The following is a 72,089-nucleotide window of genomic DNA, read 5'->3' on the forward strand; positions in this document are numbered from 1 at the left end:
TATTAAGCTTTTCCAAAATTAGCTTTTTACCTCAAAACTCTCTTCCAAACCTCTCCTAACCAAACACTTCAAATTAGTTTTTTCTAAAGGTCAATCATCTAATTCACTCCAAAAAGCTCTTTTTCTCTCAAACCTCTCCTAACCAAACACCCCCTATAATTTAATTAAATTAAATTTTCTTTTTTGTTTTCCTTCACATAAGTGTTGGAGTAACGTCTTTTATTTTGTTTTGTTTTGATTTATTTTTCCACGGGTTGGTCGTGGCAATGTAGGCAGGGTTGTGGGATGGTGGCGGAGTAGATAGCCCATTTTAAACTACTCCTTTGTGTCACTTGAAATCCCCTTTGATAATAAAAAGATTTTCACTTCAAGTGTTGTAACAACTCCTCCATTTTGGTGGTTGCAACCTTTCATTTCATGTTTTGATTACTCCATTTTAATAATGATTTTTAAGCTTTCTTCAAAATTATGCAATCGATTTGTTTGATGATGAGTGGTTACATACTCTTCATCTTCATCTACTCGTCTCTATTTATTTAGTTTTTATGAGTTGTTGATGAACAACTCTTATTCAAAGTTTTATTTATTTATACTTTCCCTAATCATTTCTCCTACTTATTCTTCTTTTTTGACATAAGATCATATCTCTCACCTTGGATTTTTTTTTTTTTTTTTTTTGTGTGTTAGAGCGGTGTGTGAAGCTTAGGGAATGAATTGGCTAATACAATTGAGCACTCGGTTGTGTGAATATCATTTTCAAGTTACTGGTTCCTAATATTGTCACGATGCACCAAATCCTTGATTATACTTGAATAATTTCTTGTTGTTATTTTCCTAATTGTGTATTCTTGAAAACACTATATTTTTCAACAGTAGGCACTTTAGTCGGGGATTTAGGCAATGGTTTTTGTGGTATATTTTTTATTTCTTCAACTCAACTCATTTCAGGTCAAGTCAGTTTTGTTTAGTTTCGGCCAAATTTAGTCCTAAAGAACATGGTCATTAGTCTATATAGTTCATTAAAGAGAATTGCCACTCTTTTTAGGATAACAGTTTGAAACTGAAAGAATGCAATTTATCAGTTGTATAATCAGGGTGAATTGATAAAATAGAGTATTTAGTTTCATTTTTTTAAAAAAAAATCCTACAATAGTCATGGTCCACATATATAGTTAATGTTTTTTTTTGTTATTCCTTTACTCTACCATATATCTTTGTTGATCCTTTTTTGATAAAAACGATTAATATATTGACACGCTCAAATGTCGTTATGGGAGTGTTAGGTTTGGTGTAAAAAAATTCATGGAAAAACAATTTTCTCTTTTCAATCATTTTACGTTGTTTGGTTTGACAAGGGATGTAAAATAATTCATAACTCCCTCAAATGTGAGAAAACCCTTTCCATTTGGAGGAAGTTTTTTCGAATAACAGTTATGTAACAACAATTACATAACATCAGCAAAAAGACAAAATAGAAAAAATAAAAACTTTTATGGTCAACTTTTTTTGTAAAAATAATGTTTTTATGATTATTTTTGGACTTATTATGAATATGAAAAAATGAAGTAATGGTACAAAAAATTGAAACAATGGTAATATTTTTTTTAACAAAAAAAATGGTATTTTCTCTCTCTACGTTGCCACTTTCTCTCTATACGTTGTCACTTTCTCTCTCTATTGTCATCTCCTTCTCTCTCTACTTCTTGTATACCTTCTCTCTCTTCTTTGTTTCTCCTTCTCTCTCTTTTTTCTGTTTAGATTGTCCTTTTCCTCTCTTTCTTTTATTCTTTTATTCTTTTTGTCATTTTCCACTTGTTCTTTTTTCTATTTTGTTTTTTTGCTAGTGTTATGTAATTGTTATTACATAACAGTTAGACGAAAAAAAGACCTATTCCATTTGAAAGGAAGGGAAACCATTTTTCCTCCTTAACTCCCTCTCTTCTTCCCATCAGTCTTCTCCCCTTTTCCTTTTTCTATGAGTTTTTTCTACAAAGCCCCAAACAAAGGAAAACTTTTTTGAATTTGTATTTTTTTCTTGGAATTTTTTTCTATGGGAAATCATTTTTACTGAAATTTTTTATGCCAAACCACACGAAACCTAACAATTAAACTTAGTTGCTGGACAAAAGGTCATATGTCTTTGTTGTTTTCATATTGGATGCATGCTTAATTAATGGTTGATATGTAACCAATAACACGCCTGGCTAATAGTTATTTTCTTAACACATGCTCTTGTAATTATCCTCATGGTTCATGTGTGTTGTATGAGGTAGTCTAAGCGGTGATTAAAGGTTTTTTCATCTTTCCCGGAGGTAAGAGAAGAAGGAGACGATGGTCTCAAGAGAAAGTCTTTGAATAGTGAAAAACAAATTAAATAATTAAGATGAGAATAGAAAAAGATAACCACTCTTCAACCATAAGAAATGAACGATGACTTCTTCACCCTTAAAACGGAGAAGCTCCAGTATAACATCAAGCTCCAAAATTTAATGTCACCGCAAGAATTTTCTTTACAAATTATCTATTTTCATGTTTACATTATTAATTAAATAGCTATATTTCATGTAAAAATGTAAATTAAAATAACATACTACGTATATGATGTCATTTTGCCCCAAATACAATGAAAATATAACATGTAAAGTGTTGCGTTGACTATTTATTATTTCTCATATTTTATTCATTTTAGCATAAAAGTTAATAGTATCTACTCTGTATTAGCAAAATGTTCGTACGAGAAAAATGTTTGTCAAATGGATTGGCGAGTTTATCCTGCACTGCAATGCCTTGAAAACATGCCATGTATAATAGAGATAAACACTATTGCTACAATAAGTTCTAAACACACAATAAATATTATCTACAAAAATCAACTAGGTCGGGCATGTGTTTAAATGACTTTCACTTATCTTACTGTATTTAAAATTGAATTTTTTTAGCTGTAACTTTAGTTATTCGTACTTTTTGAATTTATTTTATCTAATAAGTGAAGATAATTTAAATAAAACAAAATATGACATAAACCCATTCTAAGCTTGTTCTTCCAAATGGTAAGATGAACATAATGAAGAGCATGGTTCTAAGTGGCATTTATGCAATTTTTGGTAAGTGACTTAATGGACTTATGTGGGATAATACTTTCACCTACCTCCGATTATTCAACAAATTATCACTTAATACACTCATATAATTCAATTAATAAATAAAATACAGTTTATAATGAATCTAAATCCCTATCATCGCGTTCAAAATTTTTCAAATGATAATTGATTCTTTATGTTGGAGTTTCCTCCATGATTGGCTTTTACTTAAGTTCTTTTGTCTCACATTGACAAAAAAACAAAAAGTGTTTCACCTACTTCGTATTCCCATTCAACTAGTATATTTTTTAGAAGACAAGAGAGGTGGCTTTAGGCCACCGCACACGCGCACGCGGGCCGGGCCGGGCTCGGGCCGGGCTCGGGCTCGGGCGTGTGGCGCGACACGATTGCGGGTGTGGGTGGGACCCTTTTTGCTATCGCTCAGTCTTATGTAACGGCTAGTGTGACATGTGTTAGGTTATGATACATATGACAAAACATAAATCATGCGGAAAACCTTAATGCCATGAAACATATTATTTACACATAATCATTTAGCATAATTCAGATGCATACACTTTGTAGCGTGCCCTCCCTAGCTGCACCCGAACCGAACAAGAACAAGTTTTCAGGACTCCAAGTGTCGTCCCTCCGTAGATAGTCCACAGCACGTCCGGATCCGCCTTAAGCTTGACCAACTAGAATCGCCCTTAAGGTACTATAAATTTCGGCTAATAGGGCAAGTGTTTGTGGCTGATTTTTGCTTGAAAATCTTACCTTTGAATACTTGAATCTTACGTCAAATCAGGGCCGTCTTAGACAATTTGGAGGCTCTGTGCTGTATATATACTACTTCGTACATAAATAATGCACCTTTCACAAATTTTTAAACTTCATAAAACATGCTCCGTACTACTTTATAAAGTCAAACTATACTTCCGATTATCTAAGAAATTATACATTTACCAAATACATCCACCATAAAATGCATTAATCACGAACGTTACGAAGTCGGGAAAAAAAATTACAAACAAGAGATCAGGTATGCGGGATTCGAACCCTGTACCTTCTTAAAAGAAAAAGGGAGATACATTTTTGCTACAAACAACCAACTGAGCTGTAATACATTTATGCATATGTCTCACGCTGAAAATTATTAATATGTAAATGCAGTTCTAGTTCGATTTTGGGGCCCCAAATAAATTGGAGGCCCTGTGCTGTTGGGCTGGATGCACAGCCCAATAGCCGGCCATGCGTCAAATAAATTTGTGACCCTAGGCACATATTTATAGAGTTATGGTAAAGGACTTAGAATCCTATTAGAATACCAATTTAGTTTAATTAGAATCCTATTAGGACTCTTATTAAATAAAATCTATCTACTAGGATTAGGATTTAATCATAGAACAAATTCTAATAGCTTTAGGATTTGTATTGCACACAACCGTACACGAGCACGAACACGAGCACCACCCGCGCAAGCCTTGCGGCCCACGCGAGCTGCACTCGCTCGCAGCCCAAATGTCGCAGCCCAAATGTCGCAGCCCAAATGTCGCAGCCCATATTGCTCCGCGCGTGCCAAGGCCTGGCCTTGAGCTGGGCCTGGCGGGGCTTGGCTGTGTGTAATTGATGCGTGTGGTTTGCTGGGCGATGGCCCGGCTTCGTGTTGGGCCTTCGTCTGGCAGGCCTCGTCCGATGCTAATTCGTACGATACGCTTCCGATTAAATTCCCGATTCCGGAATTTATTTCCGATGCGAACAATATTTAATATTTCCGATTCCGGAATTAATTTCCGTTTCGAACAAATATTTAATATTTCCGTTTCCGGAATCATTTTCTGATTTCGATAATATTTCCGATTCTGACAATATTTCCGTTTCCGGCAATATTTCCGATTCCGGCAATATTTCCATTTCCAATAATATTTTCCGATACGTACCATGTTTCCGTTTCCGGCAAGATCTACGACTTGGATAATATTTATATTTCCGATACGATCCATATTTCCGTTTCCGGCAATATCATCGTTTCCGGAGTATTCATTTGCTTGCCTTTGAAGATCTCAGCTCCCACTGAAACCAAGATCCGTCGATTCCGAATATCCATAGATGGAGTATTTAATGCCATTAAATACTTGATCTGTATACGTACTATTTGTGTGACCCTACGGGTTCAGTCAAGAGTAAGCTGTGGATTAATATCATTCATTCCACTTGAACTGAAGCGGCCTCTAGCTAGACATTCAGCTCACTTGATTTCACTGAATTATTAACTTGTTAATTAATACTGAACCACATTTATTAGACTTATCATTATATGCATATTTGGACCAAGGGCATTATTTCCTTCAACATGTATGGTAACAGTTACAAATTTTATTGCGTAATTAAGTATTTGATTAATATTAATTGGTTGCCAATTTAATTTGCATCCGAATTAATTGGCCAACTCTTTGGTTTTATATTATGAACCTTTCTTCCTCACAAAAACACACAGAAAATTATCGGTCACCATTTTTCTCTCTAAACACAAATTCTTTGTTTCGTTTTTTGGGCAACGTTCAATTTTCTTTTTCAATTTATCTCTTTGTACTACACCATCGAGAAAGATGTCTTGTAACTCTGGAGGTTGATTGTCAAGAGGGCGTGTGTGCATAACAGGGCACATTCAACTTTAGGGCATTGTTTATACATGCCACGATTTGGTTGAGATAAGTTTATTCGTTCGTTACAAGTCATTGTTCCTACACTTTAAAAATCTCAAGAAAAGTCATCATTCTCGAAATCTAAAATATTTGTACGTAGCTAAAAGTGCCCTTCTCAAAATTACATTTAAGCACATCTTGTGTTTGGGTGCCCAATTAACTCTCGATTGGACCTGCTGCCCAAGAGCTCACTTGGCTTAACAACAACATAACTTCGTTTCCTCTATCAAGGTTCTACACCTCTTAATCGGCCCACGCCCCACTTGTAATAAAGCCAACAACATTTATTACACAAACGCTATAAATGTGTCGCCCTATTGCACATACCAAGGTACGTTCATTTATTGTACTCACACACACTTTCACCTAGAGAGCTTTCTCTACTCCTAAGCCTAGTACTTATTTAGCATCGGAGGGGCTTTTTTCGGAACATCCCGAGACCAGTGTTAATCTCACTTGTGTGCATGTATTCTTGGACAACAACATTCAAAGACCAAACTAGATCTTTCCACCACTACAAAAAGGCCTTCGGATCGTAGCCCATTGTTTCATACACGGAACATCTTGTATCATAGTTAAAGATAGGAGTACGTAGTAAACTTTCTCTTATCAAACTTAAAAAGTAGACATGGGTAATAAGAGATGTAAATTTTATAGAATATAATTATACACTTCACTTTATTATTAGTGCACAAATTACTATCAAACTTTTTATAGAAAAGTTTATTGCCAAACGTTCCTACTTGTTTTTTTTACGCAAGTCATTGTTTAAAAGTGTATAAATACACTTATTTATACGGAGTAACATTGTTTAGCGCTTGAAGCCTAATAAAAGCATGGTGAATATTCCATATTTGCAATCAAGCTTTACATTCTATTACCACAAATTGTTGCATATTCAAACAATCTTACATGTATAAAATCATCAATTTCAAATGTTGTTATAACTCATATGCAGCATTGAGACGCTATAGTCTCTTATTGCTAGAGTTAACTATCGAGTTGTCGATTCTAGTTAACGTTGGATAATATTCAGGTGAGGAGTCTTTCATTTTGATTTAAGTCAAGTGTAGTAATTTTGGGTCGTAGCACCAATTAATTTATCTTAAAAATTAGCTACGACTCCGATCATATTTGTTTTCCGATCCGATTATCCATTTTTAGTACGATCAAATTATCCAACTTCATAGACCATTCGAGTAATTCAAGTCGGGTCAGTTTTATCAAATCTACTTATTACTGCCTTACTGGGTATGTCAATAATATAATATGGTACCATCCTCTTGATCAATATATTTAAATTAGCGTTTTGTATAAACTCATACACCATTATGTACTTCAATTCATCCAAACCTTGCAACAAAACTATAGTGGCGTGATATGCTGCCATGGTAGAACACTCAAGACTTCACTCGAGCACACTAGTGCGCAGTACCCTAAAAACCTTTGCATAGCACGACCCGAAACATCGGATACTACCACTTCCACCAACTAACCCTACACCAGACTCAAATCAACCGTCTATTTCATCAAATACCACACACGTCTCAAATCAACGACTATCAGTACAACGGACCTTGTCTCCACCGAAACAATAGTAAACCTTGCCACACCGGATATCACATTTTCGAAACTTCAACCAGCAAAACTGCAAAACCCTCCCCATTTCACTCGAAACAGAGAAACAAAACATCCTCCGAACTTCCCATTCTCTCTCCTCCGCCGTCGCTTTCTCTCTCCTCCGGTAACCATTTCCTCCCTCCTCTACTTTTCTTCGTCGTTGCGATCTAGCTTCAATGTCCTACTTTCGAATCTTACTGTATTCATTTCTAATTTTTTTTTGTTGGTGTCGATTTATGTCTCGCATTTTTCATTTTTAATTATGAAGAGAACACCGCATTCGATTTCATGATCTGATGTATTTTGTTGGTTTTATTCGTAGGTGATTATTTGCGTTTGGGGTGTCAGAGTTGAAGTTCTCACTTACTTCAGTATACTATCATGGCGGTATGTTTTGTTTTATTTGATTTGTTTTAGGGTACCTCACCCGGTTCCTCCGGGGAGTACTAGACTCTGACTCACCCGGATTCGAATTGGGCTTATTTTTCTATTGTTTTGCTAATTTGTGTGTGATTTGGGGTATTGTAATTAGATTGATAGAATCTTGAAAGATGAAGCTTCTGAGGAGAAGGGAGATCGTGCTAGAATGGTGAGTTGTTCTTGTTTCCTAGATTGAGTTTTAGCTTAATTAAAGCTTACTCTGTAATGACTGGCTCTAAGTTATGTCTCACTCGTAAATTGGCTTTTTGTTGTATATCTTTTTGATGATTTACTGATGTATAATGGAGGAACTCCTGGAATATATTTCTGCTACTTTTGTGAGTAAACTGAACTTGTATGTTCTTGCTGCCTTGCTGGGCAGGGAAAACTGACCCAGACAACTACAACCCAGTCGTAAATCGTAATGCCATCCTCGTCTCTTTTTCCCTCTGTAGATTTGGTCCAACTCATCATTCATGTCTGACTCGAACCGATTCAAGTTGATTTATTTGAGTCACTTCTTCCCTAAAGCTTTTGAATTCCCAACATTGCATCATTAGTTGATGAGTGCTCGTTGCAAGGATTAGAAGCTTGGATAGACATTATGTACTTTAGAGTAGCTTTTACAATATTAACTAGCTTGGGTATATGTGTTAGGTATCGGTAAATGTTTGCCATGGCTCATTAGTTTGGATTTATCACTAGTTAGGGTGGAACTATGACATTTTATTCAAGAAGTAATTAGTTAAATAAACCTGTTTATTCTGTTCAGAAAACAGTACCCAAAATTCAATGTTATAAACAGGTTTGCTGTCAAATGTTTTCTGTGAAGCCGTTTCGATCCACATATATGAATATCCCTTAAACCTAAGAAGTGACAGGGAGAGAGGGATCACCTCTCAATGGTTGTTTGAATAACATATTTTGCTGCATGTACGTAGATCGCATTTTTTACTAGGTTAACTGCCACCCGCCCTCTCTCCCGTCTCATTTTTATTGGCGTTTTAAAGCAGCATGAAGTGTTCAACTACAAGCAAATAGTGTCTCTTTATCGAGAACCAGATTTTACACCCATGTCTTTGTGTTGTGTCAACACTGATGTGGCAGCCGCCAGAATGTCAATGGTTTTTAAGCTTCAGCTTGCACAATATTTTGCCATTCAGCTAAATGTAATTAGCTAAATAGCCTTGTTTTGTTTCATTAAGCTTGAGAGAAAGCCAAAGATAAAGAATTTTAATGTTCTTCAAATTGAGATGCCTAATTGATAAATGGATGTTCGTACATAAAGTTAAACTTTAACCTTTTAAAGGGAAAATGGAACTGGTGCTTTATGGACGTCAATATTGCAACCTAGCCAAATTAAGTCGAACAAAGATATTAGCATTAGCCGCTTGTAAGTTGTAATAGTATTAATATATATCACATCTATTGCTTGCCTGGATGGTCATTGTTGTTTAACAGAGTTTTATGTTTCTACCTTTCTCCCCTTAAATCAGGCTACATTTATTGGTGCACTTGCAATTGTAGACTTGATCAAAACAACTTTGGGACCAAAGGGAATGGTATTGTTCTCATGAATCTTAACAACTCAACTATTATATTTCAAGCTTTATTGATTTGTTTCATGTTTGTAGTTGTACTCCAACATTGATTTGTTATGCTTTATTCATGTGTTTTGTTACAGGACAAGATTTTGCAGTCAACTGGTCGGGGTCATAATGTTACCGTGACAAATGATGGGGCGACAATCATGAAGTCCCTTCACATTGATAACCCTGCAGCCAAAGTTCTTATTGGTATCCTCTCAAGGTTTTTTTTTTTAATGGTCAATGAAAGAACCTAATGGTGCAATTGCTTATGGAAGTCTGGACGTAGGTGTTATTCATGTGATTCAATAAATAATGTTATTGATTTAAGTAACACACTATTAAGGTTTAAGATTGTTATATTAACATTTAGCACATGTGTAGGAACTAATTGAGGCATGTTTATTTGTGTTTTGTCTGTACCTTTTTATAAGTCAACGATTTGTTAATGTTTTAGTGAATTGAAGGATTAGTAGTTTTGGACTAGTGTTGTTCTGGTTGTGTGCTGTCCTTAACCCAAAGTCAGATATTTCAAAGACACAAGATGATGAAGTTGGTGATGGGACAACATCAGTTGTTGTATTGGCTGGAGAGTTATTAAGAGAGGCCGAAAAGCTTGTTGCAATGAAGATTCATCCCATGACCATAATAGCAGGTTAATAAATTGAGCTTTGGCAATGATCTTTTTGTTTGTATGTGTATATGACTTTATGCATTGTGCACATCCTTTTGCTTTTAAATTTTGTTTTATTTTTACAATTTTTTTTAAGGCTTTTACCTCAGTATAGTTTATCCTTCCCCACATGAAGTGTATGATTGCTTGTTTTTATTATTGGCCTTTCTCCCCAGAATTAGTTTACTTGATCAGGTTTTCTGAGTAGTTCAGTAAGTGTATTGAAGGATTTAGGATCCAAATAGCGTGAAGGTAGAGCTGTTCAAGTCCACCTCAGATCATTATAGTCTTAGGCCCTCTTTTTTTTTTTTTTTTTTTTTTTTTTTTTTTTTGAGCCTGAGCTGATTTTTCAGGCCTAAAATTTGTCTGCCTCAATGTATTGGGCCAAGTACTTTTTAAAATGCTACGTGCTTAGTTTAAAAAAGCGCGCCTAGGCGCAAGGCTCACCTAGGCTCAGCCTTCGGCGCCTTGAGCTTTCCAGGCTCACTGATGTCAACAAGGCGCGCGCCTTTGTGCGCCTTCAGTCTTCTGGCGTAGTAGGATGACGTGGATCTTCTATTTACATTTTTTTTTCTTTTTTAATGATACAAACACACCCCATGTGACCTATCAACGGTCATATCTCTACAACATTAGCTTTTTGGGTAGTGGAAGTAGCATAATATGAGTTAATTTTCATATTTCCAGCTTGTAATTACCATGGAAGGTTCTAATTCCGGCACTCCATCGACGGGATCACGCAATTCTTATGAACCGATAAGAAAATATGGCACTCCAATAGAAATATGTTGTTTTGAGTATAAATTGTGTTAATTTTTTTCTATACCGAATTTCAAGGTTTATTAAAAAATTATGTGCGTCTTGTATCCAAAAGGCGCGCCCCTAGGCTCCATGACCCTTGTGCGCCTTATTAAACTAAGGCTACGTGGCCTACCCCTATGCAGAAGATTACATGAACTGACTTTTTTAAGTATCCCCATGTGTTTATGCTCAGTAAATTTTTAAGAGGAAGATTGAATCTCGCTAACATATCTCAAAGAAAGGGCTTTAGTAATCTTTTAGTGAATTACAAACCCAAGTAGTTATATGTGTTGGTGCTCGAGGGTGTGTGGTGGAGAGACATCCTTCCCGGCTTATTGCACCCCTAGACGTGTCATTTTTACTTCTTATATTATCTTGTATAGAATTTGCTAGCTTTTTGCTGGAAGTCTTCTCAAAGAAAAGGCTTTAGTAATCTTAGAGTGAATTATGTACCCAAGTAGTTATATGTATTGGTGCTCGGGGGTGGGTGGTGGAGAGACATCCTTTACAGCTTAGTGCACCCCTGGATGTGTCATTTTCACTTATATTATCTTGTATATGATTTGCTAGCTTTTTGCTGGAAGTTTTCTAAGGATGGCATACTTCCAGTCATGAAAATTTTAAGTGCAATATTAACTCTGGAACTTTTAATAACATGTGAACAGTCCAGCTTCAGTAGTTACCATGAGAGCCTTAGATGCTATGGACAATTGGTGTAATGAATCGATAATCTACAAATCTAATAACTGGCCATTTATTTATCAGTTCAAGATTTTTATTTTTATTTTTAGAATTGTGTGTGGTAGAATAACCTGTACCAGGCCTCACCTGCTAGTTAGCTTCTTTTGTATATAGTCTACTATAGGTATATAGCTTTACAGCCTTCACTGTTAGAGGGTTGTGGACTTAAGGTATGTGCAGTTGAATTGATCCTCCTTCAATTAGTTTTAGAAAATTTGTTTTTTTGGTTTAGTAATCAATTCCAAAGCAAATTTCCCATATTGTAGCATGTTTTTATGTATTTTGTTATTAATATATTTTGAACTAGATTAGATCCCGTGCATGCACGGATATTTTAAAATTATTTGACTAAATTTTATAATATATTTGACTAAAATATTTATCTCCCTAAAATTACTGCATAATTAATAAATGTTAGCATACTCATTTAATCATCTGGAGTATGCAATTTTCTCCTATTAAATATACATATTTTATATACTTGATATGATAATTTGACCAAAATATTGAGTATATAAATATAAATATATATATAATATATATTCCATTACTAATAGTATTACAATTAGTTTGACTAAAATATTACCAAAATTTATTTTTAGAAAACTATTATTATGTGGCATATATTATTTCCATAATATATAATTTTTTTCCATACATAAACCGTAAATAAAAAGGATAGATTTAAGAAAAAAAACAGATTTTTTTTAGGAAAAGAGTTTTGGCGGGAAAATTTTACACCAGGAAGTGACACATGTCACTTCTGGTGTTTGTTTTAGTATAATGTAATAGATATTCGTTCTAGAAGATGGGTAAAATTTGTTGTTCTAGATTATGTTTTTAAGCACTACTACGGGTAAAGCAAATCTTCTTCTTTGTTTTCAAAAGTTTGGTTGGAAATGCAATACAGTTACTCTTGCCTACAAGAAAAAAGGGAAAAAAAAAGTAGAGGAAACTATTGAAATGAAAACAAACTGTGTTTGTGGAAGTATTTGAACTTTTGTAACATCATTTGTCACACACTCATGTTCTCACTTCACATACTATAATCCTTAGCAGAACAATGAACAACAAAAGGCTAACTTTTGCCTTTCAATAGACAAATGATGTTACAAAGGAGATGTCTCATGGTGGACTGAACTTGTGTGCTTTTTGTTAGAAAATTCAAGGCAATAAATGAAGGGTCCAGAGAATGCCGGAGAGAGAAACTAAAGCTTTTGCTAAAAATAATTGAATTGGAAATTTTTTAGTAGAAAAGTGTGTAATTTTTATGCAGTCTTAAAATTTTATGTAGCATACTAGTGTTTTCTTTAACCTTTGATCGATTGGAGGGAAGGACTTTTTATATGTACAGGGCATCAGTGAATGGGAGGAGAGGGAGGTGTTATGATGAATGTTTAATTGTGAAGAGGGTTTTGGTTCAGTGTTACTCTTGTTGGAAATGGTTTTTAGATGTTTTAAGATTTAATCATTTAATTGTGAAGGATTACCATCTTTTCTGGTTGGGTGCTGACTGCCGAGCATCTGTCTGTTTTGCTTCCTGATTAATCTTTAGGTAACTTTTTTTTGCTGAAGAAGGTTTTAATATTTTGTCATCCAGGTTATAGAATGGCTTCTGAATGCGCTCATAATGCATTGCTGAAGAAGGTGGTCGACAACAAACAAGATGCAGGTACTGATTATTAGAATCCTCTTATTAACTTTCTTTTATAATACGTTTCATTTTCTCATTGATGCATGACAACCTGTACAATGCAGATAAATTCCGGTCAAACTTGATGAACATTGCAAGGACTACGCTGAGTTCGAAAATATTGTCTCAAGACAAGGAACACTTTGCCAATATGGCAGTAGATGCAGTTATGAGGCTGAAGGTGATAAATCTAAAACCTTGTTGATTTTAAAAAGTGTGCATGATGCTGTTGCTTAACTCAATTGCACTCTTTGTGACCATGCAATATTTTTCTTGGGTATGACGTGTGACGATTCATGTTAGCCGACCCCAAATCATTTTGGGACTAAGGCTTTGTTGCTGTTGTTGTTGTTGTTGATGACGTGTGATGACAATAGAATTTTCTTTTCTTGCTCCTCTTGTTTATGATGCGGTCTTGACAATTGGCAGGGTAGCACGAACCTGGAGGCCATCCAGATTATCAAGAAGCCTGGAGGTTCCTTGAGAGATTCATTTCTAGATGAAGGGTATGCCTGTTTTTGAAAATTATTGCTTAATGCTTGTGAGTAGTAGAGTTACAGTAGATTTCTTTTCTTTTCTTGTTCTCTTGCTACATGGTAAGTCTTCGTTAGTCTGAGAGCATTACACACTGTTTCACTTTTATTTTTTTGTCTTAAAGTTTCAAGTCACCAAACTTCCTTTTGTATGGAGGAGACCTGCGTGTTTTTGTAAATTGTCTAGGAAATGTTTTCATTTGTTGAGTTTTTCCTGTCTCAGTAATAGTTTACTTTATTTTATGATGTTTTATTTCCATGACATTTGAGCTTACGTGAAACTATTGTCTACTTCAGATTTATTTTGGACAAGAAGATTGGTGTTGGACAACCAAAGCGTATAGAGAATGCAAATATTTTAGTTGCAAACACTGCAATGGACACAGATAAAGTAAAAATCTATGGGGCACGAGTACGTGTTGATTCAATGGCTAAGGTTGCCGAGATTGAAGGAGCAGAAAAGGACAAGATGAGGGAGAAAGTGAAGAAGATTATTGGTCATGGAATTAATTGTTTTGTTAATCGGCAGTTAATCTACAATTTCCCTGAGGAACTCTTTGCTGATGCTGGAATCCTTGCCATTGAGCATGCCGATTTTGATGGTATTGAGCGCCTTGCTCTGGTGACTGGTGGGGAGATTGCATCAACTTTTGATAATCCTGAATCAGTTAAACTTGGACATTGCAAGCTGATCGAGGAAATTATGATTGGGGAAGACAAGCTAATTCATTTCTCTGGTGTTGAGATGGGACAGGCGTGCACAATAGTACTGAGAGGTGCAAGGTATTAATTCCTCCATTTGGGTTCCTCTAACTTATGGTATCTTCCTCCTTTCTCAAATATTTGCGTTGCAATGAATTAGATTCAAAATTTGAGTAGGCTTGCTAGTCAATCCACTTGAGGGTACTTTCTTCCTTTCTCTTTCATAGCAGGAACAAAATTTGGCTTATTGCTCGTCAACAAAAAATGTTTGGTCTACTGACCTGCTAGGATTTTTATTGGAACATGGCCGTGGTGGTTTATACTTGTCAAAAAAAAAGTATTGTTTTTGTTTAGAAGAGATTACTGTCTAGTAATCAGATAAGGAGGGCTTTATTATTAAAGGAACTGATAGTGCACATAAGTAAAGCTTGACTACTTATGCTTGGGAATGGATGGCTGCTTTATTGCTTATCGCCTCATATATTGAAGACATTCCTTTGATGTTTGCTATTGCAAATCTCGAGTACACTGTTGTTTCTCAATTTATTTCTACAACTTCTGTTTTGATTTTTCCTTATTAGTTTCGGAAATTTGAGATTTTTTTCAGAAGAGTCTACCAATATTATTTTATTTTCCTTTACCGATGAAGATAAAATTGAGTCCATTTTTATCTTCATTTAATTGGAATAGTCAATATTGCACTTTTTGCTCTTGTCTACTTGTGTGCTCTTGGCATGAGCCCCATTGAAGGAATTGGTAATGTAGTATTCAAGTGAGAAAGTACAATGGAAGATGACAAGCTATTTATCCCCTTTTCTCTGTCAAAAGGCATCGACTTTGGAACATCTTGGTGTTGGCTCTTTTATCAGGAAAACTTTACCATGTGCTTACTTTATACATCCACTGTTTATTGGCTACATGTGTACGCAAACTTTAATTTTGGTAGATTTATTAATTTGTTGACAGGCATTATTCTGCTATTAGTAGTGTAATTGGATGTGTTTCTCTCTCTTCATGAGTTGACATTTGTTATCTGTTTGCAGCGAGCATGTACTTGATGAGGCTGAAAGGTCCTTACACGATGCCCTGTGCGTGCTTTCGCAGACGGTGAATGACAGTAGGGTTTTGCTTGGAGGTGGTTGGCCTGAAATGGTGATGGCAAAAGAGATAGATGAACTGGCTAGAAAAACTCCTGGAAAGAAGTCTCATGCCATTGAAGCTTTCTCACGGGCACTGCAGGCCATACCGACAATCATTGCTGACAATGCTGGATTAGACAGTGCTGAGTTGATATCAAAGCTTCGTGCTGAGCACCACCAAGAAAACAGTACTTCAGGAATAGATGTGATCACTGGAACTGTAAGTAGACTTTGAATCCTCATTTTAAAACATGCTAAACTGGGCAGCTGCTGTAACTATATGCATCTAGTTACTGCTGCTCACATGTCCATGTTCTTGTAGTCTGTTGCTTCTTATGAATGCAATGTCTTATGAATTGCAATTCATGAGTACAGACAGTATTTTGATTGTCGGTTTGGCACAGTGGACTGCAAATAGATTAGTCATGCCCTTGAATTCTTCTGGACTGCAAATAGATTAGTCATCTCCTGGAATTTAACTTCATAGAGTTCTGTACTGCAAATAGATTAGTCATGCCCGATGTTTTTAGGCCGTCTTTTGGATGCTGGTAGACTAGGCTATGATGCAGCATTTTGATACTTGAAGTGAAACCAAAATCAGAAACAAATCCTTATCCGTGAGTGCGAGTAACAGCTGAAACATATGTGACAAAATTCTAATGAAGTGTGTCCTATTTTCTGGATATATGGGGGGTGAATCGCGTAATTCTGTCATATTCATATGGACGGTGGCTAAATTATTGAGAAGTTGGTCATGATGTGCTTTTGAGCTGTACCTAGTTTTATTATCATAATTAATCATGTTATTAATGTCTAAGGTATTGGATTCGTGCAGGTTGGAGACATGGCTGCTCTGGGAATCTCGGAGTCTTTTAAAGTAAAGCAGGCTGTCTTATTATCTGCTATAGAGGCAGCTGAAGGGCTCCTGAGGGTTGACGAGATTATCAGATGCGCTCCAAGGAGGAGAGAAGATAGAATGTAAAACCAATTTTTGGTTTTGTATCGCCGGAACCTAGGTTTTGTACTAGTGTTTTTTTTTTATTTACTTGATTGATTTAGAAGACAGTCTGGGATTTTGGTTTTCATCCCTGTGCAATATGCTGGTCTGTAGCAGATTATGATTTCTTTCTGCAGTGGTGTTGGATGTAGGAGCTGATATTTTGTACATTGAAAGATTGCAACCCTAAAGTTTTGATGGATGAACCAGAAACGTGAATTATTTATGAGGAGGATGAGCACAGTTTTTACAACATAAAATCATGCAAATGACTTGTGTGTTTAAATTTAATGATTTGGAATGACTATGAAACGGATTTACTTGTACCCTTATTGTGTAATGGTAGTAGGCTAGTAACACTATAGGTATCTTTTGACTGTAACTATATAAACTTTGGGGTTGTTAAATGACGCTTGCATTTATTTAAAATGCCCACATTTAACTGCATGAAAAAACATATTTATACTATTATTAAAAGTCAATAACAAACATTGTTGGACATATGTAAAGTAAGTTGTAACCCATGACCTCATGTATCATAAAGTGGTATGCTAATACTCCATTCATCAAACACTACTCCTTTTTAAAATACAAAACTATAAAAGTATAGTACCCACAATTTTTTTTTTAAGGAAAAAACCTAGGAAAAAAATATAAAATAAGACAAATTTCTATATACAACAAAATATTTTTACCCCAGACTATTTCTTTTGCTCATGTGACTCCCATCTATCTATACTATATATTAAAAAGCGTTTACAAGAAAACATATGTGACACGTGACGCTCTTCTTATGGGTCGTTCTCTCCATGTAATATTCATCTACATAAAAAAATGGCAAACATGGTTTGTGTAAGGTTTGAATTCATGACCTTGAATTTAAATAATAAAGCTTTTACCACTAAGCTATTACATGTTTCATGTTATCATTACAAAAAATTATATATATAAGTAAACGTTAATGTTATTAATGTAGTAACCCGGGGCATCGCCCGAGCCTAAAAACTAGTTGTACGATTAAAATAAGTTTGTTTAATTTCTTTAGAGAAAAAACTTAGAACAAGTAACCAATTTTCATGATTTGAACAAGTAATTCTACAAAATCCGAACCTGGGTGATCTATCCATGACCAAGATGAAGCTTGGGTGAAACTAAGTGGAGGTCCGACTGATGTGGAAAAATCACCGGATGAGTAGTGTTTAGGGGTGAAATGTCACTCGAATCCAGAGCTAGTTGGTTCTCCCTGAAATACATTGAGGCACAACAGTTGACTAAGTCGGCGACTCATAGCAGTGGCTTGGATAAGGGTACCCACGAAAACCTTAGAAAGCTTGTCATGACTGATCTCCGCATACGGAAAATCTAGATTCAGGAACCAGTCCGGATCGGACCGGTTTTAAACCGATACACCGTCATAATTGTCACTGCTTGTGGACCCGAACCCACAAACTAAAACCGAAAAGAAATTATTTGACCAAAACAAGTAATTTTCGTGATCTTCATTCGTATGAAGTCCCTCTTGTAATTTCTTTTTTTTAAAAACACAAATAATTCTACAGTTTACCCAACAATCACGAGAAATCACCAAAATATCAAATTTGCATCCTTTGCTTTGACGCCATAGCTTCAATCACAATCCCCAATTAAAGAGCTACAATTTTCTCTATTAATCAATCAAATCGTACAGATTTATTGATTTTCCTAATAGATTCCTCAGAATTTCATGTGAAATCAATCCGCTAATGGTAGATTAACTATTCTCCCCACCCATTGCAATTCGAATGGAAGTTTAGCATTCTCAGGTACAATTCAGGTTTTTTTGGTTGATTTTTCCGGTCGACCTAAGATTTGTATGATCAAGTTTGTGGGTTCATTCAATTTGGGTTTTCTTCTTCTTCAAATTTATCTTCGTTACCCAGAAATGCAATAAGATTGTTATGAACAAAGTTTAGACCAAGTAGCTTTGGAATCTGGTGCTGAAGGTTAGCTTGGAGCTCGTTGATGTTTCCCTTAGATTAGGCATTTTGGGAGTGATTGGATTTCAATTTTTGTATTTGTCCTTTCTTAGCAGTTATAGGTTTGGTCATTTTGATTTGTTGGGTTTGCTTATGTGCTTTATGTGTTTGTAGATTTTAAGTGGTATACTTTGATTCCGGGGAATCGGACGAAGTGAGCCATGTCATCATCAGGTGAGCATTTGCGTAATCTCTCTCCTTTTCCTTTTTTGGTTGATTATGGATTTGTGAGTTTTGAACTTTCAATTTAGAACTTGTGATTTGTGCACTACTGTTCGTGTTGTTGAGTTCTTCTTCTTGTGTCGAAGGACGGCAAAATGTAGTTTCTGATTTGTTGTTTTTATGAATATGTGTATATATAATGCCAATTCCAATTGTTTCCTTGCTTGGACAATGATAATATCCTAATTTCTGCATTCCTTGAATCCAATTTTGTTTATGCAACAATCGTTTCTTGCTAATGAACCACCCCTTGACAAGAAAAAAGGAAAAATAACAAACAATGCTTAAGTAGTTAGTTTGGAGTTTTACAAGCTGAAGTTGAATGTATTGTAGATATAAGTTAAAGACTAGATTAGTTCCATCAAAAAAACCTTTTGCCTAATGCTATCTTCACCGTAAAAACACATTTTTATTTTAGAAAGTAAACTTTGGGGTGTGTTCCATGTTCATCATAAGTTTGATTTATTTATGATAACCTAGTCTAGGGGTACCCTTTCCAAATTGGTCACTGTTACAGACTGCATTCTTGTTCATTGCCTCAACTTGCGAGTTGCGACAATATCCAGTGTTTCATTAATTCACCAAGGTTGACGTATTTAATGGGGAATGGTATGGTGGTTTCTTCAGCAAATTATCCAATTTCGTATCATTGGATGGGGGCTATGGGGCTACCGGCTACGTTGGTGGTGGTACTGGTGGAAAGTGATGGTGGTGAAGAGGAAAGACGGGGATGGGATTAGTGGGAGGAAATTAACATGGGCACGCAGGAGGACTTGGCTGGGTTAGGAAAACATCTAGAAGGTTTTTCTCTGCTGATGCCTGGTGGTGCTTTGGCGAAGGGGATGGGTGCAGGAGTATATAAATGTCAGTTCATATTTGACATTGGAAAAATTTCCCCCAAAGATTAGAAACCTTTTGCATACATCAGCCAAGATGGTTGATCCCTAAAAATACTTGATTCCGTGGAAGGAAGAGATCTTGACACCAAGGGTCTTGGAGAGGGGAAGGGGTTTTTCCAGAATGAATCTGGGAAGAGGGAGGGGAAGGAGGGTTGCCGGAAAAAGTTAGGGAGGGGACACAAGTCAGAGAGAAAATAAAGGTGAAGGGGAGGGAAAGGAGTTTTATAGTTAAAATTATTTAATGGCTAATAAGAACAGGACATGTGGGTCTTTTAACTGCTTAGCTAGACAACTTGGAGTTCGAAACAATTTGGGAACTTGGGAAGGATAACCCCAAAGACTGCCCTCTATATTTTTCCAATAAGTACAATGGCCCGGAAAACTCGGATGGTCGTTGTTTATATCGTGGGTAACAATAAGGGGTTGTGGTGTTGGGATGTTTATGCAGGTCACGTGGGAGCTTATCAGTGGTTTTCTCATTTTCTCTTCTATTTTTGGAGTTTTGCAATCATATATCTTTTCTCTGACCTGCTTGATTGGCGTTGGTTAAGCTGCCATTGCTACTGCACAATAGTTTCTTGCTGGCTTTATTTGTTTTGTTCCTGCATGAACCTTATTATGTTTTGCTTTGCTTTTAGATGCATTGAGATACATTTTTAGTAATATATAAGTGCCTCAACAAGAAGGTAGAGTTTCGTTTTCATTCACGAGTCTATTAGTGAAACTATGTTTGACATGTGGCATTTTCCACCTTTTGTGTTGGTAGGCGGCGGTTTGAGGAATACATCTGTTATTGTCCTTACTTTGGAATCTGGGGAAATATACATTGTTGTGAGCTTATCCTCAAGGAGTGACACCCAAGTAATTTATGTCGATCCAACAACTGGAGGACTGTGTTATTTTGGAAAGATTGGGGTTGACATCTTTAAGTCAGAGCGCGAAGCTGTAGATTTCGTCACAAATGGTTCAAAGTGGCTCTGCAAAAGTACCACATATGCCAGAGCAATTTTAGGTTATGCAGCCCTTGGAAATTTTGGCATGCTTCTTGTTGCTACAAAGTTGGCTCCCAGCATTTCCGATTTACCTGGGGGAGGTTGCGTTTATACAGTGATGGAGACTCAGTGGATCAAAATTTCGTTGCAAAATCCTCAAGCTCTTGGGAAAGGAGAAGCGAAAAACATATTGGAACTGATGGAGCTCGATATTGACGGGAAGCATTACTTTTGTGAGACAAGGGACATGAGCCGCCCTTTCCCTAGTCAGAAGCCCTTGGACCAGCCTGATGATGAATTTGTTTGGAATGGATGGCTGTCCTCCCCTTTCAAGATCATAGGGCTTCCTCAACATTGTGTCATTCTTTTGCAGGTTTGGAACAATTATTGTGTTGTTACGCTATTTTATCCTTGTCGTGAATTGCTCAATGGCTTTAATATAATGTGGCTAATGACCAAACACATGATGATCTATCAAAGTTTCTGGGTTCTTGCTTGTGTGTTGGTGGTCTGTGATGATTGATTGGGAATACAACATCTCTTCCTAGAAATCTGGAATAGGTGTGTATAGTCTAAGGCTTTGTTCTCTTCACTTGGAATAAGGTGTTCTGGTCATCCATGATATGACTAAATTTTGATTGTGTTTTTATGCTAATTTTTGGAAAAAAGTTACCGAACAAGATTAAGGAATATGTTCCTAAAATAAGACGAAGACTCAGCCAAAGAGAACATAGCCTAAATCATAATTAGTTTCTCTCAAGCAAAAAAAGTAGCTTCTCAACCTAATATGTGTAATCCCTCCTTTCCAATAAGAAGTTCCGAATTATTCCTTTATTCGCAACTTTTCTTTGTGAAATGTCTCAATGTTGTTTAGATTGACTACCTTCTTTTAATTCTACTTTCATATTAACCTTACTCTTTCCTCAAAAAATTAATAAATTTTGACTCACGATTTGATCAAAAGAAATTATAATTGAAGTGGGGGTACTTTTGGCATAACTTGTTAAAAGAGACAAGTCAAAGTGAACTTTAAAAAGTTTTTGAACAGTTCAAGTGGACATTGTTATTGAAAAGAAGTGAGTGCTATTGGGCTTGTTTGGTAAACAGCGGTTTGAAGAGCTTTTAGCGGATTTGGCACTGTTAGAGGTTTGACCATGTTAAACCGCTAATTCATGTGTTTGGTTGTAAGCGGTTTCAGTTAGCGGATTGAACCTAAAACGCTAATTTTGAAAAGTACAATATATCAGCGTTTTCAATTAGCTGTTGGGATTTGAGAGAAGGAAAGACAACCTTGCGCCCTAGGATTTGGGAATTCCAGGTTATAATCTAACCTCCATTTAATTTCTCAATTCTTTTCGGCATGAGCAACTGATCAGGTACTTCTCTTTACTCGCCCAAAAAAGAGGGAATTTCTCTATCCTCTTCCATAATTTCACATCACAAATATACATGCATGTCTCCATTTGAGAAATTCAACCTTCATTGAAATAATTTCAGATCAAAATATGCTTATGAATTGAAGAGTAATTTTGATTTGTGAAAGTTCTAATCGGGCTTCACCGCTTTTTAATCTCCGTAAGAGTATATTATTTGATTTGAATTGTGAAATTCGATTGATTTTTTTGGGTTCATGGAGATGGTGATGGCGGTGGGTTGGCGTGAGGGGGTTTGGGGTTTTGTGGTTCAGGAAGATGAAGAAAGGTGGGTAGAAAATTAGGGGTAAGTAGTTCTTCTTTTTTGGTATATAATTTTAAATCATTAAAACATAAGTCTTTAAAATAATCTTTTTAAACCGTACTTTACTACTCTGTATATTCTTGGAGTTGGAGTATTATCTCCCATGTTAAGTTTGATTTAAGTAGTTTTTTTTTTTGTTTTTTTGAGGGAATGTTTAAATGGTTTAATGACTTTAAACATTAATTTTACAAAAAAAATCAATGTTCATCCAAATGATAATTACAAAGTAGATCTAAATAAAAAAATTCCTTATTAATGAAAGTACCCAATAATAAATTAATCCAATGTCCCTTCAAAAAAATAAAAATAAATTAATCCAATGTCCTTATTGGTCATTTTATACATCAAACAGCTATTATAAATAAGCTATTTACCAAACACTTTATTACAATCCGCTAATACAATCATCTAGTCAAACCAGCTTATAAAAACAGCTAGTCAAATCAGTTAAGACAATCCGCTACCGCTAACCGCTGATTACCAAACAGGGCCATTATATTAGGCTGTCCCAAAAAATGTTCTTCCTTCTGTTTCAGGGTAAAAAAAGTTGTGTGAGAAGGTATTGGAGTTGAGGAAGAAAAATATATCGATGTGATTGAGGGAGAAAGTATTTTAACTTAAAAAGTAAATGAGAATTGAGAAGTCTTTTGAGACATCACAATAAGGGAAGTGGGAAAATACATATGGGATGGGGGGAGTAGTTTGTGTACTTACCCATCTTCTACTCTCCAATATCCTAAATCATTTTTCAAGCTTTGTAGGTGTTTTTTTTCATTTTATTCATTTGCTTCATGTGAACTCATAGGGATTTGCAGAATGTCGAAGCTTTGGGAGCTTAGGTCAGCAAGAAGGTATCATTGCTCTCATTGCTCGCCGTAGCAGACTGCATCCTGGTACTCGATACTTGGCAAGGGGAATAAATTCTTGTTCGGGCACTGGTAAGATAATGGTGACACTTTTTAGTACCTTACTAGTGTAGAACCCGTGTATCGCACGGATGCTACTAAATTCATTTATTATTACTTCAATAATTAAAAAAAAATGTGTAATGAAATGAAATAAACTTGAATCTTGATAGATGATTTTGTAAGACATGAAATCAATGACATGGAGTAGTATAAATGCAAATTTGTGCTAAAGAATCCCTTAATTTGACTTAATACATATTTTTGTAGAGAAAAACAAACTTGTTAGAAGCTACAAATATAGTCAAAAGCTAATGATCTAATATGATACTCGGTTAGGAAGGATGACTTGTAACCCGGATAGACCAGATTTGAAGCTGAACTTTTCACCAAATTATCTGGTCGAAATCAAATATAGTTGAAATTGATTATTTCCCGCAAAAACATACTCTGTAATTTTCAACACATTTGAAATTGACTTGATTTTTTATACCCACCAATTCAAGTGTTTGCACTTGGATGGACTGTTTCGATATGTACCTAACCTAAAATTTACACGCAAAACTATGACCTAATATAAATGGACCGACCCATACCCGAACCGACGACTTGATTGCCACCTCGTCTACTTGTATATTTGGATTGAAATAAATTATCTGATTATAGACTTAAATTCTGAATTTATTACAAAATCAATCCGAATTATTAGAGTAAAGGACGCAAAAGACATTCCAAAAGGTATATATTATTCAAAAACCAATTTCTTATCAAGTCATTCACAGAAAAAAGATTAAAATAAATCGACAAAGAAAAAATTTACTCTGTATCTACTTATAAAAGTGTAAATTCCCACCAACCTCATCATTAGGCCTTAACTATATATACATATATATATATATATATATGTTTTTTTTTTGATAGTAGGCCTGATAGCTACTTAATTAGTCATTTGTATTAAGGTTCCTTAAGTTCAAATTAATTATCAAAATTCAAGAGAATTATAAATTGAGGACAAATTTTACTTCTTTTGAAAAAAAAGAAGATGAAAACAATTTGTTAGATTTTAAAAATAAAAATACATAAGGAAATATTCAAATACACCGTGTTTTTTTATAAGTTGATGGATTGTACTACAAAAAGTTGCAAAGAGATCAATTAAAAATGATGGTATTACACTCAAGTTGTTAGAAAATATATGGAAAAGAAAATTGATCAAAAACAATAGTACCCTATTTTGACAGATTTTACAAATAATAATAAATCTGATACCTACAAATATTCTTTTATTATATCTATAAATATTACTCCATTATTTTGAAACATGATATAGTAATTGAAAAATATTACAAACAAAGATCAAGTATACTTGGAAATATTAGATTCTTGTCAAATACATTGTTTTTCCAAAAAAGAAAGAAAATGGAGAATTTTTTCCGCCGGGGATATTTTTAATCAGAAATTTACACGTGTCATTCCTGGTGTTTGTTTTAGTATATAGTTATAGATATCTACGATGACGGACTCAGCAAAATCCCCTTCCGTATTGTGTCGACCGTGTTGTGTGGACACTACATGACTGGGATACATATGAGGAATGGACATGGCCATGAATCAACAAGATAAATCAATGTCAATATCTAACTTTTGACTTTTGAGATTTAGGATTAACATCTAATAACTCTAGATCCAAAATTGGAGCCATTAATTGACGAGAAGGTTAGAGCATCTTTAATGGTTATCTAATATCATTTTTAGCTTATTACGCCACATAAGTTTTCAAGCTACATCACTTTCCAGCTACAAGATGCTCAAATGGTTAGCAAGTTGCTTGAAATTTTCTTAACACTTTATTTTTTTATTCAATCCATACATTTACGTACCAGATAAAAAATAATTATTTTATTCTCTTTCTCCAAGATAATTAGCTTGGTAAAGCTAATATTTTTTGGCTAGCTAATACTGGCCAAGCAAGTTATCTTGCCCAAGCTAATTTCCTTGACAAGAAGTAATTAATGGTTGATTGACAAGTGGAACACAATTAAATAACAAGGATTGGGGTGCAAACTAGCTAGCAATAAGAATAACTTGTAATCTTATGTGGCATAACAAACTAAATTGGAAATTAGGAGATGCTCTTAGGTGGAACTGTGGAAGTTGTATTATTCTTGTAGCGAGGTGGTGCCAAGGGCGGACCTATGTAGACTCGATGGGTCCAAAGGGACCCCCATTATTTTTGAAAAAAAAAATGTAAAATTGATATTGGGGTAATTAATTGCACTTGAAATAGTTAACTTATGTATAACTAACTTTCATTAATTACAATGAAATCTTGTTGCATAATGGTTGCTTGAATACTATGTTACTCAATTTATCTCGGTTCGAATCCTCCTAAAAGGATTTTAAATATGATTTTTTCCCCTTCTTTTTGTCTTTTACTTGTCCTTCGTTGATCATCTAAATTCTTCATGTTTATTTTCTTTCCTTTTCCCTTTGCAAGTCTTTTTTCCTTCATCTCTTTTATTTTTATTATTTATTTTTTTTTCCTATCGTTCATGATTTTTCTTTTACAAAAACACAAAAAATAGTAATGTTATTTTTTCTTCAAAAAGATTTTGTACTTTTCATAAGATATATACTTCTAAAATGTGTTTTCATACTCCACTGTTATAGACTTATAGTTGCATGTTTCTTGAACTTAGAGGCTTAATTAATTCCTTCGTACGTATATAATAGCATAATGCCCCATAAACCGTTAAGAATGATGTTCCTTTTTTTTATTAGTGTCTTTGCGTGCTATTTGTTCAGTGGCAGTTATTGTAATGAAGTAAATCTCCTTCAAAGACGATAAACTCATTTTTTCCATTTTAAATTGATATCGCCCTAATATGTTGTTGAAATTTGGACTAGGTGTTGAGTTTTATTGTTATGAAAACCCAAAAAAATGTTCCAAAATCCTACATATATTTTATTATGGTGTTTTTAATATTCCGACTACTTTCCTCTCAACTTTAACCCCTAAAAGGAGCAAATATGAGAAATTAGAAAGAAAATCAAAAAAAAATTTGGACCCCCATTTATAAATTCCTGGATCCGCCCCGGTGGTGCTGATGGTGGAATAAATTTCATGCATGGATTTGCGAGAGAGAGAGAACCAAATAAGGGGGAACAAATATATATTGTTCCCTTTGTTCCTTTATTTTTTTGGTTCAAGTTCATAAGAACAAAATGTAAATTCAGTACAGAAATAATTATCATGTGCTATCTTTTACGATTCATTTCAATGAATTTTTAAAATATCTGAAAATTTCATTTTTTTAGAAACTTATGCGTGATTCATTGTCAAAGTTATACATTGGTGAACATGAAGAAAAATAAGGATGTTGAGGGAATACTATGTAATGGTCTGGCCCCACCGAAGTCAGGTTGCTTATTTGTGACTACAAGGGAAAGAATGGTCAGATAATGCAGGGTTATTATCACCAACAGTTGATCTTCCATTCTCCAATGTCCAAACATTCCACTCCTGCTGCCATTGTTAATTGTGTTGTTTGATCCGAAATACTCAATGAAACGCTGCAATTATTGCTTGAACCTCCGGAGACATCAGACCAGCACTGGTGTGAGGGATGCTGCTACAACTTCTCATTCCGAAAATACTATTCCCATCGGTGCTCAGACCAGATCTTCCATTATAGGACCCCCCCCCCCCCCAGGGAGCAGTTTTGAAAGGGGTGCTTATTGAGCATGTTTAATCTGAAACGCCTTATGATAAGATAATAAGTGCCTGATTCTTTGTGTCGTGTTTTAGAGTGTCTGAATGATGGGGTATCTGGTTTTCACTTTTCAGTGATTCATACACAGAAATTATTTGGGACATCACTTTCTCGTTTTGCCTAATTTAGTGTTTTTACTTACTTTTCTTCTTGTACGTGTACATTTTATAAGCTTCCGTTCTTTCTTCTGCATACTGAGTCATAAAGTTGTGTAGGAAATGAAGTGGAATGTGAACAGCTTGTTTGGGTACCCAAAAGGGCTGGTCAGAGTGTTCCTTTCAATACATACATTTGGCGGAGAGGCTCTATTCCCATGTGGTGGGGTGCTGAATTAAAGATCAGTTCTGCAGAGGCAGAAATAAAAGTTGCTGAACATGATCCTTACAAGGGAAGTGCTGAATACTACCAGAGATTGAGCAAACGATATGACACTCGAAACTTCAATCTCTCTGGTGGTAGCCAGAAGAAAAATTCTTTGGTCCCAATAGGATGCATTAATTTGCTTAGGAATGCAGAGGGGAAATCGGAATGTATACTGGTTCATCATTTTGAGGAATCTCTAAATTTTATCAGATCATCAGGGAAGCTCCCTTCCACTAAAATTGTTTTAATGAATTATGACTGGCATGCAAGGGTTAAGTTATATGGTGAGCAGCAAACAATTGAAGGGCTATGGAGACTCCTTAAAGGGCCTACGATAACCATTGGCATCACTGAAGGGGATTACCTACCTACACGTCAGCGCATAGCCAGTTGTAGAGGTGAAGTGATCTGCACTGATGAGATTGAGGGTGCATTTTGCTTAAGATCTCGCCAAAATGGAGTGTTACGTTTTAATTGTGCCGATTCTTTGGATAGGACAAATGCTGCTAGTTATTTTGGAGCTTTGCAAGTGTTTGTAGAGCAATGCAGAAGACTGGGCATATCTCTTGATAGTGATATGGCGTTTGGTCATCAGTCAGTGGATAACTATAGTGGATATACGGCCCCACTTCCGCCAGGCTGGGAAAAACGCTCGGATGCAGTTACAGGGAAGTCGTATTTTATTGATCATAACACAAGGACGACTACATGGAGCCATCCATGCCCGGATAAACCTTGGAAAAGATTTGATATGACATTTGAGGAGTTTAAGAGGTCAACTATTTTGTCACCTGTATCTCAACTAGCTGATTTGTTTTTGATTGCTGGGGATATACACGCTACACTTTACACTGGCTCTAAAGCCATGCACAGCCAGATACTCAACATATTTAACGAGGAAGGTGGCAAGTTCAAACAATTAGCTGCAGCACAAAACTTGAAAATCACTTTACAAAGAAGATACAAAAATGCCATTGTAGATAGTTCTCGCCAGAAGCAGCTGGAGATGTTTCTTGGAATGAGGCTTTTTAAGCATCTTCCATCAATCTCACTTTATCCTCTGCAAGTATGTCGTTTTTGTTAGCTGCACTTATTATTTTGTCTCAAAAAAAAAGCTGCTGTTATATAGGTCTAGTCCTAATTTTATTGCACTTGTGAAAAGAAAAGTGTGAGTCAGACCTTAAGATCTTGTAAAAAGGCTAAAATAACTTGTATTGTGTCCTGGAAATATCAAAAGACTTGTTGATGAGAAGCTTATAAGGCTCTGTTATCCGAACTCTTCATTTCGCCGCATGTGTTGGATAATTATTGTTCAACATGGACATAGACACTCGACATTTCATTTGAAGCCCTTAGTGTTCCATAAAATGGCTGAGTCTGACACCTGACACATACTTGCGACCACTAACAGCCAAGTAACGTATTGAGCAGGTTAAGAGTTATCTAGGCATGTGACGTTATGACCTTTGTTTGTGGGCATGGTTATTTGCTATATCTTTGGATAAAGGTTAAGTTCCTGTGCTCAAAAGTATACTCAATTTAATGTAGTTTATGGTTGTTTTCTGATCAGGGTCTTAATCCGTGTCTTGTGTCTTCCATCCTGGAGATCTGGGGTCTCTATCTTGTCAATGGCCATTAAGCAGGACCTGGTTATCGTTCTACCAGTGTCAGAGGAAGGCCTTGTGTGTGTATGTGTGTGTGTATGTGTGTGTGTGTGTGTGTGTGTGTGTGTATGTGTTATCCAACCGATTGCATCTATTTTAGGTTTGGCATACCAAGTAAATAGTCTGGCCAATGTAGGTATTGGTGGACAGACCGAAAGTCCATATTTTACCGTGGTATAACTTTTGGTCCCGTATGAATTACTTTTCTGCTGTTAGCAGGGGGCTTCATTTTGAATTGTGGGTATTTTCTTCTTTTAAATGTGGTTTTTGATGTGCCAAGTGGACGTTGTCAGGTATTATCTCGACCACCCGCTTGCTTTCTTAAGCCTGTTCCAAGCATTTTCCCAAATTCTGGTGATGGTGCTGGTCTTCTGAGCTTCAAGAGAAAAGATCTGGTCTGGGTATGTTGAGCCTCCTGCAAATAAGGACATCTTTTTCTGGTTATGAGTTTCATTTAGTAGCTATTACTTGAATTATATTTTTATATTTGAGCTGAATAATCTGTAGCTTTTACTTTATTTCAACTTTGATGTTACAGGTTTGCCCCCAGGCAGCAGATGTAGTTGAACTTTTCATTTACCTTAGTGAGCCATGCCATGTTTGTCAGCTTCTTCTCACTGTCTCACATGGTGCAGATGATATGACTTTTCCTTCAACAGTTGATGTGAGAACAGGCCGAGATCTGGATGGACTTAAACTGGTCTTGGAGGTTAGCATTATACTATTGTCTCATATTTTCAATTTTCTTACAATAAGTATGCTAAACTTTTCATGAATTGTAAGTAGTCTGTCTTGCATGAGAATACATAATGTGATAGTGATCTCCTGCAATCATATTTTATTACCCTTTCAGTGACTTATATATCGGTTATTTACTTTAAGTGGTAATTTTTTAGGGGGTGGGGGGCGTTGTTTGAGGCATTGCTCATTCGCAGTAGAAGTAGATGTTAATATTCAATGGGTGATGAAAATTGAGTAGAAATGTGTAAACCAGCAAAATTGGGAAATACAGCAAAGTGTCACTATTCTTGTCAAGGTCAAGTTTGTTTTGAAAGAAAAGGATTGGAAGGGGTTTTTTTTTGCTGGATATAGGAAGGGGTGCTGTGTACTAAAGGCCAAAGCTTGCCTGAGACAAAATCAGGTAACTGGTGGGTTATTTCAACTTATTTGCCAGGAATAAGCTGCATATTTCAGACATCTACTCTTCTCCGTCGCTGCTGTTGGCTTATGCAAGATTGTCATTGACTTCTTGTTTTGTTGTTGTACCTGATGGGTTATTCATCAATGTCTTGACATTTGGCCTTTCCAAAATGGAATAGAACACATAGAAGACCAGCTGCTTGAATTGTTCATTTGACATAAATGTCCCTTCTGAGTTCTGATGTCTTCTAGTGATGTTACAGTTACGAATCAGCCTTGGAATTTGGCCTGCTGTTTTGTTACCGGGAATAGTGTTGGTGTTGTTTATAGTTATGAGATATAGTAGTGCAAAATTGCAGCTCTATCTTATATTTTCCTAGGTGAATAATCAAGTTTCTAATGCCTCAAATTTTCAAATGAGAGTACTCTTTTATTGTACAATTGCACATTATTTTCCTGTAGGCAACTATACTTTCTGCTGTAGATATGTTTAAGATTTTTTTTTCTTCTTCTCATAATGTTTTGAATTCTTCTCAGGGTGCTTCAATACCTCAATGTGAAAATGGGACAAATATTTTAATACCTTTACCTGGATCTGTTAGTTCAGAAGATATGGCTGTAACTGGAGCTGGTGCCCGTCTTAATGGTGCAGATGCATCAATCTTGTCATTGTTGTATGATTTTGAGGAACTGGAGGGAGAGTTGGACTTTCTTACTCGTGTCGTCGCTCTTACTTTCTATCCTGCTGCTTCTGGGAGAACTCCATTAACTCTTGGTGAGGTACAGAGCAGTTCTGCTGGGAATTATGTCTTAGTTTTTGCTTCCATTAAGTAATTGTGAACCTGTGAACCGTGTAGACTACAGTTAATTGAATCAAACGTAGACCTAAAGCCAAAAAGAAAGACCTATTTTTTTTTCTTCTTTTTCTTCTTTTTAAAAAAGAACTCTTTGTCATGCACAGATGCTCGCTTGTCTGACTTGCATCTCTCATTGATATTATATGCGTTAGATGCGAGAGACCTCATTGTAGAAGGGTGGGCTTCCTTAAAATTTGACTACTAATGATTTTTGAATTATTATTTAGCTATCTACTACTTGACTGCAGTTGGCCAATGATCTTATGTACCACATATATCTTGTAGGGGATAAAATGGCAATATGCAGCATTCCCTTTCCCGAACTTAGAAGACATTTCTCATGTGAAAGTTCTGGCACCTTCACCAAACTATACATTTTAAGCTTCGATATGCTTTTAAGTTATGGAAGAAAACTTTTAGAAGGTTTCTCTTAGAAATTGTCATCTTTTTGTTTGTAAATGTCAAGAAAATCTCCCTCATTCTCTTATTCATATGACTACTAAGTTTATCCGGTCTTCATATAACCTATGATTCTATCCAATTTCATTTTAGCATTGGGGTGATTGGGTGAAAGGGTCAATATTGGCTGTTATTTGGCTCTGGACTACAGTTAATTAATCAAATGTCTCTGGTTTCTTTGCTTTTTGCTGTGAAGTTTTGGACGGTGGGTTAATCTGTTCAGGCTTTTGATGAATTATCTTAAGCAAAATATGCATAAAACTTTAAGAACTTCCTAGCTTATGAGTTAATTTTATTGAGAGACTTATAGAGATAGAAAATCTCTAACCAGGAGGATGTTGTAATAAATGAATTAGTTACATATGAATTTAGGTTAAGCTGTTTATACTACCTAAGCTGGTTAAGCCTTACAACAGAAAATATTTAGAAAGAAGAAAATATCTTCTTATACTAAGGAAATATCTTCTGATACTAAGAAAATATCTTCTTATACTATTACAATGCTGACAGATGTCAGCTTCTCTAACTAACTTCCTAGAATTTAGGAGCTTGAAAGGAAAGCTTTATAAGAGCTTTGACTTCTCTGCATTAGCTCGGACGTCCTTGAAATGAGCTGGCTTCTCCGATCTATCTGTTTATGCTTACTGTGCAATGCTGACTTCTGCGGATGATGCTTTTGCTGTTGCTTCTTTGCTTGCTGGTGCTGCTGCAACAGTCATATCCTGAATTATGGTCTAACCAAAACAGCCTTTCTGCAATTGCTAAGTAAGAGTGCATGGTGGACCTATTACCCAGCCATTAGCGCAAGTTGTTCAAGGCTTTGTGTTAAATTGCAAAGTTAACCATTGTGTGTTATCAATAACTTTTAGCATTTTGGCACTTAGATTGCTACTTTAAGAGATGATATAGTGAGGAACTTTAATGTGGACCGCCATCTGTTGAGGGAGGAAACTATCATCTCTTGTTTTTTCACCCTATAGTTTGAGGAGTGTAGAATTTGAAACTTAACCTTCTTCTTCCCCAACTTGAGGAGAATCTCATCTTGAAAGGCCTGTTTACTGCTGGTAGTCGATTTAGCTAGGTTTGGGCCATTTGGCTTTGGGTTGTGACTTGTGAGATTTACTGTTGTCTTCTTGTGGTATGAAAGAAATGCGGGGATTTGTTTTTTCATATTGTGTTCTGTCTTGATACCAGGCTTTTAATCTCACTTGCATTTTCATCACTGAGCTTTGAAGAGATTTGCTTCTCTTCCTTTTCTGAACTCTCAGTATTGTCGAGTTGATTTACTTCCCTTGACCCATTATTGTATCCGGTTTCACTATTCAACGTTTTTAAATTTGCCAAATTTCTGCATCTTGCTTTATGTGCTGAAATACAAACTTTTGAGATGAGATACAATTCGAATTATGTAGTATAAAATTACTTGCTCCCTTATTTTGATTTGTAACTTGATCACTTAGTTTCTGTACTGCAGGTTATTGTGTTCTGATTTTATTCTTCTTTGTATCATCGATGTTTCTTTCTCTAATGTTGGCCACCCTTTATTATAGTTTGAGAAACACTCACTACATTGCTTGTCTGTGGCATGATAATTATTTTGTAGGTCGAGGTTCTTGGTGTGTCACTTCCTTGGAAAGCCGTTTTTACAAATGAAAGCCGTGGAGCAAGATTGCTTGAGCATGCAAAAAATTGTCAGAAACAGAATACCTTCTTGTCTGGTCCTCATTCCAGTGCTGTTGGTGGTGCCTCGTTATCCAGTGAAACTGTGCAACCAAAGACTCTACCGAACTCTTCATCCAACGATTGGTTAGATCTTTTGACTGGAGATGGAATGCATTTGAATCCGTTCTCTAACCCTTTAAATGAGCATAATGATGATCAGGCTGGTTCTCAAACCTCCCCATCTTTGGATGTGAAACCATCTGATAAAGGCGGTGAACAGTATATAGAGTGCTTAAAGTCCCTTACTGGTCCGCAAATGGTATGTATCTGTTATTCCATTAGTATATATATTAGTTCTTGCAGACAGGTGTCAATATTCAGAATCTATTTAGTAATACTTTGTACTTTACATATAATAGTTCTATGAAAATGAGATGTGATTTATGCGTGTACTCTGACTTTGCTTTCTGCATTCTGCCTTTTATGGGTTCTGATTTAGATTTGACCAATTGCTGGAGATAGCTAGTGCATCCGTGTAGGTGTCAGACTAATCCGTTATAACTATTATTAGGATAGGAAGGTTATATGTGATTTTTTTCCCATAGTAGGGTAGTAGGGCTAAGGCTTGGTTAACCGACCCCAAATCATGTTGGGACTAAGGCTTTGTTGTTGTTGTAGGGTAGTAGGGCCTGAAGCTTGGTTAACAGTTCGGAATTGATTTATTGACTACTTCTATTCTGTAGATCATATTGTGACTTATACCCTTTTCGACAGAAGGTGTAAATTAGTAAACCACTACATTTTCAATCTATTTACATATTAACTATTCACCAGTAGCTACTCACGTGTATTTATTTAGAGTGATAAACAATTTTCATGTTGATTTATATCCAGTGAAGAAAATAGAGATGCATAAGTCTCTCTTCTGATTGTAAAATCCTAAAAGTTATCTAATTGTCTGTTGGGCTGAAATCTGAAGCATTTATTTACTTAATGCAGAGACAGAAGCTAAATTACATGGAAGCCATGAAACTGGAAATTGAACGCCTCCGCTTAAATCTTTCTGCTGCTGAGAGAGATAGGGCTCTATTGGCAGTTGGCACAGATCCTGCTTCTATAAATCCGAATCTGTTGCTGGATGATCCGCAGATGATAAGATTGTGCAGGATCACAACTAGTCTTGCAATGGCGGGACAAGCAGCTCTTGAAGACAAAATTACTAAATCAATTGGTCTTGAGAAAAATGACGATGATGTCATTGATTTCTGGAATGTTTCTGGTTTTGGAGAGAGCTGTGTTGGCGGTGTGTGTGAGGTACATGCTGAAAATGGGGAAACGGTGCAAATATCTACCGTGAAATCATCAGCAGATTCCTCAAGGTCTTTGTTGTGTTCTCATTGCGGGAGAAACGTTTGTCAAATATGTTGTGCTGGAAGGGGAGCATCTCTGCTTGCAAGTTCTAGTACAAGGGGTTCTTTGAACTCTAATGGTGGACAAGGCCGCAGTGGCTCAAGCCATGGAAGTCAAGCTGACATCTATACTAATAACAACTATGTCACATCAAATGGGGTCATCTGTAAACAGTGCTGCAGTGATGTTGTGCTGAATGCATTAGTACTGGACTATGTCAGGGCCTTGTTAAGCTCCAGGAGAACCACTCGTGTTGGTACTGCTGCTTTTACAGCTTTGGATAAAGTCCTTGAATTTTCCTTGAATGCTGAAACTAGTAAAAGGTGTATACCTTCTGGCGCCCCAGACTCTAGTAAAGTTTTGAGAAAGATACTTAATGGGGAAGAATCTTTAGCTGAATTCCCATTTGCCAGCCTTTTGTACTCGGTAAATTCTTTTTTCTATTCTGATCACTCCCAAATGCTGTTTTATTTAAGAGTCTTTAACTACACTGCATTAAATGATATGCTTTACGAGGTAGAACTGAGTTTCCCCCCTTCAAAGTCCGTTATCTGTTTCAACTCTGACAGCTATTTGCATGCTATATTGGCCATGCATTCTGCAGAGTATCTGAAGAATACGGCCAATTGATTCTCAGTTGGGCAAGCATGTAACACTGGTTATCTTTTGATGCTTATAGAATGTGATGATGACAATGATATTAGAGCATTAGTATATATTCTGTGCTTTTCCTAATCCCTATACCATCAGAAAAATCTTTTGTTCTGTTGTTTGCATGGAAACAGCTGTAATCCTTTTATTCCACTGAAAGGATAAACTACTCTACTATTCTTACGTAGCATTTTTTTATAATGGAAAAGGTCATATGTCGCTGTAATCAGTTCCATTTTGACGACCCCCCCCCCCCCCCCCCCAACACACACACACAGCTTAGATATTTACCATATTGACCATTGTGATTCAGTGTTTGAGAACTTTTTGTTTTTTGAAATCTTTTGACTGTTTAGTGCTGTAAGTTGGTGATGTTCTTGCTCTAATATTAAATTTTTTATGTAATTTTGTTCTTATGCTGCAGTATTCTATTGTATTTAAGTCCTAACTTAGTCGAACTGGGCCACCAAAATGATCATCCACTTTTTTTTTTTTTGCCAACCCACCCCTCCTCTGGGGCACCTTCCACAAGAATAAAACAAAAAAGAAAACAACAAATTTAATTGAAGCTTGGGGCGTAATTAATGTCAATATCAGATTGAGAATCTGAAAACAGCATGAATAAATTAGTGTTTTTTCCCCTAGGTTAAAGTTCATAATCTTAGATTCTTTTTAATGGAATAGTTTCTCTTCCGGTGATGTTCTCTATCAATGTGCCATAACTGATGAATCTTGGCTTATTCTTTTTTAAGCAGCTTCATAATGGTAAATAGATATACTGTTGACATGTAAAACGATATGGAAAGAAACAAACCACTAGGCTTTCGGCCTTATTGATACCGAAAAAGTAGAGCTGCTGTACTGCTAGAAATTGCAACAAATTTTGTTCTTACACATCATTTGGTGCTTTCCATTTTGAGTGGACATGAACTACTACTAGAAGGATATCTTACTTTTCCCCGCCTTTGTTTTCATGTACTTGAAGGTTGAAACAGCTGTCGGAGCAGCTCCCCCCTTGTCATTGTTTGCACCTCTGGACTCAGGGCCACAGCATTCCTATTGGAGAGCTCCTTCTAGCTGCAATTGTATTGAATTTTCCATTGTTCTTGGTACTCTTTCAGATGTCAGTGGAGTAACTCTAGTGATTAGTCCATGTGGCTACTCAGAAGCCGATGCTCCTATTGTAAGTGTTTCTTCTGTACACGCCCTAATCTTTAGCCGGTGGTTTACACTGATTAAGTTATACATGATTTATGCTTGAAAGTTTTTGTCATCTGAAATCACTCAGAGATATTATAAACTAAAAAGCAGTCAGATAGTCAGTATAACCACTATAAGGTGGAAACTAAATTAAGCTCTTATCTATATATATGTATATTTTTTTTTGAGGGAGCTCTTATGTGTATTTATTTAGACTCTCGAATGAATCAAACTTGAAAGCATCAGCTATAAGAAAAAGAAAACGTTAGGGGAGAATGGGAGATAGAATATAGTGCTTAGAGATGTATTATCTTAGGCCGCCTGTAAGAAGTTGTCATTTTTATAACATTTAATCATTTATGATTTGATTCCAAAGTGCCCCTACTTGAAATAATTGAAGGAGATAGAAATGGCACAAATATTATAAAGTCTCTTCTTGGAAAACAACATCATATTCTTAATTATGAGTTGTTTGAACAATATAACAAATCTTTGGACTGATGGAGTAATTGTTAATGACTAACCTTTTTTTTTTATCCCCTAGAATCCTAGATCCTTAACATTTTAACTGAGAATCTTCATCTTAGCTATGCCTTTCCCTGGATCTCTACCCTTGTTTTATTTCAGTTCACACCTGATACAAGATTCCGTAACTACCTCCGTCCTTTTGCTTAAATCTTCAAAATCTCACATATCATGTAAGAGGCTAAGAGCATCACAAAGTGTAACACTAACTAGAACATATTAGGTGCACCTGGGTGCACCGTAAACCCTCTCACATTTTCCCTTTACATGTGAGGAGAAAATGTGAGAGGGACCACCAATAGGTATTAAAATACCCTTGGGTGCACGGTGCACCCTGGTGCACCTAATACTTTTCAAGAGTTAGGGTTCAGCACTGCCTATGCTGCAGACATTTAGAAGCTGCCACATGTAGCGGCACGCTGGCACATGTGTTTTTGCTGGTTGCAAAATGGTGTTTTCCAGCCATGGAGTATGAAGAGGAAACAGATTTCGAATATATCTCAAGTCTGTTATGGGTGTGGGCATCCCTCTAATAATTTCTGTCCCTCCTGGTTTTATGTATTTTGTATATCAAGATGTGGTTCAAAAGACTATTTGTCCAACCAATTGATGTGTTAGGTACCAATTGTATACCCAGAGTGTTGAGTGTCTGACATGGGCACTTAAGATATACTTCGTAATAAAGAGCCAAAGAAACTTAAGTCCCAAACAAGGTGGGCAAAATTCACTGATGGGCAAGTGAACTCCAAATTGGATTACAGTGATCCACGGTGTGCATTGCCACCTAGTTTGGTAAAGTCAGTGGATGTTTATGAACCATGCTTTTAATTTCATACACAGAAGATAATTTTAATACTTGAAAACTCTGCCTATTATTTACTCCTCTTTCTTTTGGCTGAGTATTATTGGGGTATACGTAACTAGTTTTCATTTGTATTCTACTGTAGGTGCAAATATGGGCCAGCAATAAAATAAGCAAGGAAGAAAGGTCATGCGTGGGAAAGTGGGAAGTGCAATCTTTCTTGCAATCTTCGCCAGAGTATTATGGACCAGAAAAGTTTGACGCTGTTGGAACTGCTCCCCGGTACATCAATTTTTCCTTCAGGAATCCTGTTCGGTGTCGCGTCATTTGGATCATGCTACGCCTTCAACGAGCTGGTTCAGCTTCTGTGAATTTTGGGAGTGATTTCAATCTTTTGTCATTGGATGAAAATCCTTTTGTTCAACCAACTAGACGTGCGTCTTTTGGGAGCCTAGATGAAAAAGACCCATGTCTTCATGCCAAAAGAATTCTTGTACTTGGAACTCAATTAAAGAAAGATACGGAGCTCACAGCACCAGAAGGTTCAGAACAGTTAAAATTGCAAAATTGGCTGCAGAAGGCACCTCAGCTTAATAGATTTAAGGTGATTTGAAACTTCATCTTTGCCTGGTCTTGATATTACTATTACTATTATTCTCCACATGTCAATCTTCATATGAACTGAAACAGTAAGTTTGGCTTCGCATTTCAGGTTCCAATAGAGACTGAAAGATTAATTGAGAATGATCTTGTCTTAGAGCAGTATCTATCACCTGCTTCGCCGTTGTTAGCTGGTTTTCGTCTTGATGCTTTTAGTGCTATTAGACCTCGTGTTACTCATTCACCTACTTCTGATGTGATTGCTTGGGATCCCTCTGCTGTACTACTCTTAGAAGAAAGGCATATCACACCTGCCGTGTTATTTGTTCAAGTATCAGTACTCCAGGTAATCATGGTCACCAACTGTCGTTTCTTGCTTCATTTATCTATATAAAATCTTGTGATGGAAGTGTATTGTTTGTTTCAATTGCAAACTTTTACCCGGATACAATAATACTCCATCCAATCTTACAGTACTGTACTCATCTGGTGGACAATTTAAAGCATTGTATTGATAAAGGAAATTATATACTCCGTAAAAGAAACCCGGACCAAATTATCAAACCAAGTTAACTAACAGTTAAAGAACAGTATCAAATCTACGTAAACAAGAAATAGATTCTGGAATAAGAGAAAGCTCAAAGAACTAGATCATTTCCAGTTTCCAGGGTAAAGCTTTCCATGATAAAATCAGATCATATATATGTCTACTGGACAAAGGCACTATTAAAGATGCTATTTTTCTTTTGTTGCCAAATGTGCCTGCTAGCTGCAGGCTGGGGGGGTGTTGCTACTGGCTTTATAACTAGGTCTATATCATCAATGTAATCATTTACAACTTCACTGGCTATCTCATGGATGTGGGACGACCTTCCCAATATCCCAATCGTTGATGTCCTATTCATATGGTTGCAGAAGTCTGTTTGAAGTTGGTTTGACAGTCTTTTTTGGGGAATTGACATTTTGTATACATGAATTACGCAATTTCATCAAATCCATAACTCGGAGTTGAAAGTAATTATCTTTGTTACTTTACAGGAATCCAGCATGGTAACGGTTGCAGAATATCGATTGCCAGAGACCAAGCCTGGAACTCCAATGTATTTTGATTTGCCAAGACAATTGCAGACTCGTAGAATCACGTTTAGACTCCTCGGGGATGTGGCTGCATTTATTGATGACCCAACTGAGCAAGATGATACCGAGTACCGAAGTTCACCCTTGGCTGCAGGGCTTTCCCTGGCCAATAGAGTTAAGCTATATTATTATGCTGATCCTTATGAGCTTGGTAAATGGGCTAGCCTTTCTGCTGTCTGAATACGAGTCATCCATTCGTGGCTTTGCAGAAAAACCACTTGTTTTTTCTTCTTCTTTGAGCAATGGTGTGTATAGAACTGTGATAATATTTGTGGCTTTGCAGCTATTTTCCCCCCCTGGCTGCTATTCTTGTTGTATTACTGTAATGTTCTGTATCATTTTTTATTCATTGATTAAATATATTAGGTTTTGGGGTAATAAAATTCCAGAGTTATGAAGAAGTGTGTATGCTTTTGTTTTCTTGCTGGTGATTAGGTTCAGCTCATAGCATTTAACAGTTGTTAGCAAGTGTCAGAATTCGCTCCATTTCTTTTCATCCATTTCTATCTGAAAACTTGTGTAAAGTTTTACCTTGAAGTTGCTTTAAAAACAATAAGGAAAGGAAACGTTACTTGTTGTGGATGATAAAGTAAGGATAAGATTGTTGTGTATCATAAATTCATGAATCATAGTAGGATAATTACTCACAACAACAAAAAAATGCAGTATTCCCTTTTTTTCGCTCTGCCTCGCCTAGCGGCTCGCTGGTGGCCTGAGCGCCCCTTGTTCTCTAATGGCAATCGGCGAGCCAGAAAACACCCCTTTGCCAAAGAAGTTGACGAAGGAGCGGCTCAGGGTTGCCATCCATCTCCTTATTTGTGGTTTTCTTCCTTTCGCCGGATCTTCCTTTTAAGTAGTTTGTGAAATCATCGTCAGCCAAAGAACACTAAGTCCAGGTTTGGCGGGGAGGAGTTTGTTGGAGCATATCCACATAACCCTTGGGCGGTTATTCCTAGAACAACCCTAATTGCCGCAGCCGGTACCGGTAAAGGTAAAATTAAGAATTAGGTTTTCTCATTTGTGGTAGAAATCGCTTGTTTTTTGGGATTGCGATATGTGTTTCTAGAGGTTTTAGTGTATTTAATTATAAAACTAGCCTAGTCGATGTCTCGTGGTATCGGGAAATGCCAACCTTGACGGTATAGGTAAAGATTAGGGTAGGATATCCAAGTTAGCCGCGTCGCCGCCGTCTCGTAGTGCCAGAAAACGCCGACCTTGACGGTAAAGGTAACCATTGGGCTAAGGTTTTTGTTGTTGGTCTTAAATTCATTGTTGGATAATCCTTTGGGTCTGGCTTTGTGGTTCTTGGTTCTGCCTGCTTGCCTTTGTCCTTGGATGTTAGCATAGTTGTCTTTCTTTGGCTTTACGGTGTTAGTTTTTAATTATGTTGTGTGTTTTTAAGCTTTGTCCTGTTTGATTTTTTTGACTTATTTCGAACAAAATAAGTTCAAATAAGTTCAGTTAAGTTCATATAAGATCAGATAATATAAGTTCGTAAAAAATAAGTTTATGTTGGACAATTTCACGCAAAAAAAAAGTTTATTTTAAACAAAATAAGTTCAGATAATATAAGTTTTGGCAAAATAAGTCGAATAGAACGGAACCTTAGTTTAATTTGGGTAGTTGTTTGGTCTCTTTGTGGTTTTGTCAATCCGTGGACTATGGACCGTGGTGCACATAGGGCATGGTGCACCAAAAGAATACACGTGCATAAGCAAAAGAGCATGACACTACGGCAAAAGAACATGCGATATAATATTTCACTTTTTTGTTATAAAAATAATATATTATTTTACTATTTATTTAAAACCTAAATAAAAAGAATACTCATGTTCTTTTCTTGTAACCGGATGTTCTTTCAATTATATACTAGTGTTCTTAAGGTGCACCATACTCTATGTGCACCATGGTCCACCTTCTAAATTGCGTGATTTTGTTGGTGTGTTCCTTTTGAAGTCGTCGATGTAATTGGTAAGCAAATGTGGTTTTTGATGTTGTGGATTATAATTGGAGATGGTATGATAGTGGAGAAATCGGGTTTAGTTTATCGCCCCTGGGGGGTAGAGTGGAGTACTGTTCTTTGTCATTTTCTTTGGAGAAAGGTTGTTTGTACGTAGTTTTGCGGAGGAAGGAGTTTGTGTAAGAAAGGGTCAGTGTTCACAGGTTCTAGTTGTTAGTTGGTGTTTGAGATTAACAATTTAATTCTCAATTTAGGTTAGCATGGAGTACGTTTTGTACTCAACGCTTTCAAAATCTTCAATCAAAACGCTACTCCTTAATTTTTGGGGGTCCATAACATGCTTATCAAGTCACACTTCGTGGCTCAAATGATTCTTGTGAGTTGCTCACAAGATCTTCCCAACTAGCCTGTGATAAAGTTAAACTTCCACCTCTTTCTTTGTCCTCCAAGGTTAACAGGTTAACAAGGAAGACTCACATTGGTTATCACCCCAACAATCACTTTATCTCCTATAAACAACCAACAGTCCCACGCTAATAACCAGTGGGTCACTGAGTTGTGCAAGCAAGGTCATCTCGGTTGTCAATGCTTTGTATTTTTGTTGTACTGTAAGTGTTGTATTGGTCTCTAAAGACCCTAGTAGTGTTCTAGTTTAGTTTTTTGAAGTTTCTTTAATTAATGCAAATTTATCCCATTTCAAAGAAAAAAAAACATTTTTGTAATTGCACATTAATTTAGGGGAGGAAAATAATTAAGATGATGGTTTGTCTTCTAACCTCATTAATTAAGAAAATCAATTTCAATACTTCATAATTTTTGAAATTCTCTTGAAAATATTCAAAATTCCTCTTTTCTTATGCATGAATTTGCATATACAACTCAATTCCATAATGGTTGCCAACATTTTCATGTAACAATGCAATTACCAAAGTGGAAATTACATTGATAGTCTAAAAGCAACAATTATTTAGGAGCGGAAGAAGTTAATTAAAACGATGATTATTTTGGAACAAAAAAAGTATATTAATTTATAGAAAGTGTCTAAAACTAATTATCTTCTGAGTAATAGAATAAGTTATAGTAGGTGAAATATAAAGAAAAATATATTGTACTATTTCTATTTTGAAATACACATTTTTTATTGACTTGATTTAATAAAAACTGCTCTACGTGTTTATCCTCCAAAAAATAATTGAGGACATATTAGAACACTGTTAATGTTATTATTTTTTCTTATCAATCAATCAATCAATTTATTTTGTCACCAAAACAATTATTCTTTCTTTATTAATCGGTACTTTCATTTGCATTATTTAACGACTAAACCATTTATTTTACTCATCTTCTAGATTATTATATGTTTTGGACATATAGGTTTTATATTTATTCTAACTAGTTTTTGGCCCGTTCTACGCATGGGCTATATTTTAGAAAACTCAATTTAAAAAATGGTAAATTGACATACCATAATGATAAAGGTATAAATGTATAATATTTCACTAAAAACTTTCACTAATAATTTTGATAGTACGTAGACAAACTAAAATTTCCAAGATATATTGGATGGAAACATTACTTTTATGGAATATATTATGAGCTCCCACAAGACCACAAATACATTCTTAATTAGGAGGATATCTTTTTATCCAAGGGTTTTTTTTAAAAAAATGAGAATAAGAGAAATATGCTAGTACGGAGTAACTAAGTTAAACATATGTATTCTTTGGATTAAATCAAAGAAATTCACGAATCTTCAATATGCTAAGAAATTCACCATTGTTATTTTTCAGATTAAAAACTATGTTTCGGTTGCCAAGTATACATGAAGGTTCGCACCCTATCCTTTGCATCACAATCAAGAAAACTACCAAAAAGGAAAATGACCTAAGAATTAAGAGTTGTTGATCAAGCTAAACAAACGGGGTATGTCAAAATTCTGGAAAATATCAAAGACTAAACCATTTTTTTAAAACTCGAAATTATGCTTATAGAGTTAGGGGTGTGGTAGTAGTAGATGTCATACAGATTTCAAAACAAAAATGCATCCATGTTTATCGGTTTTTAAGTCGTTTGTAAAAGAACTTGAAATATGATGACGAATGAGGCAAGTCAGACAACGTGATGCAAAGAAGATGCCCCGTTGATTTAAATGGGCTAAAAAAATGAATATAATAATAACATTAACTAATACCAACCTCATTAGAAGAAATATGTTTCCAGAAAACAATGGGGTGGGTTGAATTAGAAGTTCATAACATAGTTTTAACTTCCACCCACCTATAGGAAAATAGTAAAATTCTTCATAATGAAGAAAGTTTTAGCAAAATAAGTCAGGCAGGAATGCCGGTCTATAAAAAATTGTAAACATGTAGGTTTAATAAAGAGTCAAATTCATTAACGCGAGAATTATAGCCATCTGAAACGTTTTTCATTCTTGATTCACCATATATAACCGCCAATATATTAATCAATGTCTCAATGAAATGGTTCTAAATGGTTAAACTAAAATTGGAAAGGAAATGATGAAATGTTGAGGTGACTTAACTTATTATTATATATTAAATGAAGAATTGATTATGTATTCTTGGCCACGTGTCTTCTAAGTAGTGATGATTATGTGTCTGCCATGTGTCTTCAAAATGGTGTTGCTTATGTGTCCTTAAAATGGAGTTGGTTTTCTTTTTGAAATACTAGGTATTGATGGCATATGCAGGGGAATTCCCAAATGAGTAGGTTTTTTATGCGACATCTTACATATAAGACCGCCTAGGTAAGCAATTAAAAAAACATACTCCCTCCGTTTCTTTTTGTTGTATCCGTTTCCATTTTAAGCGTTTCATATTGTTGTATCCATTTAGAATCTATTCTATTTTTGGACATACATTTTATCCTAAAATACCCTTACATTTCTATCTAATTACCAAAATACCTAAAGATTCTACTCATATTCCCACCTAATTTTCCCCACCCATAATATTTAATTCTTTTCCCTTCCCCATATACCCACTCTATCACCTCCTTTATCACCCATCATTATCTCTCCTCTCTCTTACCTTATTTCTTTATTATTTTCTCACTCCTTTATTTATTATAATCTCTTACACCCAATCATTTCTCTTACACCCAATCATTACACTTATACCCATACAAACCAAGATTCCAATTTTCTTAAAAACCACACTTGATTCCATATGGATACATCAAAAAGAAACGGAGGGAGTACTATGATACAAATAACTATTAGAATATAAAGAATAGCTATTTGATTAGAAAGTATAATATTTGGTTGAAAATATAATTAACAAAAACTTTTGTGTGAGACCGCCTCACAGGAAAGACCGCCTTGTTGGCAGCCTAGTTGGCAGCCATGTTGGCGCATGTGCTGACGGCATGCTGACGTCAGCATTTTATTTTACTTTTGAGTTTTTTTTTTTTTTTTGGAAAAAAAAAATTTAGATTTTTTTCAGGCTTAACTAATTGGACTTCAGGCTTAACTAATTGGTGTTCAAACTTAACTAATTGGATTTCGGGCTTAACTAATTGAATTTCAGGCTTAAACTTTTTCTTTTTTTTTCGATTCGAATTTTATTCTAATTTTTTTTCGAAATTAAAATTTTCAATTTTTTTGGGTACTAACTAAACTAGTGTAAAACATAACTAAAAGTAATAAAATGTAATCCCCCGTAAATTTATAAATTTTATTAATATATTTTAACGTATATTATTTATATTTAAATAGAATTTATGGATTTTAGTAATAAATATATAATTAACGTATATTTATTTTATTTTAAGTATGTTCTTAATATTTAACGATTTTTGAACTTTATTATATTTATATATTTAATGTATATTTAATTTTATTTAAATATATTCTAAATATTTTAACGGTTTGTGCAATCAAGAATAATTTTAGAATTTTATGTCGAAAAGAATTTGAATTAGGAAAACTCATTGAATTCGGAAAAACAATCCGAACCGATTTTTGATTCAAACACTAAAAACTAATATCCTAAGTCTAGCCCAATTTGGTAAAGCCCAAAATAACAAACCCACAACTCTCCTCCACCCTTCTCCTTCACTTTCACGTGAAACCAAAAAAAAAAAAGAAAAAAAGAAAACCAAAACCCTCATTCTCTCCCCTGCAATCACGTGAAACCCCAAAACCTTCTTCCTCCTTCACGTTCCTTACTCTCAGCCGCCTACTGCACCACCGCAGTGACCACCGTCGTCGAGCCACTACCTCCGTCGTCCCTGCTTGTCGCCGGTAATCTCCCTCTCATCTCTTCCCTCTTGTTCTTTTTCTTTTTTTGTTTTATCTCTCCCCTCACTCGGTGTTTTCTGTTTGCTCAACCACCGTGACCAGTCGCACAGCCACCGCGCCGCTACTCGCCGCATCTCTTCTGTCCCGCCGGTCAGTCTCCTTCTTCCTCTTCTTCCCTTTCGTCTTTCCCCTCTCTATTTCGTTTTCGTGGTTCTCCTCTAACCGCAACTGTGTTCATCGAACTAGCACCGGCCGTCCACGCGACCACCTGCACCCAGCCTAGCCACGTCGCTCCTCACGACCACCTGCCGCCCAGCACAGCTGCCGTGCCTCCCTGCCGCCGGCCATCGCCCTTTCTCTCCTCCTTTTGGTTGTTTCTTAAACCCTAAGTTATTTAAATATTTAATTAAGTTTATTAATTTGAATTTATGCTCTTGAATTTAAATTACGTTCTTGAATTTAAATTATATGTTTTTATTATTTAACTAGAATTTTCAGATTTACATATTATGTTTAGATAATGAATTTAATAACGTTTTAATAATGTAAATTGTGTTTCTTGAACTTAAATGATAAGTTTTATGATTTAATTGTGGATTTCAGAATTTTAGGTTTGCATAATTAAATTATTAATTTTCAGATTAGGTAATTGAAATGAAATAATGATTTTAATTATTAAAGTGTGAATTTTTAAGGTTTTTAATGATTTAAATCATAATAGAATGATTATATATTATTAAGCTATTATTTTTATGATTTTAAGAACGTTGATTGTGTTTTGTGGACGTTTGAAATTATTTTATATTGCTGGAAATTTTAAAAGGGATGTTTTATTGGAGTTTAGAACGATTTGGGATCATTAGTTTAATAGTAATTATGCTTGGGGGATATTTAGTTAAATTTCGATATTTGGAATGGTTCGAAATATGTTTAGGGTCTATTTAGAGTACTTTAGTATTGCTGTAAATTGTTGAATATTGATTGAGAATTTTATTGGTTGTTTTTAGGCGGAGAATTCTTTGTAGGCGACTTTTGAATTCGTTAAAGTGGCCTATCAGTTTGTTTACACAAGGTACGTACATACCTGTGTGCTTGGTGATGTGTGATTTATTGAAACTATGTTGAAATTGTTGATAAACTTGGTTATGTTGAAAGTGCATGTTTAATATTGTTGGATGGACATGTTAAGCATATATATTTCGTTATGAGAATTATAACATGTTAGTAGATGATTGATGCGAACATGTTGGTTGGGAACATTAGATTTTTATATATATTGATTCAGATCGATTGTTCATTGTTCCCTTTTAGCTTTTCACTACTTTATGAGGGCCGAGGACCTCGTTTAGTAAGTTGAAACCTTATACCCATATAGAGGGGTTGATCAGTATTAAAGGAAAGGTTGGATTTAATGGGAATGAGTCTTGATTGACATCTCTGTGATCACGTACTTAATTCCAAGATAAGAACAGTGGAGAGTAATTGTTGATTGTATGGCTTATGTGATTGTTGAGTCATAACAGAGTTTAATTTGTAAATCATGTAAAGTGAAACTGAGTAGCAATAGCTTTAGACTGTGCACGTCTAAAGTGACGGACAATCAGGAGTTGGGGTCATGGGTAGCCTATGGCTTTTTCTGGGGCCGGATTGAACACCGGTTCTAATTTATTCAAAAGTCCCTCGATATCGCAGGTCATTGGGGTTTACGGAGTCGCGCCCGTACCTCGTCTTCCTTAGTGAAGAAGAAGAAGTTTCTAGTAGCAACTCGGTCCATTGACTATTTCAATTAAAATAATGTTATTGTTATAAAATTCTGGTCCAGTCTAGCATAGTCTAGTCAAGTGTGGTCGTCAAACTAACATGTTTTGTCTGCCCTTACTCGTGTTTTATTAGAATCATGTTAGGGTTGTTCGTTTATTAGTATCATGTTAGGATTGTTTTTGTTTTAGTATGTAGTACTCAGCTTTGCTGATTACGTGCTTTGTTTGTGTGTGTTGATCATGGCTATGCCTTATTGATCCTGTGATGACCCATTTTGGTGAGCAGTCTCTAAGGATCAATAAGCGTTGCCATCTACAGGTTTGAAGATGATGCATCATGGGGATCGGGATTAGAGAGCTTGTATTTAGTTTCGTTTTGCTAAGTAACTTGGTTTGTTAATTTAGACTTTAAACTTATCGTACTATTTATATTCCCTTATTTTCGTTGGTTGGTTTTTGGGATTAAACCTGTAATCGATTATTTATAAACCTAAAGTTAGTTTTATGTTTTCCGCTGCAAAATTCTGAATAAGCCGTTACGTTTTCACACGGGCGATAATGCCTTGATAATTCTCTACGTTTTATATAAAAAGGTTATTTTAGAAAAGAGAGAATTGTCGGGGTGTTACAAAGTGGTATCTAGAAGCTAAGGTTTTTTTTAATAAATTTTTAGGCGCCTAACTATCTAGTTATTTAAAATAAATTTCTTAAAAATCGAGATTCTACGTATTATAGTGATAAAAAATTGGTACTTTTTTTTGGGGGGCCGATTTCCTTTTATCTTGTTTGAAAGCGTATAATACTCTTTATTTAAGTTCGAAATTAAATTATTATTCAAGTTAAAGTGATACTTTCGACATTTTTATTTTTCTTATTATTTATTATTCAAAAGAAATAATGAGTACATTTTTAAAAAAAAAAAAAAAAAAAAACAAGTTCAATTTTTTTTTCAAGTTGTTTCAAGAGTTAGAATTCGTTAATTAGGAAATATAAATCTTTTCGAATTAATAACTTTATTCTCGAATTTATTCGCTACGCATTTTCTTAACTTATTTCACTTTATTTATTTTATATTTTTATTTATGTTATTATTCTATGTTATAATTTTATTATATTTTCGTTCTTTTATTTCGTTATATAAATGATTCTAATGCTTTAGTTTATGAGAGATGGGTAGTATAAGAAGGGCATATAAGATAGAATTATATGTGCATTAGTAGCTAGTCAATGATAAGAAATTGATTGTTATGTATGTGCATGTGCAAATTGTTTAAGTGTTACATTTACATGTGCATAAAGAATTGTTTGATTCCACCAAACTTATTGATTATTGAACCTTGTTTATGTTTTGGCTGGAAAATCGTTAGTGAGACCTTGAATTGTTTATTTCAGGAATAAAATGTTTCTTTCCAAGTATACCAACATAGGATCCTTCGAGAAACTTGATATAGAAACCCCTGATATTTACGTAAAGAAAATTGTGTTTGGATGTGAATATTATGCTAAAGTTCAAGGGCAACCTATCTTAATGAGAAAGGATATCATAGCAGCCACTATCATTAATTGCTTACCTAACAAATTTCCATACCTAGAACTCAAGGAAAAGTTTAAAGACATGCATTCTGATAATGGAACTCCAAACTTGGCTAAGTATGTGACTTGGGATGGTAGATGGAAATATGACTCAGAAATTCTGACCACCATTATTGAGGCGGCAGAAAGTGGGTTTAGAGACAGTAAAATCGTAGGGAGTCATGTTGGAGATTCAGTTACAGAAGAACCTATGGGAATAAGTGTAAATAATGACCTAGAGGAAAATGATGTAGCTGTGGAGAATGAGAATGTAGGTGTTGAGGCAGAGAATCCTAACCTAGCGGCTCATGAGCCAACCATTGAGATTTCTAGTGATTCAGATGCAGAGCTCGAAAGTGAACAGGAGATGGCAAGTGAGCCTAATCAAGTTGAAGACATGGGAGAAGATGCAAACCATGAGGAAGACCCCAATGAAGACCCTGAAGAAGAGTTTGATGATCTTGAGATCTAAAGTTCACTCCGAAAGCTTTCAGGAGCAATGGATAGGCAAGAGGCCACAAATATTTTGAAGTCATAAATAGTTAACTAGCTCTTTTATGTTTTAAAGAATAAGTAGCAAAGCTACAACAGTTTAAGGTTAAAGTTTATTGAAGTTTGAAATGTTCTTTATTATTTTCAAGGATGTAATAAACCTTTATGGAGTTAGCAATAAAAGTTAAAGTTTTCCAGGGATTGTTCATTATTCTATTTTGAGGATTCCATAATACTCCAACCTCTAGGTAGTACGTCATGGATTAATTTTTCTATTGGTTGCATACTCAGTGTGAATTGTGGATCAATTTAATCGCCACAAAAATATTAAATGATTTGAGTACATAAAGGAAGTGAGGGCCAATCTAGACCCTCATGACCAATATGATTCAAAATGTTATGCCTTATGTGCAGTGTGTGAATGTCTTTCGTGAATTATTGAGGATGATTATTTTTCAATGATTATTGCATCTTGTAGACGATCGTTGCACCTTCGTAAACGATTGTCGTGCCTTCGTAAATGATGTGTATTAATGTGAACATTGTTGGTTGAGGCGATCTTTATGGTCAATTCAAATATTAAATTGTATGGGATAACGTATAAGTGGTGTTTCAAACCTAAATTAGAGTATACTAATTGCAGGTCGCGTTCTAGAATGGCTAACAACAATGATCTAGCTGCTGCGATTCGCCTCTTGGCGGAAAAGCTAACCCAGGAAAGAACTGAGCGCCCCGATTCTGCAGGGGAAATGTTTGAAAGACTTTCTAAGGTTAAGCCACCGTATTTCAAGGGGCAAGCAGATCCAACCTTCCTGGAAAACTGGATTAGGGAATTTGAGAAACTATTTGAGGTTGTGAGTTGCCCTAGGAGTATGAGAGTAAGTCAAGCTGTCCTTAATCTGAAAGATGAGGCCAACCTTTGGTGGAAGGAAAATGGAACTAGACTAAGTGCTGCTGAGGGATTCAATTGAGATTCATTTATTGTTGCATTGAGGGGAAAGTTTTATCCTCCTTTTATGAGAAAGCAGAAAGCGCAGGAGTTCATCAACCTTAGGATGGGGAATATGACTATTGCTGAATACTATAGCAAGTTTATAGCTTTATCGAGGTTTGCACCTGAGGTTGTAGCTACGGAGGAGCTGAAAGCTCACAGGTTCGAGCAAGGGCTGACTGATGAAATTCAACGGGGATTAGGTGGGGAAACTTTTACATCCTTAGACATAGTGTATGGGAGAGCCGCTCATATTTATGGTCTGCAGTCTAGAAGGGACAAGAAAACTGTGGTAATTGGGGAAAAGAGAAAAGATTTTAATACTGGGGGAAACCAAGAGAACTTTAAAAGGAATAGGAACGGAAATGGAGATGGAAATTTCCAAGGAGGAAACAATCAGGGGCACCACAACAACTCGAACCAATCTAAGAGAGTGCATCATTGCAAGATGTGCAGTAACAATCACCCTGGTAAGAACTGCAAAGGAGAATTAGTGACCTGCAACTATTGTCAGAAAAGGGGACATAGGGAGTATGAGTGCTTCACTAAGCATAGAAAGGAACAAAATAGTAATGGAGGTGGAAACCAAGTGAGGTTTAACCAATCTGGAGGTCAAAATTCAAAGCCTGGAGGGGCACAAAACAATCAAGAGAACTATAATAAGCCTGCAAATGATAACAATAACCCGAATAAGGCTCCAGGAAAGTTGTACATGATGAATCAGAATGAGGATGAACGATCTGCCAATATAGATTCTGGTACTTTTTCTATTAACTCCGCGCAAGTTAAGCATTATTTAATTCGTGGTGACTTATTTTTTTTGTTTCGTCATCTGTTGTGAAAAGTCTAAAGTTAGTAGTTTTAGTGAAATAGGAATTTTGAGGAAAAAAATTCGTCGAAAGAGAATTTTGGTTAGTTATTCCTGAAGGAAATAATGCCCTTGGTCCAAGTATGCATTCAATGTTAAGTCTAATAAATGCGGTTCAGTATTAATTAACAAGTTAATAATTCAGTGAGATCAAGTGAGCTGAATGCCTAGCTAGAGGCCGCTTCAGTTCAAGTGGAATTAATGATATTAATCCACAGCTTACTCTTGACTGAACCCGTAGGGTCACACAAATAGTACGTAAACGGATCAAGTATTTAATGGCATTAAAAACTCCATCTATGGATATTCGGAATCGACGGATCTTGGTTTCAGTGGGAGCTGAGATCGTCACAGGCAAGAAATGAATACTCCGGAAACGATGATATTGCCGGAAACGGAAATATGGATCGTATCGGAAATATAAATATTATCCAAGTCGTAGATGTTGCCGGAAACGGAAACATGGTACGTATCGGAAAATATTATCGGAAATGGAAATATTGCCGGAATCAGAAATATTGCCGGAAACGGAAATATTGTCAGAAACGGAAATATTATCGGAATCGGAAAATAATTCCGGAAACGGAAATATTAAATATTTGTTCGAAACGGAAATTAATTCCGGAATCGGAAATATTAAATATTGTTCGTATCGGAAATAAATTCCGGAATCGGGAATTTAATCGAAAGCGTATCGTACGAATTAGCATCGGACGAGGCTCGCTAGACGAAGGCCCAGCACGAAGCCAGGCCATCGCCCAGCAAGCCACACGCATCACCAACACACGCCAAAGCCTCGACCAGGCCCAGCGCAAGCCAGGCCCAGCCGAAGCCATGGGCGCGCGCGGACAGTAGCATGGGCCGAGCGCTGTGAGCTCAGCGTGGGCCGCAAGGCCTGCGCGGGTGTACGGTGCTCGTGCGATGCTCGTGTGCGAATCCTAAAGCTACCGGGATTCGATAAAGGATTAAATCCTAAACCTATTAGATAAAGTTTATTTAAATATAGTCCTAGCAGGATTCTAATTAAATAAATTAGTATCCTAATAGGATTCCAATTCCTTTTCCATACCTCTATAAATAAGGGCCTAGGGTCATTATTTATACACAACTTTTCAAGTATTCAAAGCTAGGATTTTTAAGCAGAAAAATCAGCCATAACTCTTGCCCATTTAGCCGAAAATAAGTAGTACCTTAAGGGCGATTCTAGTTGGTCAATCTTAAGGCGGATCCGGACGTGCTGTGGACTATCTACGGAGGGACGACACTTGGAGTCCTAAAGACTTGTTCTTGTTCGGTTCGGGCGCAGCTAGGGAAGGCACGCAACAAAGAGTATGCATCTAAACTATGCTAAATGATTATGTGTAAATAATATGTTTTCCTGGCTTTATGGTTTTTCCGCATGATTTATGAATTGTCATATGTATCATAACCTAACAGTGGTATCACGAGCCTCTTATTATTTTCATAATCTAAATTGCATGAACATGGTTAAATATTACAAATTTGCAAGAATTAAAAGGGGTGATTAATTTTCGTAATTGTTAATTAATTGCAAATAGCGTTTATTTAATTATACGTACGCAGTTTTTCGGCAGTTTCTTCGTTACTCATCCAAATCGAGTGATTTTTGTGTCAATTCCGCATGTAAAAGGCATTCTAAAATTTTGACAAAATTATTATTTTCGGCCGAACCTAGAATTCTCAAATTCGAAGCCTAACTATGACTTTTCGGAGGTTTTAGTTTTTCGAATGCAAAATTTCGTAAATTTAAGATGTTAAATTAAATATTTGCGATTCTTGTTGATAAATCTTGAATTTTTGATTGACCTACTGTATATGTTTAACAAGTTTGAATGCCTAACCTTGTTAATTATGCAATCTAATTTGTAATTATGATTAATTTGTTGAAAATTGGAATAATTTAGAATTAATTTGATTTTCATAATTAGTTATAATTTAATTAGATACCTATGATTAAAAACCACCATAAAAATTGTAAATTTATGTTAAATTTTAAATTTTTATGACCTAGACTTGAATCCATGTTAATCGGAAATCAATTGAATAATAAATTTTCGATTTTTTCGCCCTAAAATTATGAAATTAATATTATTTATTAATTTGTCATTAATTTTGAATATAAATTTTAATTTTTTATGCGATTCGCTCATATAACTTGCACGCACAAAGCAATGGACGCTACGTGTTACCCTTAAGGGGTGTTGTATAGTGCGGGCATGTGACGACGAGCAAGGGAGCTCGTCGCCCATGCGGTACGAATGCAATGAGCAAGGCCATGGTGCACGAGCACAAGGCAGCAGCCCTGCCTTGTGTCGTGGGCTGTGTGCAATGGGCGAATGGGCAAGGGCGAGAGCAAGGCACGAGCAGTCGCGTGTGGGCAGCAAGCGAGCTGCGCCACAGCGCGCACTGCCTCGCGCAAGCGTGCGGAGCCTCGCGCGCAGCGAGTGTAAGCTCGCGTGCCACGAGTGCTGCGCCAAGCATCGATCGCTCGCGCGCAGCGAGCGCTGTTGTGCGTACGACGAGCGCTGCGCCCAGCGATGGCGTGCGAGTGCTATTGTGCGTGCGACGAGCGCTGCGCCCAGCGATGGCGTGCGAGCGCTATTGTGCGTGCGACGAGCGCTGCGCCCAGCGATGGCGTGCGAGTGCTTGTTGTGCGTGCGACGAGCGCTGCGCCCAGCGATGGCGTGCGGGTGCGTGTTGCGACGTGCGACGAGCGCTGCGCCCAGCGATGGGCTGCGGCAGCATGCTCGTGCGTCGAGCGCTGGCGCGCGCAGCGAGCACCATGCGTGATGCCTTGCGATGGTGAGCAGCAGCGATGCGAGGCAGCGCATGGGCTGCGCGCACATGGCCAGCGATGGCTGTGTGCGTGTGGCCCATGGGCGTGCGTTGCGTGGGATTGTTGCGTTGCGATTAGATCGTTTTGAAATTTTAATTTGAAATTTTCAGTTTACGTAATTTTAATTAATTTTAAAATTAATAATTTAAATTATTTTCTTGGATTTTAATTTTGAATATTGTAATTATAATAAATTTTATTTATTCTAATTATTTTACTAAAATTAAAATCATGAATTAATTTAAATACGACTGAAATTAAATTAAATTTTGTGGATTCAATTATAAATTTATATGAGCTTTAAATTTTAATTAAATTTGTAGGTTTCCGGTTAGACTAGAAATACATTTTTATGTTTAAAATTAGTAAAGCATATGAATTTATTAGTTTAAGTGGGAGCCCTTTTTAGTCATAAACTCTTGATTAGGTCTACAAAACCTTAAGGTTAAAACAACTTGATTAGAATTAATAAGGACTGAATAATTTGTAGATTATTGGTGCCCTTGATTAATTGATGCAAATGTTTATGTGATGCATAATGTGTTTTACTAACCAGCTATGTGGGCCATTCATGTTAATGAATGGATGAATGGTATATATTGTATATGTACTGTTTTGCAGGTTATGAAGTGACTAGTATGGCCCAAATAGGATAGAAAATATGGTATGCGTACCATTAATTTGAATGTAATTGGTCTAAAGGACCAAAGTTGTTTTTCAATTCAAATATGGTCTGCGTACCATCAAATAGTTGTAATTAGTTTTAATTATAGCTTATTCTATTTGAAGAAAATGGTGCCTCCCACGGAGATTTTCAAGACGGACTTTGAAGTTAAAGCTTCAAGATGAAGTCGGGCTATACTAGATCACATTTATCTTATGCATGTTTTAAGTTATTTATTGCTTTTAAATATGTCTTAAAATGCATGAGATCAAAAGCTTGATTATGTTGCATGATTAAGGAGTTTAGTTCACTTAAAATCTAACCAACATAGTAAGAGCCTTAAGTTCCAAAATTAAAAATTGAGTTAAAAGGTGCCATGCCAAAATATACACTTGCTTGGATATCCTTTACATCAATCTAGTAATAGTTTTCGCTCAGCGAGGTGTTACTTATTGGTCCTAAAGGGGCAAGGTACACAAATAATTGTGAGTACATGTTAGTTTTGGTGAAACTCAACGATATAAGTAAGGAGTCCTTTTATGTCGTGGCAAAATCGATAGGTTTACCTAATAAGTTCTTAGACGTACCTATCAACCAAGAATAGTTCCTAGACTATTAGCAAAAGGCTTTTGCTTACCTAAGATGTTTTAGGATTAAGTCGACAAACTGTGCTTAGTTCTTCAATGATTTTAGGATCTTGGAATCATTTTATTCACACCTGCCGGAACACATAACTTGAATAAAATGCTTAATGAACATTGAATTATGCATGTATGCTAGAATTTAAGTTTATTAAGAGAAACTGTGAATGGTTATTTATTTGTTTATTCTTTTCAATTGTATTTTTAAATATGGCAAACAACAATCAAAACATCATCATAGGTTCTGAGCTTATGGTCAAGCTGAACCTGGCAAATTTTCTTGAATGGGAAGCTAAGCTAGTTGAAATAGTCAAACTCAATGGACTTGAGTATGTACTGTCACATCCCATGCCAAGCTACTATGCCAGAGACATGACCCCTGAGAGATTTTACGCCTGGGATGCGGATCTCAAAAAGGTTATGAGTCTCATGCTGAACAATATCCCTGATGATTGGGCTAGAAGGTTTGTAGCCTATGAACCTTTTACGCTCATCAAGAATCTGAGGGATATCTGTCGTGGAAGCACGGAGGACAGGGACCTGAACGTCCATGAGTTGATTGAATCAATGTCTGGTCTAAAGGTTAGTTCTCCCAATAGGTGTTATAGGATGGAAGTCCAAGAAACACATGTTCAGCTCCTTCGCACTAAACAGAGGGTAGGCGTCCCACTGAGGTTCCATGTGGATCTTATGCGTTCATACTTTGATCGCCTAAGTCTACTAGGAACACCAATAAGCGAAAGGATGGCAGTCTCTATCTTGCTCAATTCACTACACAGTGGGTTTGGTCGCTTCAAGCAACTATACCTAAGTGAACCAAGAGAAGAAACAGTTGCAGAATTTGTTCACCTTGTCAGAAAGGCTGAAATAATACTGGACTGTGAAACCAAAGATTTACTCAAGGCTAAAAAGAGACCATTCAAGAAAAGTGGAAAGTCCAAGGGCAATGCTAAATCAAAGCAGGACAAGTCCACATCAAGCTGTCTTTATTGTGATGGAATAGGCCATTACAAAAGAGAATGTCCAAAGCTAAAGGAAGATCAGAAGAACGGAACAGTCGTTCCATCTTCAGGTATTTTCGTTATAGACTGTATACTTGCTAATTCAACTTCTTGGGTATTAGATACAGGTTGTGGCTCACACTTATGTTCCAATCCACAGGGACTAAGAAGAAGTAGAAAGTTAAGCAAGGGTGAAGTCGACCTACGAGTGGGAAATGGAGCACGGATTGCTGCATTAGCTGTAGGAACTTACTATTTGTCGTTGCCCTCCGGGCTAGTTTTGGAACTGGAAGAGTGTTTCCATGTTCCAAGTCTTACTAAAAACATCATTTCAGTTTCTTGCTTAGATGCTAAGGGATTTTCCTTTTTAATAAAAGACAATAGTTGTTCGTTTTATTTTAAAGAGATGTTTTATGGATCTGCTAGATTAGTCAATGGACTTTATTTATTAGATCACGACAAACAAGTATATAACATAAATACCAAAAAGGCCAAAAAGGATGATTCAGATCTCACCTATCTGTGGCATTGTCGATTAGGCCATATAAACTTGAAACGCTTAGAAAGACTTCAAAAGGAAGGAATTCTAAAACCATTTGACTTAGAGGATTATGGTAAATGCGAATCATGTTTACTTGGCAAAATGACAAAGCAACCTTTCTCTAAAGTTGGAGAAAGAGCAAATGAACTATTGGGTTTAATCCATACAGATGTATGTGGACCAATGAGTACAAATGCTAGAGGTGGTTTCAGCTACTTTATCACTTTCACTGATGACTTCAGTAGATATGGTTATGTCTACCTAATGAAGCATAAGTCTGAATCCTTTGACAAATTCAAGGAATTTCAGAGTGAAGTAGAGAATCAATTAGGCAAGAAGATTAAGGCACTGCGGTCTGATAGAGGCGGTGAATAATCTGAGCTATGAATTTGATGACCATCTGAAAGAATGTGGAATTCTATCAGAATTGACTCCTCCTGGAACACCACAATGGAACGGTGTGTCGGAACGGAGGAACAGAACCTTGCTAGACATGGTCAGGTCAATGATGGGTCAGGCCAAACTTCCATTAGAATTTTGGGGACATGCAATAAATACAGCTGCACTCACTATAAATAGAGCTCCGTCTAAAGCTGTCGAAAAGACTCCATACGAATTATGGTTTGGAAAGCCTCCAAATGTGTCTTTTCTTAAGATTTGGGGATGTGAAGTATACATCAAACGATTAATTTCAGAGAAACTTCATCCAAAATCTGACAAATGTATCCTTGTGGGCTATCCAAAGGAAACAAAGGGGTATTACTTCTACAATACATCTGAGAACAAGGTGTTTGTTGCTCGAGATGGTGTCTTTTTGGAGAAAGATCACATTTCCAAAATGACAAGTGGGAGAAAAGTAGACCTCGAAGAAATTCGAGTCGAACAACAAACTCTAGAGAATGCTCAAGATGACATTCAGGATGAAACTCAGAGATCTTTAGAAGAATCTGGTGAGAATCATGGTCAATCTAGAAATGTTACCCCGCGTAGATCGCAAAGATATAGATCTCAACCGGAAAGGTACTTAGGTATTTTGACGAACGAGAGCTATGACGTTCTATTACTTGAAAGTGATGAACCTGCAACTTACAAACAAGCTATGACGAGCCCTAGCTCCAAGCAATGGCAAGAAGCCATGCAATCTGAATTAGACTCCATGTCTGAAAACCAAGTATGGGATTTGGTCGATTTGCCAGATGGCTACCAAGCCATTGGAAGCAAATGGGTTTTCAAACTGAAAAAGGACAAGGATGGGAAACTTGAAGTTTTCAAAGCTAGATTGGTTGCAAAAGGTTACAGGCAAGTCCACGGTGTGGATTACGATGAAACCTTTTCACCAGTTGCAATGCTAAAGTCTATTCGGATAATGTTAGCAATCGCTGCATATTACGATTACGAAATATGGCAGATGGATGTCAAAACTGCTTTCTTAAACGGTGTTTTAACAGAAACTGTGTTTATGACACGGCCTGAAGGTTTTGAGGATCCAAAGAATGCTAAAAAGGTATGCAAGCTAAAGAAGTCAATCTACGGATTGAAGCAGGCATCCAGGAGCTGGAATATACGTTTTGATGAAGCAGTCAGTGACTTTGGTTTCATCAAGAACGCAGACGAATCTTGTGTATACAAGAAGGTCAGTGGGAGCAAAATTGCTTTCCTAGTATTATATGTCGATGACATATTACTTATCGGAAATGACATTCCTATGTTGAACTCTGTCAAGATTTGGCTTGGGAAATGTTTTTCGATGAAAGATTTAGGAGAAGCACAGTACATATTGGGCATCAAGATTTACAGAGATAGATCTAAAAGGATGATTGGACTTAGTCAAAGCACTTATATCAATAAGGTGCTTGATAGGTTCAAGATGGCAGACTCCAAGCGAGGCTACCTACCCATGTCTCATGGAATAACTCTAAGCAAGACTCAGTGCCCAAAAACACTTGATGAGCGTAGACGAATGAATGGGATTCCATATGCATCATTGATTGGTTCAATAATGTATGCTATGATATGTACACGCCCGGATGTTGCGTACGCACTCAGTGCTACGAGAAGATACCAGTCAGACCCAGGAGAGGCACATTGGACTGCTGCCAAGAATATTCTGAAGTACCTGAAAAGGCACAAAGATGACTTCCTGGTCTATGGTGGAGATGATGAATTAATTGTTAAAGGCTATACGGACGCAAGTTTCCAAACCGACAAAGATGATTTCAGATCACAGTCTGGGTTTGTCTTCTGCCTCAACGGGGGTGCAGTAAGCTGGAAAAGTGCTAAGCAAAGCACCATTGCGGATTCTACAACTGAAGCGGAGTACATTGCTGCACATGAAGCAGCAAAGGAAGCTATATGGCTAAGGAAGTTCATAGGTGAACTTGGTGTAGTCCCCTCCATTAAAGGACCAATAGCCCTGTATTGTGATAATAACGGAGCTATTGCATAGGCAAAGGAGCCTAGACACCACCAGAGAGTCAAGCATGTACTTCGTAGATTTCACCTTCTACGAGAGTTCGTTGAAAGAAAAGAAGTCGAGATAAACAAGATTGGAACTGATGACAACATATCAGATCCAGTCGCAGGCGAAGCACAACTCGCACACTGCAGTTATGGGAATCAAGCATATTGGAGAATGGCTTTGATATCCCTGTTTAATGTTTTAAAGTTTTAGAGTTTAAATCTTTGTAAAACATTATTGGTTAATCATTCACAATAAATGAAAAGAATTCATTTTTCCATTTAATTTGTGGTTTATTAAATGATGAGTCCCTTCAATTTGACAATATATTCAAGATAGACTGTCAGGACCAGTCCTGTGACTAAGAAATGTCTATCAAGTGAACTTGAATGTCAAAGGTTGAAAATGGTCCCTAGTCGGAGTTTTCTATAAAATTGGACGCATAGAAAACGTTAGACGATTAGAATGCAAGATGACTAGTAGTTCTGTTTCTTGAACTATGTGGGCATGGCAATGTCATAATCATTTGCATAGATACTTACTTTGGGAAGACTAGTATCGGACAAGACCTATGAAACTTTACTGTAAGAGATGAAAATCTGTCATAAGTAAATTTCATTAAAATTATTAGACATTAAATCCTCAATACCTGAGTGATTTGAGATTACTTGTTTGAGAACTGATTACTTTGACGTTGACCAACCGTCGCACCGTAAAAGGAGGCTATAAAGGCAACGCTCAGGTAATCACCTATCAAACGAAGTCTAATCTCAAGATCGCAAGATTGGGATTGTCCTCCCATAAATCGGGATGAGATGCTTAAAAGTTGTACAAGGCCACTCGGAGAGCTAGAAACTGTGAAATGCATGGCCGTGCTCGGATGAATCATAGGCTATGATTATCTGTTTATTTGATCAGTTGAACTCTGAAACCTAGGAACACCTCTGGACATAATAAGGATGACAACTCTTACCTTATGTTCAAGAGCAAGCATCGAGCGACAAAGGAATTAGGAAATGCACACTTGTCCCTAAGGACAAGTGGGAGACTGAAGGAAATAATGCCCTTGGTCCAAGTATGCATTCAATGTTAAGTCTAATAAATGCGGTTCAGTATTAATTAACAAGTTAATAATTCAGTGAGATCAAGTGAGCTGAATGCCTAGCTAGAGGCCGCTTCAGTTCAAGTGGAATTAATGATATTAATCCACAGCTTACTCTTGACTGAACCCGTAGGGTCACACAAATAGTACGTAAACGGATCAAGTATTTAATGGCATTAAATACTCTATCTATGGATATTCGGAATCGACGGATCTTGGTTTCAGTGGGAGCTGAGATCGTCACAGGCAAGAAATGAATACTCCGAAAACGATGATATTGCCGGAAACGGAAATATGGATCGTATCGGAAATATAAATATTATCCAAGTCGTAGATGTTGCCGGAAACGGAAACATGGTACGTATCGGAAAATATTATCGGAAATGGAAATATTGCCGGAGTCGGAAATATTGCCGGAAACGGAAATATTGTCAGAAACGGAAATATTATCGGAATCGGAAAATAATTCCGGAAACGGAAATATTAAATATTTGTTCGAAACGGAAATTAATTCCGGAATCGGAAATATTAAATATTGTTCGTATCGGAAATAAATTCCGGAATCGGGAATTTAATCGAAAGCGTATCGTACGAATTAGCATCGGACGAGGCTCGCTAGACGAAGGCCCAGCACGAAGCCAGGCCATCGCCCAGCAAGCCACACGCATCACCAACACACGCCAAAGCCTCGACCAGGCCCAGCGCAAGCCAGGCCCAGCCGAAGCCATGGGCGCGCGCGGACAGTAGCATGGGCCGAGCGCTGTGCGCTCAGCGTGGGCCGCAAGGCCTGCGCGGGTGTACGGTGCTCGTGCGATGCTCGTGTGCGAATCCTAAAGCTATCGGGATTCGATAAAAGATTAAATCCTAAACCTATTAGATAAAGTTTATTTAAATAGAGTCCTAGCAGGATTCTAATTAAATAAATTAGTATCCTAATAGGATTCCAATTCCTTTTCCATACCTATATAAATAAGGGCCTAGGGTCATTATTTATACACAACTTTTCAAGTATTCAAAGCTAGGATTTTTAAGCAGAAAAATCAGCCATAACTCTTGCCCATTTAGCCGAAAATAAGTAGTACCTTAAGGGCGATTCTAGTTGGTCAATCTTAAGGCGGATCCGGACGTGCCGTGGACTATCTACGGAGGGACGACACTTGGAGTCCTAAAGACTTGTTCTTGTTCGGTTCGGGCGCAGCTAGGGAAGGCACGCAACAAAGAGTATGCATCTAAACTATGCTAAATGATTATGTGTAAATAATATGTTTTCCTGGCTTTATGGTTTTTCCGCATGATTTATGAATTGTCATATGTATCATAACCTAACAATTCCCTGAGGTGAGTTACGAGGGCGTAACTCGTTTTCTTTAAGGGGGTAGAATGCGATAGAAATTCGCGCTTTTTACCTATTTTATGGCATTTTTATGCATTTTATTGCTTATTTTTACAAAATTTACAAGTTGATGCCAAGAAAATAGATTCTCCGCATAAAAAAAAAGGTGTTCATGAGTAACACAAACAGCTTTGAGTTTGCAAAAGAGTGCACATAGGTGGCACAAGTACTTCTCTAGTAATAATAAGTTAAAAGCTTTTGGGGAAAATGTGGGAAATTTCATGTCAAGTTTCCGGACGAAACTTCTTTTAAGAGGGGTAGATTGTAATCCCCCGTAAATTTATAATTTTTATTAATATTTTTTAACGTATATTATTTATATTTAAATAGAATTTATTGATTTTAGTAATAAATATATAATTAACGTATATTTATTTTATTTTAAGTATGTTCTTAATATTTAACGATTTTTGAACTTTATTATATTTATATATTTAATGTATATTTAATTTTATTTAAATATATTCTAAATATTTTAACGGTTTGTGCAATCAAGAATAATTTTAGAATTTTATGTCGAAAATAATTTGAATTAGGAAAACTCATTGAATTCGGAAAAACAATCCGAACCGATTTTTGATTCAAACACTAAAAACTAATATCCTAAGTCTAGCCCAATTTGGTAAAGCCCCAAATATCAAACCCACAACTCTCCTCCATCCTTCTCCTTCACTTTCACGTGAAACCAAAAAAAAAAAGAAAAAAAGAAAACCAAAACCCTCATTCTCTCCCCTGCAATCACGTGACACCCCAAAACCTTCTTCCTCCTTCACGTTCCTTACTCTCAGCCGCCTACTGCACCACCGCAGTGACCACCGTCGTCGAGCCACTACCTCCGTCGTCCCTGCTTGTCGCCGGTAATCTCCCTCTCATCTCTTCCCTCTTGTTCTTTTTCTTTTTTTGTTTTATCTCTCCCCCTCACTCGGTGTTTTCTGTTTGCTCAACCACCGTGACCAGTCGCACAGCCACCGCGCCGCTACTCGCCGCATCTCTTCTGTCCCGCCGGTCAGTCTCCTTCTTCCTCTTCTTCCCTTTCGTCTTTCCCCTCTCTATTTCGTTTTCGTGGTTCTCCTCTAACCACAACAGTGTTCATCGAACTAGCACCGGCCGTCCACGCGACCACCTGCACCCAGCCTAGCCACGTCGCTCCTCACGACCACCTGCCGCCCAGCACAGCTGCCGTGCCTCCCTGCCGCCGGCCATCGCCCTTTCTCCTTTTGGTTGTTTCTTAAACCCTAAGTTATTTAAATATTTAATTAAGTTTATTAATTTGAATTTATGCTCTTGAATTTAAATTACGTTCTTGAATTTAAATTATATGTTTTTATTATTTAACTAGAATTTTCAGATTTACATATTATGTTTAGATAATGAATTTAATAACGTTTTAATAATGTAAATTGCGTTTCTTGAACTTAAATTATAAGTTTTATGATTTAATTGTGGATTTCAGAATTTTAGGTTTGCATAATTAAATTATTAATTTTCAGATTAGGTAATTGAAATGAAATAATGATTTTAATTATTAAAGTGTGAATTTTTAAGGTTTTTAATGATTTAAATCATAATAGAATGATTATATATTATTAAGCTATTATTTTTATGATTTTAAGAACGTTGATTGTGTTTTGTGAACGTTTGAAATTATTTTATATTGCTGGAAATTTTAAAAGGGATGTTTTATTGGAGTTTAGAACGATTTGGGATCATTAGTTTAATAGTAATTATGCTTGGGGGATATTTAGTTAAATTTCGATATTTGGAATGATTCGAAATATGTTTAGGGTCTATTTAGAGTACTTTAGTATTGCTGTAAATTGTTGAATATTGATTGAGAATTTTATTGGTTGTTTTTAGGCGGAGAATTCTTTGTAGGCGACTTTTGAATTCGTTAAAGTGGCCTATCAGTTTGTTTACACAAGGTACGTACATACCTGTGTGCTTGGTGATGTGTGATTTGTTGAAACTATGTTGAAATTGTTGATGAACTTGGTTATGTTGAAAGTGCATGTTTAATATTGTTGGATGGACATGTTAAGCATATATATTTCGTTATGAGAATTATAACATGTTAGTAGATGATTGATGCGAACATGTTGGTTGGGAACATTAGATTTTTATATATATATTGAGTCAGATCGATTGTTCGTTGTTCCCTTTTAGCTTTTCACTACTTTATGAGGGCCGAGGACCTCGTTTAGTAAGTTGAAACCTTATACCCATATAGAGGGGTTGATCAGTATTAAAGGAAAGGTTGGATTTAATGGGAATGAGTCTTGATTGACATCTCTGTGATCACGTACTTAATTCCAAGATAAGAACAGTGGAGAATAATTGTTGATTGTATGGCTTATGTGATTGTTGAGTCATAACAGAGTTTAATTTGTAAATCATGTAAAGTGAAACTGAGTAGCAATAGCTTTAGACTGTGCACGTCTAAAGTGACGGATAATCAGGAGTTGGGGTCATGGGTAGCCTATGGCTTTTTCTGGGGCCGGATTGAACACCGGTTCTAATTTATTCAAAAGTCCCTCGATATCGCAGGTCATTGGGGTTTACGGAGTCGCGCCCGTACCTCGTCTTCCTTAGTGAAGAAGAAGAAGTTTCTAGTAGCAACTCGGTCCATTGACTATTTCAATTAAAATAATGTTATTGTTATAAAATTCTGGTCCAGTCTAGCCTAGTCTAGTCAAGTGTGGTCGTCAAACTAACATGTTTTGTCTGCCCTTACTCGTGTTTTATTAGAATCATGTTAGGGTTGTTCGTTTATTAGTATCATGTTAGGATTGTTTTTGTTTTAGTATGTAGTACTCAGCTTTGCTGATTACGTGCTTTGTTTGTGTGTGTTGATCATGGCTATGCCTTATTGATCCTGTGATGACCCATTTTGGTGAGCAGTCTCTAAGGATCAATAAGCGTTGCCATCTACAGGTTTGAAGATGATGCATCATGGGGATCGGGATTAGAGAGCTTGTATTTAGTTTCGTTTTGCTAAGTAATTAACTTGGTTTGTTAATTTAGACTTTAAACTTATCGTACTATTTATATTCCCTTATTTTCGTTGGTTGGCTTTTGGGATTAAACCTGTAATCGATTATTTATAAACCTAAAGTTAGTTTTATGTTTTCCGCTGCAAAATTCTGAATAAGCCGTTACGTTTTCACACGGGCGATAATGCCTTGATAATTCTCTACGTTTTATATAAAAAGGTTATTTTAGAGAAGAGAGAATTGTCGGGGTGTTACATAAAATCATAACTAATTGAATAACAAAATAGTTAAACTTATGAGTCAAATAGTTATTAATTTAAAACAAATATATTATTAACTATAAAACTCATAAAAGCTTAACTAATTAGTTGCAATGCTTAACTAATTAGTTGCAATGCTTAACTAATTGATTTCATTGCTTAACTAATTGGTTTCAGTACTTAACTAATTGGTTCATTGTTTAACTAATTGGATTCGTTGTATAACTAATTAGTTTCATTGCTTAACTAATTGAATCTCAAACTTAACTAATTAGTTCCAGTGGTTAACTTAATTAAATCCAGTGCTTCACTAATTGCTTCCAGTGCTTCACTAATTGATTGCATGGTTTTACTAATATGTTACATTGCTTAACTAATTTATTACATTGTTTAACTAATTGATTCTGAAGCTTAACTTAATAGTTTAATATTTTAACTAATTGATTCAATTTCTTAACTAATTGGTTTCAATGCTTAAAAATTTTACATCTTAACTAAAACTCTGAATTCGTTATCTAAAACTCAAAAATACATAACTAAAAGTCAAAAAATCTTAACTAAAACCAAGAAAATCGTAACTTAAACTCGTGAAACTCAAAAAATCGAAACTAAAGCCCTGAATTGAAACTAAAAAATACGTAACTAAAACTCAAAAAACTTTCACTAAAACCAAGAAAATCGTAACTAAAACTTACAAATTCATAACTAAAACATAGAAAATCAGAAATTTTAAATTATACTTGAAAATTCGTAACTAAAATGAGAAAATATTAACTAAATTTCAGAAAATCTTAACTAAAACTCAGAAATTTAATCTTAACTAAACAAGATTATTCTTAACTAAAATGAAATAATTCTTAACTAAAATGAAATTATTGTAACTAAAACAACAATATTGGTAACTAAAACAAAATAAATTATAACTAAAAGAAGCATTCAAAATGAAATTAACTAAACCATCAACATTCTTAACTAAACCATCAACATTCTTAACTAAAAGAACCATATTCTTAACTGAAACAAAAGACCTAAAACTAATTAAATAACAGCAATCAATTGCTAATTCGCGACACTGCAAGTCTTAGCAGCCACCGCAAGGCTTAGCAGCCATCGACAAGGCTTCCCTTCTGCATCAATTGGTCCGATTACCACACCAACAACATGAACAACACCGAGCACCAGCAAGCCCGAGCACCGCAACTTCCAGCACCAGGGTGGCGACTGTAGCCTTCACGGCAACCACCAGTGGCAAATCCTCCTCCTGTCAGAAATTCAAAAAGAGAAAAAACCTAAATCAAAAGAGGAAATTAGAAAAAACCTAAACAATTCAATCGAAACGAAACATAAACCTAATCAAAACAAAAACAAAATCACATACATAAAAATCAAAATCCAAATATTCCAGCAACATGATAATTTCAGATAAATAAAATTAAAATCTACAGATTGTAGAAAATCAAACATGTTTCCTTCGCCATTTATCATCATAACCGACTTCTCGGCTGAGGCGGACACACGAGAAACCTTGGTGGCGGGCGAAGGCTTCCATTACCACCATATTCGACTTCTTTTTCCTTCGTTGTTCTACTCCACGCTTCCGCCCCGTCGCAGTCACCGCCGATAACGTCGAGGCCGAAACCGCAGCGACTCGCCGTAGGTTTGCCAGGAGGTGAATCGCCGCCACTGCTCCCCGCTTCCACCATCCGCGTGGCTCTCCTCCTTCCTCGCCGCTCTCCTCCTTCTCGAATCTTGACAAGCAGCGGCGGCGTGATAAAAAAGCATAGGCTGTGGTGGATCTTGCGGTGGCCAACCGCTGTAAGATAACACCAAAAAATCAATCGAAATTCGAAATGAGGAAAAATGGAGGAGAGATGAAGGAGATAGGGAGAAGAATTACCTCAACAACCAACCATTGATGTCTTCTCCGTCATCTGCTTCGTGATCTCTGTTGTAGAGTTTTGGAGGAGATGGAGGTCGAGAGAACGAGAGGAGAGAGAAAGGGAGGAGAGTTCGAGAGGAGAGAGAAAGACTGCCAAAAATTAGGGTTTAGAAATAGAAAATGGGTGCATATATATTTTTAAAATAAATAAACAATAAAATAAATGCTGATGTCATTAATTCCACGTGGCAGGTTGGGTGACAACAAAGCGGTCTTATCGGTAAGACCGCCTTATACAAAAGTTTGTATATAATTAATAGACATATGCATAAGACTAGTACTACGTACGTACAATAAATCGAAGAACAAAGCAAGACAAATTCTCAACGGGTCCACGCAATATGAAAACCTTATCTTGAACAAATAGACATCACATTTTATGAAACAACATATCCTCTATATTTTTTAACATATGGTTTTAATTTTGTATGAACAAAAACAATGTAAGAACATGTCATAATCCACTTGATTTGAGACAAATTTTCAAACCAAACAACAACATTGAGAGAGGTGAAAAATGAGCCAAGCATTAACAACAATTTCTAGCTTAATCACAAGAACATCATCATTAACAGTCTCTAAGCCTAACAAAACTCCTACACCATGTTTGGATGTTCGTATGATTTCATTGCCTCCTAAAATTAGTGTCTCAGTTGAAGCACCAACTGGTCTCTCTCCTGTTCCACGCAGGTATCCTTCATCTGATCTCTTACTCTAATCCCCTTTTATTTTGTCGAATACGTTTTATTTAGTGAGATTGTAATAAAAATAACAGTTCTACATGTGCAATGTTATGTTAATTTTGGGAGTGACTCAAGTATAGACCTGCGTAATGGGTTGATTAACTTGTAATTATTATTGGTTTAGTAACGTCCCTTCTTCTTTTCAAATAAAATAGTAAAAATGTTTATACGGTGTATTATGCAGAGTAGGACTAGAGGTTAATTAAGAAATGTAATCCCCTTCAACCCATACCTAATAAAATAAAATATTTTTTCAAAAAAATTTGAAGTACTAGTAATTGGGTACAGAGTAGTTAAATGTATCATGTATGTCATACTCAGACACTCTATAACTCTTTCACAAGGTTGTCGATTTTCTGATGGTTAATGAATAATTCTTTTTGAGAATAAAGTTGGAACCACTGTTACCTAGTTCGATAGTATGAGATTGGGTATGAGTTCGCAATTCGCTATCTAATTTGCTAAATTAGACTAAAATTATGCTATTTTGATGTTATAATTTGCTTTTTCAGTTCGCAATTCGTGAGCTGATTGAAAGATTAGGTAACACTTGTGGGAACTTAATGATTAGGAATTTAGGATCCTTGCGTCTAACAAAGTGTCGGATGGAGGAAGTATTTTCGGATATCAGATATGTGTGGGCAAATACATATCATAGTAAAAGACAAAATAAGAAAAATGATAAAAAAGAAATTAAATGGTACTTTTTTAAACAAAAATGGTACTTTTTTTAACTGAATGGTACTTTTTTTTTACAGAATGGTACTTTTTTAACATAAATGGTACTTCCTTTTTTGTCTTTTAGCTATTTGTCTTTTAGCTGATATGTGTGTTGCCACACATATCTGATATCCGAAAAAACAACCTCGTGTCGGATGTGGCTAGTAAATTAGAATAATAATTCCATGAAAGGGGTGAAAAGTATCCAATTTATATAAATTACCTTATGAGTTAATGAATTATAGATAAAAGACATTCGTTACATTGTGGCTAGCTGTGGGTTTCAATTAAGTTTAGCAGTCGAAGAATACTACCTCCGTTTCATAAAATTCTTTACAGTTACTATTTGCACGGACTCCAATGCAATATTTAACTACTAATATATTCAATTTCGTATGTGAGAAAATTATAAAAAGTTGATATGCTCACAATGAATAACGAGACCAATCTAACAAGATCTTACATGTAATATTTTGATGTATATAATAGTGAGAATTTACGGTTAAAGTTTTCATACTTTGGACACATTTTCCAAAGCGTAAAGAACTTTCTGAAACGAAGGTAGTATTTGTTAAGATAGAATATAGGAGATATTATATTGTGAATATTGTGTAGAGTCTTAAATATGGTATGTTACCTAATATGTATGCTAGGGTTTAGGTAACTGAGATGTACTATATATATGTTTGTGATTAATGAGAATAGATACGAGATTACACAATATTTGACAGTATTACATGTCTCCGGAATATGCCTCAATTCTTCAAGTATAAGTCGACCAAACAACTACTCGTACTAAGTACTACACTTGTCACATTGTTTTCCTTACAATTTACGGTTTTATATACTATACCAAAAAGATATTTTAAACAACTATTCACAACTCTCAAGTCATTAATTTCCATCCTATTCCACCATTTCATTTAAGTTTAGCCATATTGAACAACATGTATAGTTAAAACCATATTACAACAAAAACATACTTCCTCCGTCTTTTAATACTCGCAATTTTTGTTAGTTTCACGCATGTCAATGCACAACTTTGATCATTTATATCTTAAATTCTCTTTATGCAAAAATTATAAAAAGTTAATATTTTGAAAATACACATTGAGACGAATCTAACAAGATCCCACATGACTATGTTTTATCTTATATAAAAAACACTAAGAATAGTCAAAGTAGATTATATGAATAGTGGCAAAAGTCCAAACGTTGCGAGTATTAAAAGACGGAGGAAGTATGTAATAATTTTTTTCACATATTTTAAGGCTATGTTCTATTCGATTTATTTGACTTATTTCAGACAAAGTAAGTCGAATAAAACGGAGCCTAAATGAGAATTGGTGTCACAGTAGAGCTTTCTTTAAAGTTGGTAAACGTGTCATGTCGTATTCGTGTTTGGTCTTCTATACATTCGTACTCATGTCGTGTTAGTTACAATCGATGTTATTGTGTCGTGTCTGATATTGTAAGCTCTAATGTTATTGTCCATTTAAGGCATTATATTGGACTATGAACAATAGTATCTTTGAATAATACTCCAATTGGGTGCAGGAATGCAATAGTATTGGGGATTGCAGTGGGAATAGCAGGTGCATTTTGGGGCTTAAATGTTTGTGAGAATGCATGGGCTGCAGCAAGAAGACCACCACCACAACAAGTTGAAAAAGAGAAAAAGGATCCAAATGTAAGTGGAGTCCTTGCCAAAGTTCTAGCAAGTAAAAAGAGGAAGGAAGCCATGAAACAACAAATGGCCATGCAAAGAGAAAGAGGGAAGAAAGTTGATGATTCTTCTACTTCATCCCCTCCCTCTCAAGAATCTTCACCTTCTTAAGTTTTGTATCTATTATTTGTAAACATACTTGATTGATTAGCTATATTATACTCTAATAATCCTTAATTCATTCTTTTTTTTAACTAGATTTTGATGTGTGTATGTTAGTTTAATAGTTGTGTACGTAGGAAGATGTCTTTGAGTAGAGTTTGATTTATGCTTTTTGTATTTTTGTCCAAATTAATTAAATGAATTATAAGAGCATTAAAAATTGGGCAGAGGTTTCGAGCACGTGACTTATCATAAACAGGTCCTTAACTACTTTGCTCACAAAATGATCAAACCAATATGAAAATTAATTTTCGAACAATCTTTAATCTTAAGTTAAGGGCGGATGTCGAAGGGAGTTGTTGAAATCCAACGTTGTCAACATGTGACTTGTCTCACATTGATAAAAAAAAGAAAAAAAACGAGAGAGTTAATCACTTAATAAGGTTAAGGGGCTATTCCCCTTATTGTCATATGGTTTTAAGGTGGAACCTCTTATCTCACTTTCAATGACGGGTGCGGCCCAGTCCAAACTCCATAGTTGATCACTCTTTCTATTTACATAATTGAACATTTGTCATTCACTGAAGAAACTGAAAGAATTTAGAGAAGCAAAGCAGAGAGAATTTCGCATTAAGATTGAACATAAAGAATTGCTTAAGCTTCAAGCAATACAAGAGGGTATAAATACTAGTCAGTAAAGGACTTCTAACTAACTGATAACAGAATTCAGTTAGAGTATATATTAAAATAATAATATAAAAGCTATTTCCTATACTCCCCTTCAAGCTGGACCTTGGATAAAAGTCCAAGCTTGGCAGATAGCATATGATGAAGTGAGGAAGCAAGAGGTTTAGTGAGTAAATCTGCCAGTTGTTGAGAGCTAGGAACATGGGATGTTTTGATAAAACCAGCTTCAACTTGCTCCCTTATGTAATGCATTTCTCTTTTGAGATGTTTGGTCTTGTCATGATAAACTGGGTTGTGTGCAAGATGCTCAGCTGAAGTGTTATCACAGTGAAGAGTGATAGGTAGCTGAATATTAACTTGAAGATCCTCTAGAAGACCTTGTATCCAAACTAACTCACTAGCAGTTGCAGACATACTTCTGTATTCTGCTTCAGCAGAGGATTTGCTGACACTCTTTTGCTTTTTGGTTTTCCAAGAAACCAAATTAGAACCAAGGAAAACAGCATAGGCAGTAAGAGATCTACTGCTGTACTGACAAGAACTCCAGTCAGCATCACTATAAGCAGATAGCTGCAAATCAGTGTTAGAAGAATACCATAATCCATGTTCCAAAGTGCCTTTAAGATATTTGAGAACATGAAGTGCAGCACGCAAA

At 36.0% G+C, this 72,089-nt stretch overlaps 3 protein-coding genes and 1 long non-coding RNA gene across 5 annotated transcripts; 3 read left to right on the plus strand and 1 right to left on the minus strand.

Moving 5' to 3' along the window:
* The first annotated feature begins 7,389 nt into the window (after window positions 1-7,389).
* On the plus strand, window positions 7,390-16,950 carry LOC110785393 (T-complex protein 1 subunit beta). Its single transcript, XM_056839450.1, has 12 exons — window positions 7,390-7,529; window positions 7,728-7,792; window positions 7,938-7,994; window positions 9,322-9,387; window positions 9,510-9,621; window positions 9,938-10,066; window positions 13,227-13,298; window positions 13,385-13,500; window positions 13,749-13,825; window positions 14,150-14,635; window positions 15,598-15,913; window positions 16,529-16,950. Exons 2-12 carry the CDS (start codon window positions 7,787-7,789, stop codon window positions 16,673-16,675), a joined length of 1,584 nt encoding a protein of 527 aa, XP_056695428.1. The 5' UTR covers window positions 7,390-7,529; window positions 7,728-7,786; the 3' UTR covers window positions 16,676-16,950.
* Window positions 16,951-18,195: 1,245 nt separating this feature from the next.
* On the plus strand, window positions 18,196-40,123 carry LOC110785392 (probable phosphoinositide phosphatase SAC9). 2 transcript variants are annotated; one of them, XM_021989820.2, is made up of 14 exons: window positions 18,196-18,492; window positions 18,820-18,879; window positions 20,593-21,191; window positions 23,361-23,493; window positions 27,449-28,662; window positions 29,554-29,661; window positions 29,799-29,969; window positions 30,938-31,180; window positions 33,320-33,697; window positions 34,378-35,214; window positions 36,425-36,622; window positions 38,112-38,570; window positions 38,679-38,912; window positions 39,605-40,123. In XM_021989820.2, exons 2-14 carry the CDS (start codon window positions 18,867-18,869, stop codon window positions 39,881-39,883), a joined length of 4,866 nt encoding a protein of 1,621 aa, XP_021845512.1. In that variant the 5' UTR covers window positions 18,196-18,492; window positions 18,820-18,866; the 3' UTR covers window positions 39,884-40,123. The 2 variants fall into 2 exon arrangements, with proteins under 2 accessions (XP_021845512.1, XP_056695429.1); XM_056839451.1 differs by lacking the exons at window positions 18,196-18,492; window positions 18,820-18,879 and having other exon boundaries at window positions 20,982-21,191; window positions 23,371-23,493.
* Window positions 40,124-66,497: 26,374 nt separating this feature from the next.
* LOC130469920 (uncharacterized) lies at window positions 66,498-67,552 on the minus strand. Its single transcript, XR_008930096.1, has 3 exons — window positions 67,415-67,552; window positions 66,980-67,330; window positions 66,498-66,778 (listed from the first exon to the last, which is right to left on the minus strand). It is a non-coding gene; the product is annotated as an uncharacterized lncRNA (long non-coding RNA).
* A 306-nt stretch (window positions 67,553-67,858) lies between these two features.
* On the plus strand, window positions 67,859-70,842 carry LOC110788952 (uncharacterized). The gene is made up of 2 exons (XM_021993593.2): window positions 67,859-68,146; window positions 70,477-70,842. Exons 1-2 carry the CDS (start codon window positions 67,974-67,976, stop codon window positions 70,754-70,756), a joined length of 453 nt encoding a protein of 150 aa, XP_021849285.1. The 5' UTR covers window positions 67,859-67,973; the 3' UTR covers window positions 70,757-70,842.
* The last annotated feature ends 1,247 nt before the right edge of the window (window positions 70,843-72,089 follow it).

The sequence above is a fragment of the Spinacia oleracea genome, chromosome 3 (assembly GCF_020520425.1).
Source record: "Spinacia oleracea cultivar Varoflay chromosome 3, BTI_SOV_V1, whole genome shotgun sequence".
Classification (NCBI taxonomy): Eukaryota; Viridiplantae; Streptophyta; class Magnoliopsida; order Caryophyllales; family Amaranthaceae; genus Spinacia; species Spinacia oleracea.

Excerpts from the sequence above, each read along its gene's own strand:
- LOC110785393 (XM_056839450.1), top strand. Across the intron at positions 7,995-9,321 it reads AGGGAGATCGTGCTAGAATG|GCTACATTTATTGGTGCACT; the intron begins GTGAGTTGTTCT and ends CCCTTAAATCAG. Across the intron at positions 13,826-14,149 it reads GATTCATTTCTAGATGAAGG|ATTTATTTTGGACAAGAAGA; the intron begins GTATGCCTGTTT and ends TGTCTACTTCAG.
- LOC110785392 (XM_021989820.2), top strand. Across the intron at positions 31,181-33,319 it reads CTCCATTAACTCTTGGTGAG|GTCGAGGTTCTTGGTGTGTC; the intron begins GTACAGAGCAGT and ends ATTATTTTGTAG. Across the intron at positions 38,913-39,604 it reads TTCAAGTATCAGTACTCCAG|GAATCCAGCATGGTAACGGT; the intron begins GTAATCATGGTC and ends GTTACTTTACAG.
- LOC110788952 (XM_021993593.2), top strand. The coding sequence starts at position 67,974 with ATGAGCCAAGCATTAACAACAATTTCTAGCTTAATCACAAGAACATCA. Across the intron at positions 68,147-70,476 it reads CTCTCTCCTGTTCCACGCAG|GAATGCAATAGTATTGGGGA; the intron begins GTATCCTTCATC and ends AATTGGGTGCAG.